Raw genomic sequence first — 71,303 nt, 5'->3', positions numbered from 1 at the left:
TTATTTATATCCCATGTCCTTAATCCCATCAAATGTTGACTTATTTCTAGAATAAGTGAGATTTTATTAAGGATGGGGGCTTCCCTGATAGCTCAGCTAGTGAAGAAACTGCCTGCAACACAGGAGACAGAGGCTCAGTCCCGGGATCAGGAAGATCCCCTGGAGGAGGGCATGGCAACCCGCTCCAGTGTTCTTGCCTGGAGAATCCAAGGGACAGAGGAGCCTGGCGGGCTACAGTCCATGGGGTCGCGAGTCGGACACAAGTGAGCGACTGAGCACAAGCTATAATCAATTCTGAACAGCTCTTGAAAAGGTAGTTTACTGTCTCTCTATCTTAACAGATGCTTGACGCCCAGTGTGTGTTTACAATCAGAGCATCTCTCAGACGAGCCCGTTTCAGGTGCTTAGTAGCCACATGGGACTGCTGCTGCTGCTAAGTTGCTTCAGTCGTGTCTGACTCTGTGTGACCCCATAGACGGCAGCCCACCAGGCTCCGCTGACCCTGGGATTCTCCAGGCAAGAACACTGGAGTGGGTTGCCATTCCTTCTCCAATGCATGAAAGTGAAAAGTGAAAGTGAAGTCGCTCAGTCGTGCCCGACTCTTAGCGAGTCTACCAGGCTCCTCCATCTGTGGATTTTCCAGGCAAGAGTACTGGAGTGGGGTGCCATTGCCTTCTCTGATATGGGACTGGAGCTACCTTAATAGACAGCAAAATCAAGACCGTTTCACCAGTTCAGTGAGAAGTCTAATGATGAACTGTGTCCTTCAGGTAACCAGCATCTCATAAATCAGGACTAGGACCACCATTACCTAGTACTAGGGACGGCACACAGTAGGTTCTCTGTGTTTAAATATGTGGGGGCAGATTCCAAGGATGAATAATCAGTCAACACATTAAATCATTATCATGCATATTTTCTGCAGACAGGGACCACAGTTGAACACTTTGAGAGGTAGTGGCTGACTTGCCTGCCTTCTCTTCTCAAACCCATGTACCTGAACTGTGAATAAGCCCACTGGCCACAGTGCATCAACTCCCTGCAGAAGGAGCCCAATGGGGATGATTGATTGTACCCCTTCTGCTCTCTGGGCTCTCAGAAGGATGAACTCAGGGCTATTTCCCAGCTGAGGGACCTGATACCCAAGATCCAACTATCAGCTGATGATTGCCGTGATCAATTTAAAGTATTCTAAGGCTGTTGTTCAGCCACTAAGTCAAGTTCGACTCTGACCCCATGGACTGCAGCAGTCTAATGTTACCTCTCTGTTTTTCCTCATCAGTGGTATTTCTTAGTCTCTGTCTGAGTCCAGAAATCTTCTTTCCAGCAGTCATGGCCCAGAACACGGGGACAGGCTGGATGTCCAGTAAGAGGCTCAAGGAGGGGGCTCCATGGGTGACTTAGAACCAATGACAAGGTCCTTGCAGAGTCATGTGGATGTGAGGGAGACCTGAGGATTCTGAGCAGGGAAACTCTGGCTTCAAAGGGGGCGTTTTCCAGATTAAACAGACCTGAGGCCATAAATAGAAAGGGCTATGGAACTTCAACTCAGGAGAAAGCCCAGCCTCCAGATCCCATGCTGATGATCAGTGAGAAAACAGTTTGGAAGAGTGAGGCCATGAAGGAAAATGCCCACCGGGAGACAGTGAAGGGAGCCCGCGTGCTCTGTGAGTGTCCCTCCCCCGGCTATGACTGTCACTGTGAACTTGGGCTCTCCCACAGGGAACACAGAAAACGCTCCTGCCCTCTGCTCAGCTGCTCGCGTGGACCTTCTCAGTAATTGCCAGGAGTTGTCCCTAGTCCCCAGGCGTGGGTGAGGGTGACGCGCCCTGGGGGTAAATCTGGCCCTCACTGGAGACGCCCCAGACTCTCCATGCAGACAGTGTCACCTCTGCTCCAGATGACATGATAATGGCTCCTCTGTGGGGAGAGCGGGCCCAGGGGCCCTGTCCCTATAACTGGGGCCCATCCCGACTGCCACTCCCCTGCACAGAGTGTGGCGCCGAGTGCAGGCAGGTGAGTGCTACCCTGTGTTCAGTCTTGGCAGGAAATGGGAGAACAGGCTCTCCAGAATGAGGAGCTCAGAGCTGGCAGGTGGAAGGGGGGGAATGTGCTGGGGTGTGTGTCTGAGTGGGACCAGAGCCGTGAGTTCACTGTACATCTCCCTCTGAGATTACTTGCACATTAGCATCTGACTTACTAGGAAGCCCATCAAAGTCAGTCTTGAATTTCTGGGACAGTGTTTGATCTCCAGCATTTCTTCCTAATTTAGAACTCCCCTCTCCTGCTCTCGGTGCCCAGCTGTTCCCGCACATGTCTGCTTTATCCACTAGAGCCCTCAGCGCAGTGATCGTCGCTGATTTTCGATCCTGGTCTGACCATTCCAACTTTCCTGCCATGTCTGTATCTGATGCTCACTCTGTCTCTTCAAACTGTTTGGGTTTGGGGGGTCTTCTGTTTTTGACTTTCAATGCACCTAAGAGTTTTCTCTTGTTATCTGGACGCATTGTAGTGGGTAAAAAGAGTGCCTGTTAATAAACCTTTGGTGATGTGGTGGTGAGCTGTGGGGATGACCTCAGAGAGATGGCAGTGAGGGGTTCTGAAAAGCGATCTTCGTTCCCTGCCCAGGAATTGAACCTGGGGCACCTGAATGAAACCAGACGTCCTACCTGCCAGAACACCAGGAGCCTGGGGCTAGAAGCAAAGTGACCTTAGTTCTTTCCCCCATTAGAAAGCAAGAATGTCTCAAGAAGGCAAAAACTGTTTAAAAAAAAAAAACAGGTATAAAGTTCATCATTAGAGACACAGCAAAGCATGTGGCGAGCACACAGGGAAGAATTTGTTTAAGACAGAAGTGGGGCAGAGATACACCCAGAGAGAGAAAGCGTGTGGGTGTCCTGAGTGAGGAGCACAGGAAGAGGTGACGGAAGCCCCTCATTTAGGACCATCCTTCCAGGTCTTTGTTTGAGCTTTAGCTTTAGTCCATCAGTCATGTCCAACTCTTTGTGACCCCATGCACTGCAGCCCGCCAGGCTCCTCGGTCCATGCAATTCTCCAGGCAAGGATACAATGGAGTGGTTGCCATTTCCTTCTCCAAGGGATCTTCCCAACCCAGGGATCAAACCCAGGTCTCCTGCATTGCAGGCAGACCCTTTACCATCTGAGCCACCAGGAAGCCTGTGTATAAGTATTACCACCATCTATTTCCAAAACTTCATCATCCCAGCAGACACTGGCTACTCATTAAACAACAACCCCTCTTCCCCTCAGTCAGTGGTAACCTCTGTTCTGCTTTCTGGTTCAATGAATTTGCCTACTCCAGGTAACTTTTATAAGTGGAATCATATACTATTTTCCACCTGTGCCTGACTTGCTTCGTTAAGCATGTTTTCAAGGTCCATTTGTGTTGTAGCATATATCAAGTATGCTACACATTTCCTTTTCACAGCTGAATACTATTCCTGTGCAATATAGGATGGCATTTTGCCTATCCACTCATCTACTGATGGGCCTGGGGCTGTTTCCCCTTACTTGTTACTGTGAACGATGCTGCTGTGAATGGTGGTGTGCACAGACGCCATCTGTTTTCAGAAAGACAGTTTCACTGTGAACACAGCTATGCTCACCTGTTAACATACTGGCCATAGCTGCCTTCCCAGCTGCGTAAACACGTGGAGCTGCAGTTGCATCTGGACCTACAAAACCTAAAATACCACTGTCTATCCCTTTACAGAAAAAGTCTGCTGATCTTTGGTCTATACGATGGGATTTCACTCAGAGAAAATGGGATTAAGCTATAGTGGACCTTTTCTCTTTGAAACAAGGAATGTTTTCTGAGATTACCAAATGATGGTATTTACTAGCAAAAAGGACGCTTGTCAGTGGGTCTTTAAAAACTCCACAGAAACAAACAAACCCAACTTCTGTTGGTCTAAATCTAAATAATTGCTGTGGTTACTGTACGATTTCATAGTATATACTTAAAATATTGTCCTTGTTTACCTTTGGCCAATTACCTTGTCTCTTTCTTGACGCCTGACTGATCCCTGAACCCTCCCCGACATGCATGGGCAATGTTCTGCTAAAACGGATCCCACCGCAGAGGCCTGTGGGTGCATGTCCACCGTCCTCCCTTTTCGGCCCCTGGGAAGCCTTCCTGCTCTTGTACGGACAGGGAAGTCTTCTTGGCCTTAGGCCTGGGCACAGTTTCTCTTTTACCCCAGCAGAACTCAGCTTCTGCCACTAGCTTTGTCCTTGGAGTGTGTGTGTGAGAATAAATCTTCCGTTTTACTCCACTCGACGAACACCAGCTGTCCAGCCTGGGGGCCCCTCTATCTCCTTCCTCGGGGAGAGGGGAGGTTCCACCTGTAGGAGGTGCCTGTGAGCCTGTGCCTCTGGTGTGAACTCCTGCTTCTCCACGTTTTTCTGCCTCTTGGACAGGACAGCACAGCTAGAGTGGGTGGGAGCTGGGGATTTCCCTTCTCAGCTGAGTCCGGCTCTGTGTGACTCCAGCTGGTTGGGCTCTAGTTAACTACCTTCCCAGGAAAGCAGATTTAGGTAAGAAGAACCCAGGGCTCTGGAGTATTTGAAAATGTTTGCTTTCTTCTCCTGGTAACGGAGGCAGAAGGGGATGGATTTCTCTCTGATATCAGCTGAGGCAAATATCACCAGACTCACAGGACTGTGGGATGAGTGGTCCTCCTGGAGATTCTAACTGTCAGACTCCTACACACGGAGGCCCCACCGATCCATCATTATGACGCAGGATTTCCTACCCAGGGCTTCTTCCCGAGGGCTTTCTGCTCAGGAATCTCTGCTCCAGCATGTCTTGATTCCTTCTCTTCCCCCGTGGAGGCAATGATTGCCCTGTCTCTCACCTCGCTTACTGATCTAAGAATTTTCCGTCTATTCGGTGTTTTCCCTGTTTTCAGGACAGAGAGGTGACTCCCAAGCTCCTCACATGAGGAGCTAGAAAGTGCAGGTCCACAACTGATTTTTTAAGTTATACTGTGTGTGGTAATTCTGATGAAATGTGAGTGTCCAGTGTGAATAACTGACTCTTCTGCAACTGTGTTTAAATTACTTGTGCGGTCTTAAAGCTCGCCGGCATTGTGCACTTTCCGTTTCTTTCTTAATACACGCTTACAAATACGCAGGAATGTCTCTAAGGGGTTAGTGTATCTGCTAGTCCGTCTCCTGTCGCATTGTCCTACACTTAGGACAGATTTTGTAACATCTGTTATGCATCACACCATGTTACTGAACAAGTGATGTGGTTCTTAACTTCAAGGACCTTACCTGCTGGTGGAGAATAAGGAAATGCCAAATCAATAGGATTAAATATAATCAGAGTGAAAAGTGTAACCGGTATCATGCATGTGTGCTCCAGGTTGAGCCCCTCCTGTGGAGCATGACCGTGTCTCCCTTCTCAGAAGAGGAGAAAGGAATTCTTTCCCAGTGTTGGTTCTGTGAGACGCCTCCTGATGTCGACACCAGCTCAGCCGCCTTTCCGCTCCTGGCCACTCTGACGTCCTCTCCATGTCTGTTCACAAAGATGCCCTGAGAGACGCAGGGGAGGCGGCTGTGAAAACCATCTTTCTGTTCCAGGTGGTGGTTGGCGCTCTGGGCAATGCCATCCTTTTCTCCCGCAGCATCTCTCCAGTCTTGCTGGGCCATAAGCAGAGACCCACACAGATGGTTCTGCCACATTTGGCCCTGGCCAACCTCCTGGCTCTCCTCTCTCCTGGCATTCCCCACATAATGGCAGCTTTCGTGTCAAGGAAGCCCCTGTCCAGCCTCGGGTGTAAGTTTGTGTATTACATACAGAGGATGGCTCTCAGCACCGCCCTGTGCTCCACCTGCGTCCTGAGCACCTATCAGGCCTTCACGCTCACCCCCAGGAGGGCGGAGTGGGAGATGCTCAGAGGAAGGGCCCCCAAGGTCACTGGCCCTTCCTGCTGCACCTGCTGGATGCTCAGTCTCTTAATGTACATCCCTGTTCCTCTGAAAATCACTGGTCCTCAGGACACACACAACTATACTGATTCCCAAGGCAATTGGTTCTGCTCAATCTCAGACATTGTCACAAGTGTTGGCTACTTGTGGTTCATCTCTGATGCTGTGTTTCTTACCCTCATGGTCTGGTCCAGTGGCTCCATGGTGCTTTTCCTGCACAGACACCGCCAGAGGGTGCAGTATATCCACACCCCCACTGGGCACCACAGAAGCCCCCCGGAGACCAGAGCCACGCACACCATCCTGATGCTGGTGGTCACCTTCATCATTGTTTACATACTGAATTCCACTTTTTCTTTTTATCTGAATGTTCTTGTAGAGTTTCGTCTGTGGTTGATGCAGACTTCTGATGCCTTGGCCTCATGTTTTCCCACTGTTTCCCCCTTTCTGCTGCTCCTGAGGGATCCTAAAACTCCTAGGATCTGCTCTGGAGTCAATAGAATTGATGCTTAATGTGATAAATATCTAGTAGATGCCTTCAATAATAACTAATTCTCTTCTTTAAGTATTGAGTGGCTATTTTTATTAAAGTATAATAAGTGTGACATTATATCACTTCAGGACTTACAACATTATGATTGAATATTTGCACACGTTACAGGTGATGAGCTCAATAAGTCTAGTTAACATCTACCCACCTCCACACTGTACTGTACTGACGGAGCTTTTTTCTCGTGGTGAAACTTTGAAGATCGATTCTCTTACCACTTTTCTTCATGTGACACAGTATGCTTAACTACTGAACCGTGCTGTACATTATAAGTCCGTGACTCGCTTACTTTATAACTAAAAGTTGGTACCATTGAAGTCAGCGCTGTGCTATGCTTAGCCGCTCAGTCATGTCCAACTCTGCGACCTCATGGGCTGCAGCTCGTCAGGCTCCTCTGTCCATGGGGATTCTTTAAGCAAGAATACTGGAGTGGGTTTCCATTTCCTCCTCCAGCGATGGAATATTACATAGCCTCAAAAAAGAATGAAATAGTGCCGTTTGCAGCATGATGGATAGACCTCCAGAGCACCATGCTAATTGAGACACTCTGCGCAGAGAAAGAAAAGTGCTGTGTGCCAGCTTCTGTGCGTGGAATCTGAAGAAGCTGAACTCAGGAACAGAGAGTGAGGTGGTGGTTTCCAGGGGCCGGGAGGTCAGGGGGATGCGGAGATGCTGGTCCAAGGGCACTGAGTTCCAGTTAGAGAATGAGTAAGTTCTGAGGATCTGATTCGCCGCCTGGGGCCGGCCCCCAGCAGTGCTGCACTATACCCTCGCCATCTACTAGAAAGTCAGTGAGAGGGTACATCTTCCATGCTGTCACCACCGGCTGCGAGAAAAGTTAATTCTCTAGGCGACGGAGGTGTCAACCTCCCCGTGGTAATAATTTCACAGTATATTCCTGTATCAGAGTACCATGCTATACACCTCACACTCACATACTTTCCATGTCAGTTTTCATCCACTGCTTGTCCTGTGTCCTCTGGGGTGGATTACCGCAGCCCACACTGAGCCTCCTGGGGGCCTAGCCAGCACCCAACAAGCCTCTGTAGGACTGGGTTGAATTAAGCAAGATGGCAGTGGGTTTCGTCCCCAAGTCACGTAGCAGAGTCGCCACTTCTCTAACTCGATTTACACAAACGTTATGATGGTCGACAACTTGTTACTGGGCTTCCCTGGTGGCTCAGTGGTAAAGAACCTGCCTGCCAATGCAGGAGACACAGGTTCAATCCCTGGGCCGGGAAGATCCCCTGGAGGAGGAAACGGCAACCCACTCCAGTGTTCCTGCCTGGGAAATCCCACGGACAGAGGAGCTTGAGGGGCTACAGTCCATGTGGTCACAAAAGAGTCAAATGCAACTGACCAACTGAACAACAGAAACGTGAGTTAGTCATGATTCCTCCAGTAAAAACCGAACCCTAGGGCTTCTCCTACGCTTCCCCTCTTCTGTGCTAATAAATATCCCACCAACAGTGGGAAACCCGGGCCCTATCCACCTCAGTCTATGTATCCTCTGCTCAAAGGTGGCTTAGACGCTTATTAACCCAGTGCCTAACCACCCTGCCGATCTTTTGTCTATATTGTTGGATTAGCCGAAAAGGTCATTCGTGTTTTTCCATACATCTTCCGGGAAAAGCCAAATGGACTTTTAACCAACCCAAGACATAATTGAAGAGAAAAAAATGAATACTTCCATGTAAGGAGAACAGCTACTGTGAACAGGAAGATTTTGTTCCAGTTATAGCCATTCGTTCTGTATATAAAAAGTTTCCCCTACTCAGGATCCAAGTAAGTTTCCCCAAGAAAATTCTGGTTTGGGGAAGAAGTGGAATCACAGAAGTAAAGTGAGCGAGCTATTTGCCCCTTTGCAGTAAATGTGAAGAAGATGCCTGCAGTGTGGGCTCTGGGGTCCTTGACCTGAAAAGTCAGGACCCAACTCCCAAGGACAGGACCTTGGGAGTTGACAGTTCGTCATCCTAAATGGTGCCTTGAGAAGACTCTGAATTAGCCCTAAAAGAAGAATGAAGATGTGAACACAGTCCCAGTAGGAAGCAAAAGACAGCAAAAAAGAGCAACTTCTCGGTGGAAAGCCTGTCAGAAGCCCACGGGGATGTGTGGTTGGCCCAGGGCCGGGGCGCTTTGGACCATCACGTGGGGTGGGTGTTGGCCCAGGGCCGGGGTGTTTCGGACCATCACGTGGGGTGGATGTGGGGCAGTAGGAGCACTGTATACAAGGAGGCGCTTGAGGCAAATCTCCTTAAATATATGTTTATTTTTTTAATTATGAAAGTATGGTGACACATTTACAGGAGACCTGGAAAATACAGAACAAGGTTACATATAGTCCCACTGTATATTACAATTATTTTTAAGTGGATAAATTAAGATTCTTTTATTTGGACTTTCAATATCAAAAATTAATAGAATGAATATACAAAGAAGTAGAAAGATAGAGTAGATCCAAAGAGCACCGTGAACCAATTCAACATAATTAAGATTTACATAATTTTCACACAGCAACAGGGTACAAATTCGATTCAAGTTTCCATAGACTGTAAACTAGGAGACACTAGAATATATCCTGGCACATAAAAGAAGGTGCCACAATTTCATGGTCTAAAGGTACTGACATCATACAGAGTCTGTTCTCTTACCACTTGGAATTATGTTAGAAATCAATGTCAAAAGATACTTGGAAACAACCCGCATATTTGCTGGGGGAAATTGAGGGCAGGAGGAGAAGGGGGTGACAGAGGATGAGGTGGTTGAATGGCATCAGTGACTCAGCGGGCATGGGTTTGAGCAAATTCCAGGAGATGGTGAAGGACAGGGATGCCTGCTGTGCTGCAGTCCTGGGGTCACAGAGAGTCAGAGACGCCTGAGTGACGGACGACAGCACCCGTTTTCAAGGGCAGTGTGACACTCACCCAGAGAGATCTTCAGCTTGGCCATCAAAAGCCCCGTGAGGCGGATTTTTATGAAGCCTCAGCGAGTAGATGTTTTAGAGTCACGGGCTGTGCGGTCTCTGCCACACCTATTAAGGCCACCTTTGCAGGTAGACGCTGCCCACAGACAATGTGAAAACAGGCGTAACTGCGTCCCTACGAAGCGCTCGAGTAACTGTCCCCATAAAAGGCATCGTCCTCCCGTGGAGGCCTGGGGGCATTAGGGATCCCCAGCATTTTGAGGTGGGAAAGAGGGCTTCAAAATGGGCTACTTTCCAGATTAGAAAAAGAGCTCCGGCCGTACAGAGCAGGAACCATGGGGCGTGAAGTCACTGGAGCCAGACTCCTGACCGGGATGGAGCTCAGAGCTGTGACGAGATGACGCCGCCCCAGGAGCACGCCCAGGAGAAAGCACAGGAAGGAAGTGACTGGTGCACCTTCGCTTTGTCCCTTTAATGCCCGAGTATGCTTCCTCAGCGTGATTTCCCACAGAGGACACAGAAGTGTTTTCACCTGTGGTCTGGCTGTTGCGTTAGGATCTTTAATTGCTTAATCACCTAAGAGGGGGATGAGCAGCACTGGGGATAAAACCGGCTCCTCACGGGACACGCGCCACGCTCTCCGTGCAGACAGCGGGGCCGACAAAGCCGCTGCGGGGGTGGTGGCGTCTGTGGGGACAGCGGGTCTGGGGGCCCTGCCCCTGTAACTGTAGACTCACCAGCCCCTGGCCCACCCTGGCCGACAGGTCCCTGCCCAGAGCTCTGGAGCCAGGTCCCGGCAGGTGTGCGCTGCCTCGTGTTCAGTCTCAGGGCGGGAAACAGACAGGACAGAGGAAGTCTCGGGGAGAGGACCGTGGAGCTGTGTCTGGGCACCGACCTTGGGCAGGACACGTGCTGAGCCTGCCTCACCCTGCGTGTCCACACCGGGGCTCCGGCTGGACGAGGGGGCGGCTTAGGGAGCAGAGAGGGGGTTTTAAAGCTCAACATTCAGAAAACTAAGATCATGGCATCCGGTCCCATCACTTAGTGGCAAATAGATGGAGAAACAGTGGAAACAGTGGCAGACTATATTTTTTTGAGGGCCAAAATCACTTCTGATGGTGACTGGAGCCTGAAATTAAAAAATGTTTACGCCTTGGAAGGAAAGTTATGACCAATCTAGACAGCATATAAAAAGCAGAGACATTACTTTGCCAACAAAGGTCTGTCTAGTCAAGGCTATGGTTTTTCCAGTGGTCATGTATGGATTTGAGAGTTGGACTATAAAGAAAACTCAGCACCAAATAGTTGATGCTTTTGAACTGTGGTGCTGGAGAAGACTCTTAAGAGTCCCTTGGACTGCAAGGAGATCCAACCAGTCGACCCTAAAGGAAATCAGCCCTGAATGTTCATTGAAAGGACTGATGTTGAAACTCCAGTACTTTGGCCACCTAATATGAAGAGCTCACTCATTTGAAAAGACCCTGATGCTGGGAAGGACTTGGGGACAGGAGGAGAAGGGGACGACAGAGGATAAGATGGTTGGATGGCATCACCGACTTGATGGACATGAGTTTGAGTAAGTTTCGAGAGCTGGTGATGGACAGGGAGGCCTGGTGTGCTGCAGTCCACGGGGTCGCAGAGTCGAACACGACTGAGCGACTGACCTGAACTGAACAGCATAGAGTTTTCAGTTGCTGTTGCCAAAAGTGACCACAAGGCAGTAACATGTCTTCTTGCTCCGTTGGTTTTTGGAATTTTTTTTAATTTGGTAATTTTTCAGTTTTCTATAGAAGTGGAGTTTATTTCTGATGTTGTGTTTATTTTAGGTGAACAAGAGCTTGACTGAATTATACATAGATGTTTATCTATTCTTCAGGGATTTTTTTGTATACCTTATCACGGTGTGTTCAATCGACTTCCTGTGCGATTCAGTAGGTCTTTTAAAATTGTCTCTGATATCAAGTAGTGTGTATATGTTAATTGTAACCTCTAACTGTATGTCTCCCCCATAACTTAAAAAAAAAATCATACGCTGGTTTTCTAAGTCTGAAATTCAGTTACTCTTTAGAATTTAGTTTGTTTCTGTGAATTTATAGATTCCACCTGTAAGTGATATCTTTAACCATTTTCTTTCTCTCTCTGACTCCACTTAGTATGATCATCTTTTGGTCCAGCCATGCTGCTGCCAATGGTATTTTTTTTAACCTTTTTTTTGATGGCCAAATATGTTCCAGTGTATAGATGAACCAGTTAGTGTTCATTTTTGTGATAGAAAATATCAATGGACATTTCGTTGAAGCCATGTGTTGGCTATTGTGAACAGTGCCGCCCTAAAAATAGGGGTGCGCGTGTGTCAAATTAGGATATTTTTCAGTTCTAGGCCAAGAAGTGAGATGGCCGGAAAGTGCGGCTTCTCTGTATTTAATGTTTTAAGGAACCTACAGATATTTTCCACGGTGGCTGACCCACCCGCTTCCCTCCCCGCCCACAGTGTAGGAGGATTCCCTGTTCCCCGCGGCCTTGGCAGCGGTTCATCTTTGAAGATCTTTTGGAGGATGGCCATTCTGAGTGGTGCAAGGTGACACCTCCATGTAGTTTTGACTTGCAGTGCAGTTCCTTAACAATTAGGAAGGGCTTCCCAGGTGGTGCAGTGGCAAAGAAAATCCGTCTGATAATGCAGGAGTTGGAAAAGACCCGGGTTTGATCCCTGGGTTGGGACGATCACTTGAAGGAGGAAATCGCAGCCCACTCTAGTATTCTTGCCTGGAACATCGCATGAACAGAGGAGCCTGGCGGGCTACCGTCCACGGGGTCACAAAGACTGGGACACAAATGAGCCACTGTGAACGCGCACACCGCAATTAGTGACGCGGAGTATCTTTCCTCGGACTTTGTTTCCTACCTTGTGAGTACAATTTACGTCTTCAAATAGACTTCTTGAACATTGGCCCTGCGTTGAATTCTCTTCCGGTGATTTACCCCAGGGTAGAGGGCATTTTGTTGAGGGCTAGTGTTTTTTTTCCCTTACGTCCCTGAAGACTTCAGTTCAGTCACTAAGTCATATCCGACTCTGCGACCTCATGGACTGCAGCACGCCAGGCCTCTCTGTTCATTATCAACGCCCGGAGCCTGCTCAAACTCGTGTCCATCGACTCTGTGATGCCAGCCAACCATTGTGAATATTAAATACCCATCAGCACAGGTTTTTCTGTTGTTACCAAAAGTGGCCACAAGGTGGCAGCATTTCTTCATGCTCCACTTTTTTTTTTTTTTTGGTTATTTAGTTTTTATTATCTAAGGGGAGTAGATTTAGACTTCCCTGTGCTATTCAGTAGGTCCTTTTGGATTTTCTACCAGATAACAGTGTGTATATGTTAATCCTAACCTCTTAATGTCTCCCTTCCCCTCCTTTTTTTTTTTTTTTAATAATCAGAAGTTGCTTTTCTAAGTCTGTGAGTCTGTTTCTGTTTACAAATTAGTTCATTTGTATGAGTTTATAGCTTCTGCCTGTACGTGATGAAATCCTCTTTCCCTGGCTTCAATCAGTATGTAAATCTCTTGGCCCACTGACGCTGACAATGGCATGTTTCGGCTGTTTTTGATGGCTGAGTGTACTCCAGTGTCTCGATGGACCAGTGACTTCATTTCTCTGTTGATGAACATTTTGGTTGATGCTGTCTTGGACGTTGTCAGTAGCACTGCCCTGAAAAGAGGGGGTGGACCTGTGATTTGAAATCATGATTTTCTCTGGATCTCAGGCAAGGAGTGGGCTTGCCGGATCACGTGGGGACTCGACAAGTGCCGTTTTAAGGGCTCTCCACGCTGTTGTCCTTCTCTGCACCCACCCATTTACATCCCCGCCCCAGCAGCACTGAATCTTTGCAGATCTTCGGCGTGATGGCCGTTTTCAGTGGGATGAGCTGATACCGCGGTCCAGTTCTGAACTGCGTTTTCCTGTAATAGTGATGCTGAGCCAGTCTTCACGGGCTTTATGTCTATCCGGAGGCCTTCTTGGGAGAAGTTTCCATGCAGGTCTTTGGCCCCCTTGCCTATTCGGTTGTTTGCTCTCTTTAAATTGAGCTGAAAGAGCAGTTTGCATATTTTGGAGATGGCTTCCTTGTGGACACCCGTATTTGCAAACACTCTCTCCCCTGTGCCGGTTGCTTTCTTTTTCTTGTGCATACGTGTTGCGGAGGGCTTAGGGACCAGTCGGGTGTGAAGAAAGAGACAAGGTAATTGGCAAAGGCAAACAGCCGGCAGGACGGTCCCGCCTGAGGGATTTCCACCTTCTCCTGTGCTCCTCATTCAGGACGCTCACAGCCTTTCTCCCTGGGCGTATCTCTGCCCCGCTTCTGTCTTAAACAAACTCTCCTCTGCGTGCTTGCCCACGTGCTATGCCGTGTCTCCAAAAGTGAACTCCGTACCTGTTTTAACAGGTTTCTGTTTCTTTGAAACACTCGTCGTTTCAGCGGGGTCACTTGGCTTCTCGCCCCTGCTGGTCCGGCGGCGAGGACTCCTGGTTCTCATCCGGCTCTGCAGGTCCAGTGCCTGACAGGGAACCACGACTGTCTTCAGGACCGCTCACTGCTCTCTCTCTCCAAGATCACGGTCATCGTTTTCGTCACCGAGGCTGGAAAAGGTAATTTTGATCATATTTTATGGCAGAATAATCCTGCCTTTCGTGCCTGTACCCCGTCTTTATGCATCGTCTCTCCTTCACACGCAGGTTGCAGCCCTGACTTGTCTAAACTTCCCGGTGCAGTGATCCACGGCGTGCAGTTATCGCCTAACGTCAGCTTTCCTAGACCTCTGCACAGGCGTGGAGCAGATGAAGTCATAATACTTCCTATGTCTGTGTTTTTTAAAATGTGTTTATATTTTGCTTCTGCTTGGCAATATTGTACCAGTTTCTGAATTACCTACAGTCCACACTTGATTTATATTCAGCAGAGCAGAGTTCCTATTACGAGGTCTTACTGAGGACGCGAGCGAGGCCTAGTGAAGACCAGATTCATGCCTTATGAGGACGAGAGTCACAGCTTAGAGAAAGAACATTCAGGCCGCACGCGGACGAGTCAGTCCTCGGTGTGGACCACAGTGAGACTGCAGTGTGCGCGGAGTTGGAACTCACGTGTGCGCTGGAGTCAGGCTTCAGTGTGCGGAGTCGGGTTTAATATGGACCAGAGTCGGGCCTGAGGCAGGGCCACCGTCAGGCCTCAGTGTGGCCCAGAGCCAGGGTTAGTGTGCAGAGCCAGGCCTCAGCGTGGCCCAGAGCCAGGCGTTAATGTGCAGAGTCAGGCCTCAGCGTGGCCCAGAGCCAGGCCTAAGTGTGACCAGAGTCAGGCCTGAGGCAGGACCACTGTCAGGCCTCAGCGTGGCCCAGAGCCAGGGTTAGTGTGCAGAGTCAGGCCTCAGCGTGGCCCAGAGCCAGGCCTAAGTGTGACCGGAGTCGGGCCTGAGTGTGACCGGAGTCGGGCCTGAGCGTGACCGGAGTCGGGCGTGAGTGTGACCCGGAGTCGGGCGTGAGTGCGGACCCGGAGTCGGGCCTGAGTGTGATCAGAGTCAGGCGTGAGTGTGGACCGGAGTTGGGCCTGAGTGTGGACCGGAGTCGGGCCTGAGTGTGGACCGGAGTCGGGCCTGAGTGTGACCGGAGTCGGGTCTGAGTGTGACTGGAGTCGGGCCTGAGTGTGGACCAGAGTCAGGAGTTGGGCGTGAGTGTGACCGGATTCGGGCCTGAGTGTGGACCGGAGTCGGGCCTGAGTGTGACCGGAGTCGGGCCTGAGTATGGACCAGAGTCGGGCCTGATTGTGCCCCAGAGTCGGGCCTGAGTGTGACAGGAGTCAGGCCTGAGTGTGCCCCGGAGTCGGGCCTGAGTGTGACCGGAGTCGGCCCTGAGTGTGACTGGAGTTGGGCCTAAGTCAGGACCAAACTCTGGGTCTGATCCCCCCACAGAGCCCCCTGGGGCGTGTCCACACTCATTATGGGGTGGGGTCCCCTCCATTTTCAGCCTCCAAGGAGCCTTCCTGCCCTTGTACAGGGGAGTCATTTTTGACCTTAGTCACTGGCGCCTTATCTCTTGACTCCAGCAGGGCTCAGCTGCTACCGTTAGCTTTGTCCTTGAGTGTCTGGGGGACAACAAAGCTTCAGCTTCACTCCACTTGACAAACAGCAGCTTCCAGCCCAGAGTCCCCTCCGTCTCCTTCATCAAATCCCTCTGAGAGACAACCCCAAACGCCTTCCCTGGGAGGCTGAGGGCAAAGGTCAGTCTCCTGTAGCTTCTTCAGGCTGGCGTGGGGCTGTAGACGCCACCCAGCTGGGGCCAGGAGCTCTCACCCTGTCTCATTCAGGGGCCCCAGGGTGATTTCTGTTGTTATTCCCGAAGGATCTCTTCTGAGGACTGCCTGGAATCTCCGCATCACGGGCATCTTGATGTGAAACTGTAGTAATCTGAAAGAGACAAATTTCACAAGTAGGTTTGAAAAGGCAGGGGCCAAAGACCAGTAGAAGAATTACTGTGACCAGGGGCCCAAGCAGGAGTGAGAACCAGGGTACGGTTTTTAGCAAGCCTGATCCTGGTCCGGTAGAGTCAGAGCTGGTGCTACCCTGTCCAAAGGAGTGGGAACTTTTGCCTCGGTCTCACATATTTCCGGTGCCGTTTTTATTAGCTCAGAATGACTGAGGAAGGTGTGTCAGGCCACTCAACTTCAGAAGTAGCTGGAAATGTGACAATCTGAACATTAGTATACAAAATGGATCTCATTTATTTCCAGAAGAATAAGATTGAATTCCAGTCTACACTTGGTACTTTAAGGAGACTTGCAGGCGTATAGCCAGTTATCTAGTTTAATCTAAGTCGGTTTTAACCTTTGATGTATTATTAACACATAGACCAAAGCATCTTTCCAACCTTCCTTTTCTGCAAACTTTCTAGATCTGTATTAATTTGTTCTGTTTTCCCCCCACTTATAAATAACCAACTGTAGAACAGATTATCATTACTTTTTACAACAAAAACACCTCCAGTCTATTATATCTCCTTTCGCTGACAACATGTATCTTTACTTGCTTTATGCACCGGAATCTTTTCCTTGTCACTTTAGTAGCTTTGATTCCATATTATAAACTTTAATGTTAAAAAACCTTAACACCTAATTAAAACCAAGAAGAAAGCAATCGTGAACTGTGTCAGATTGTCATTCTCTGATTAGCAAACTCAGGAACAAATTTTAGAACCTCTAAAAACATGTATTTTTCTAAAGTACAATTTTTTTTTTCTCAATGTAATACAAGGCTTGTGTCTAGTGAGCCCAAACATCTTCAGGTTTTTTTCTTTGTATTTAGAATTGTTTGATTTGTAAGTGCTTACTTTTCTTTAAGCCAGTTAAATGGAGCTCATTTACAAATTCACCTCAACGATGTTATCCAAAGACAAAGACCCACACGGAGGCACACACAGATCCAGGCAGACAGAGATCCCATGTCGTTTTTAGTCAGTTGCATCGGACTCTCTGCGGCCCCAGGGACCGTAGCCCGCCAGGCCCCTCTGTCCACGGGATTCTCTAGGCAAGAATACTGGAGTGGGTTGCCATTTCCTTCTCCAAGGGATCTCACCGTTTTCCACTAAAGATTTATTATAAAATGTCTCTTTGCCCCTTTTCTTTTTCTTGGCTTGAATTTCTACTAAATTACCCGAGTTGAAGTCTCAGGTAAAGTGGGCTGTGTATCTCCCAGTCAAGATAAGCACTAACTTCAGGCTTTTTTCCTGGCATATTTTTACTTTCTCAGGGTCAGAATTCTGGAAAAAAAAAAAAAAAGATTTCAACAAGCCAGCTTTTGCTAACTGCACACGAAAAAGGAACTGGTTTTGCGATTTCAAAAAAGATTCATTTAACCCATTTTCTCTGGAGTCTAAAGGCTATCACGGCCATCCAGCGGCAAAAAGCGTCACCTCTCCTGGCTGTGGTCACGGCTTCGCAGCTGACATACAGCCCAGACGGCGCTCAGATTGGCCCCAACCGGAGGGGCAGACCGCTGACAAGGCGCTGTCCCGGCAGGGACTGCCTCTGGGAGCCGGGCTCTCAGTCTGATCAGGACGGGCCACGCAGGCAGAGGGGACGCTCGGTTCTTTTCCCACTTTCTTCCCACCCTGCCCCCCACCCCAAGAGGAGTCAGGAGTCAGAAGGGGGTTCTTCAGAAAGTTAAGAGGGTTTTCTGATCACAGGAGCCACAGACCAGGAATATGATCAAAGTGGAATAAAGTCCTGAACATATTGGAACCTCAGCCCATTTTCCTGTGTCAATAAAGAAGCCCAGTTTTAGGCATTTTTTCCCCCCAATCCAATAAAGGCCAGACACTGTCGCAGTAAAAGGAAAAAAAAAAGTTTCCACTTCTTAAGGACACACTCCAGAGGTGTCTCTTTTGGCTCAGAAAGGGATCCCCCCATGTTGAGTGACCTCAGCCGAGGACAGAGCGTGCTCCTAGAAATGTCCCTCAGAGCCCTGGACACATTCAGGAGGCGCCCGGAGGGAATCTGTAGGGCCCCCTGAACTCTGATTTCATGCTTGCCGGGGCTTTGCATGTCCTTTCCTCCCCCACCGACTTCTTCCCCCCCCCCCCCACCAACTTCTAACCGGAGGCCTCTGGTCATGCTTGGCACCCCCCGCAAGGCGCCTTCTTTCCAACCCCGGCGAGGACACGCGGGCCAATACAGAGCGGTCGGCAGGTGTAAGCTTCCCAGACAGCAGATAACGCCTGGGACACAGACCGTTCAGAAGGGGCCGTCACAGTTTAAGGGCCGCGGTGGCCTGGCGTGGGGGAAACTCCTGGAGGAGCTGGAGCGGGCTGCGGTGGAACATGCCAGGGGGTCAGGACCCCAGGGCTGCACCTGAGCTGCTGACAATGCGCTTGCCGCAGAGAGGCTGCAGTTAGCCCTCCCTCGGAGCTGTAGAAGATCAGGTAGAGAAGGAACCTTTTCTGCCAGTGATGTGGGAAAGGAAATCCCGGACTCGTGGTAGAGAGAGTGAACGTCAGGAGCCTGCAGCCAGCGGTCTGGGGGAGACCTGCAGGGGAGACTCCGGACCAAGGGATCTCGGAGGGAGAGCAGTGAGCCGTCCTGAAGACACATCTTAGCGCCCTGCCCATGGACTGAGCCTGGGCAGCCTGGATACCAGGAGTCCCGCAGTCAGACCACCAGGGGCCAGAGGCTAGAAGCAAAGTGGCCCTGGCTCTTGCTCACGTTTGGAAGCAAGAATGTTTCAAGTATGCAAAAGCCGTAAAAAACAAAACAACAGGTGCATGTATTATTAGAGACAAACACCAGTGAGGAAGGGTGCAGGCATCCCCTGAAGCGGGAGGGGCACAGTGGGAGGTGATGTGAGTCCCTCACGGCGGCCTGTCCTGGGTCTCTACGCCCGGCACCATCTGTCTCTCTCTCCACATCTGACCAGTCCAGGACTTGCCCCCCGCAACATGCATGCGAAACATTTTGCTAAGATGGATCCCCCCGCAGAGGCCTCTGGGGGCAACTCCACACTTATTATGGGGTGCGCCCCCCCCCCCAGGAGGCCTTCCTGCTCTCAGGAGCGGGCACCGTATCTCTTTACTCCAGCTGAGCTCAGCTTCTGCCACTAGCTTTGTCCTTGGAGTGTGTGGGTGAGAACAAAGCTTCAATTTTACTCCACTTGACAAACACCAGCTTCCAGCCTGGGGCCCCCTCTATCTCCTACCCAAAGTAAGTCAGAGCGAGGAAGACAAATATATTAAGATATCACTAACAGGTGGAATCTACGAATTCATGCAAATGAACTAACTTGCAAGCAGAAACAGACTCACAGACATAGAAAACCAACTTATTATGTTTAAAAAAGGGGGGAAAGATGCATTAAAAAGTTGGGATTTACACATACACACTACCATATATCAAATAGGTACTTAAAAAGGACCTACTGGACAGCACAGGAAGTCGACTGAACACCTGTGATAATCTACATGGGGAAAATCCCCCCACACAGAATAGACATATGTCTATGTATAACTGAATCAAGCTCCTGTACACCAAGACCAAACACGACATGGGAAATCAGGTCTCAGTTCAGTTCAGTCGCTCAGTCATGTCCGACTCTTTGCGAATCGCAAAGAATCGCATGAATTCTTGCGAATCGCAAAGAATTGCAAGAACCCCATGAATCGCAGCACGCTAGGCCTCCCTGTCCGTCACCAACTCCCAGAGTTCACTCAGACTCACGTCCATCGGGTCCGTGATGCCATCCAGCCATCTCATCCTCTGTTGTCCCCTTCTCCTCCTGCCCCCAATCCCTCCCAGCATCAGTCTTTTCCAATGAGTCAACTCTTCGCATGAGGTGGCCAAAGTACTGGAGTTTCAGCTTTAGCATCGTTCCTTCCAAAGAAATACCAGGGCTGATCTTCAGAACAGAAAATAAAAATTAGATTACCAAAAAAAAAAAAAGAGTGGAGCATGAATAAATACTGCCACCTTGTGGTCACTTTTGGTAACAACAACTGAAAAGCCTGTGCGGATGGGCACCTTTCATCAGGCCTGCAGGGACCTGAGGGAAAAACACCCGGTTCTCAACAAATGTCCTCGGGCAGGTCCTGGAAGAAGAATTCAAAACAGGGCAGACGGTCAAGAAGCCCACCCGGAGAGGTAAGTTTTACTCGCGCTCTTTAAAAATAACCACATGAAAAGATTTTATATCTCTCAATCTTACAGAAATGCAAATAAAAAATACGAGGTATCACCTCACTCTGATCAGATTGGCCTTTGACAAAAAGTCTACGAACAATAAACACTGGAGAGGGTGTGAAGAAAAATAAACCCTCCTACACTGATGCCGGCAAGGTAAATTGTTAGCCAGGAAAGAGGACAGGGAGGAGGTTCCTGAAAAGAGAATGAAATTATTTCAGTCCCCAACTCCATGCAGAAAAATATACTCCAGAACAATCAAAGATCTAAATGGAGGACAGATGCTGTAAACCTCCTGAGAAAAATACAGGCAGAACACGCTTTGATGTAAATCACAGCCAGATCGTCTTGGAGTCACTCTTAGAAAGATAAAAAACTAAATTAAACAAATGGGACCTCATTAACCTTAAAAGCATTTGAGCAGCAGGGTTAACCACAAACGAAAGAAAAACAACCCTCAGAATGCGGGAAAGAAAAAAGTGTTTTCAAATGGAGATACAAGGAATTCACCTCCAAAACAGGCAAACAGGGCTCATGCAGCTCAATATAAAAAAATCAAACAACCTAATAGAAAAATGGGCCAAAGATCTAAGTGGACATTTGTCCAGAGAAGGCATCCAGGTGGCTATAAAGCACCTGAAAAGATGTTCAGCGTCCCTAATCACTAGAGAAATACAAATCAGAGGTTCAGTGAGGTATCACTTCAGGCAGGTCAGCATGGCCATCTCAAAAATTTGACAATAAATGCAGGAGGGGTGTGGGGAGAAAGGAACCCTCCTAGCCTGGGTGGGAATGTAAATCAGTGCATCCACGGCTTTCAGACAGTCAACATTCAACAAAGTACCACATGACCCAGCCATCCCACGTCTGGGCGTGGATCCTGAGAAAACCAAATTTTCAAAAGACGCTGCACACCAACAATCATGGCAGTACTGGGTAAATCAGCAAGATACCAAAGCAACCTCATTGTAGAAGGACAGGTGAATGATTAAAGAAGCCGGGGTTCAGATGCACAACGCGGTACTATCCAGACACGAAAGGATGAAAGAAAGCCATTTCCAGTCACAGGGAAGAGCCAGAGACGATCACACCAGTGAAGTGAGTGGAGCGCCACGTGTATCACCTGTTATCACTTCTGGGTGGAATCCAGACATGCATATGTCGGGACAGCTTCATAGACTCGGTAAAGACAGTCACGGTTACCAGAAAACGAACCGTGGGGTGCAAGGAGAAATTAGCAGGTTGAGAATAACACATACACACTACTATTTATAAATGAGTCCACAAGGACCCACTGGGAGCACGAGGGAGCCTAGCCAACAATCTGTAATAAACTCTCTGGGAAAGAAACCAAAAAGAACACACACACACACATATATATCTACATATAAATGAACTAAGTTGCTGTACACATTTACGCGAGAGTTGGACTGTGAAGAAAGCTGAGCGCTGAAGAATTGATGCTTTTGAACTGTGGTGCTGGAGAAGACTCTTGAGAGTCCCTTGGACTGCAAGGAGATCCAACCAGTCCATCCTAAAGGAGATCAGTCCTGGGTGTTCATTGGAAGGACTGATGCTGAAGCTGAAACTCCAGTACTTTGGCCACCTCATGCGAAGAGTTGACTCATTGGAAAAGACTCTGATGCTGGGAGGGACTGGGGGCAGGAGGAGAAGGGGATGACAGAGGATGAGATGGCTAGATGGCATCACCAACTCGATGCACATGAGTTTGAGTGAAATCCGGGAGTTGGTGATGGACAGGGAGGCCTGGCGTGCTATGATTCATGGGGTCGCAAAGAGTCAGACACGACTGAGCGACTGAACTGAACTGAACTGAACACATTTTTGAAAAAAAACCCACAATGCAAGTCACCTGTACACGCAATTCAAAATAAACTATCAAAAAAAGGTGAAGGCAAAGAGCCGCTGACCCTGTGCCCCTCGGGCCTGGGGGACCTGGGCTGGCGTCACGGCCCTGGGGCCTGAGCAGGCTTGGGTCCCCCGGCGGGACTGTCCTGGGGCTGAGGGCGCTGAAGCACCCCCGGACCTGGCCTTCCTGTTCCCGGCTGCCTGAGCCCACCGTCTCCAGACCCAGGGGTCTCTCCTGCAGCAGAGCCAACCCTAGCGCCCCCAAAGGACTGTGGGGTCTCGGCTGGAGGCGCTTCACAAAGTCCCCCGGGCTCCGTGTGTCCTGGGGGTGGGTGCCCACCTCCAGCCTCCTTCCTCTCCACCTGAGGAGGACAGCTCCCTCTGCAGAGCGGTGTGCCAATCGCTGGGCTTGGCCAGGGGGATAAAGGCTAAGGGGGAAGAAGGAGACTCAAGCCCTGGGTGTATCCACCTAATACGACCCAGAACAGGACGCGCCCTGAGGCTCTGGTTGCCCAGGTAACCGGAGTTTGGAGGGGAGAAATGCTGCCGCCCTGTGGCCATTCTCCGTAACAACCCCTTGAAAACCGGTGCTGACCGGCCCAATATTCACCAGGACCGCGGGGCTGGAAAGGACAGCTGCCCTCAAGAAATGCCCCGGGGTAAATCGCCGGAAAAGAATTCACATCAGGGCTGACTTCCACGAAGCCAACTTCAAGAGGTTAATTGGACTCACACGGTAGGAGGTAAAAAGCCCGTGGAAAGATACTGAACGTCAGTAATTATTAAAGAAATGAAAATTAAAACTAGGTTGAGGTATCATCTTACACGGCTCAGAACGGCCATCCTCAAGAGATTTTCAAAGATTAAATGCTCCCGAGGGCGAGGGGAACAGGGAACCCTCCTACAACGTGGGTGAGGTTGTAAATGGGTGGCTGTAGCCAGGAAGGAAAATATTTGGAGGCTCCTTAAAACACAAATTGAGGGCTTCCCTGGTGGTGCAGCGGTTAAAGTATCTGCCTGCAATGTGGGAGACCTGGGTTCGATCCCTGGGTCAGGAAGATCCCCTGGAGAAGAAAATGGCAACCCACTCCAGTATTCTTGCCTGGAGAATCCCATGGATGGAGGAGCTTGGTGGGCTACAGTCCACCGGTAGCAAAGAGTCAGTACAAGACTGAGCGACTTCACTTTCACTGTCTTTCATTTAAAACACAAAATAGAGAGTTACCACTTTTCGGGCAACCCCACTCCTTGCTTTTATCTGGGAAAAGTCCTAATTCAAAAGAGCACGTGCACCCCTATTTTCAGGGCAGCACTCTTCACAACAGCCAGGACAGCATTAACCAAAATATCTATGGATAAATGACTAACTGACTCATTTGTACACTGGAATACACTCACAAATAAAAAAAAAAGAGAGAGAGAGAGAGAAGGAAAACTACCATGGGCAGCAGCGTGGATGGACCGAGAGATTATCGTACTAAGTGAGGTGCGAGACAAATATCTTAAAATATCACTAAAAAGTGGAAGCCAGAAATGCATGCAAATGAAATAACTTGCAAATAAAACAGACTCGGTTAAAAAAAAAAAAAACAACTCATGATTATTTCTTAAAATGTTGTAGGGAGCGATACACTAAGAGGTTAGGATTAAAATGTATGAATTGCTACATATCAAATAGATAATCTGAAAGGACCGACTGAGCACAGGGACGTCTGCTGAACACACTGTGATAACCTGTATGGGAAAAGACTCCAGAGAAAATAGATGCATGTCTGTGTATAACTGAATCAAGTTCCTGTTCACCTAAAACAAGCCCAACTTCAGAAATCAAATCTACTTCAACAGAAAATATAAATTAAGTTACAAGGGGGGGGAAAAAAAAAAACCTGGAGCACGAGGAAATGCTGCCGCCTTGTGGCCGCGTGTGGTACAACAACGGAAAAACCTGTCCTGCTGCTGCTGCTAAGTCACTTCAGTCCTGTCCAACTCCGCGCGACTCCCATAGATGGCAGCCCACCAGGCGCCCCCGTCCCTGGGATTCTCCAGGCAAGAACCCTGGAATGGATTGCCATTTCCTTCTCCAGTGCATGAAAGTGAAAAGTGAAAGTGAAGTCGCTCAGTTGTGTCCGACTCTTAGCGACCCCATTGCAGCCCACCAGGCCCTCCGTCCATGGGGTCTTCCAGGCAAGAGGACTGGAGTGGGGTGCCATTGCCTTCTCCACACCTGTCCTGACGGGCACTTCATATTCACCAGGTCTGTGAGGACATCAGGAGGAAACAGCTGTCCTCCGCAGACGTCCTGGGTCGGTCTGGAGGAAATCCAAAGCAGGGCAGGCCGCCAAGAGGCCACTCTAGAGGGGTCAGTTTTACAGTTTTTTTTTTTTTTTTTAATCATATGGAAACCTTTGAACATGGAGTAATTTTAAAGAAATGTGAATCAAAACTACAGCTAGGGATGAGCTCACACTGGTCAGAGTGACTTTTGTCAAAAACTCTACAAACAGTAAATGGTGACGTTTTGGAGAAAAAGCAATTCTCCTACTCTAATACTCGCGAGGGAAACTGTTAACAGCCAGAACAGGGGACAGCCTGGAGGTTCCTTAAGCAAGTGAAAAGTGAGCCTAATTATGTTCCTCCCTAACCCCATACAGAAAAAACACTCCAAGCTGATTAAAGAGCTAAATGGAGCGATGGATACTCTAAACTTGAGGAACATATGGGCAGAATAGGTTTTGAAATAAACCACAACAAGTTCTTGGTTTCACTCAGAATAATAAAAAATAAAACACAACTCCACAAAAGTAACCTCATTAACCTCAAAAGCTTTTGCACGGCAAGGGAAACTCTAAACAAAAGAAAAAGACAACCCTCAAAATGGGGAAAAATGGTTACAATCCAATTTAAAAACAATTTATTCATCTCCAAAACACTCAAACAGTTGATTCAGCTCGATATCAAAAACAATCAACTCAAGAGAAAAACAGGCCAAAGATCTAAATAGACCTTCATCTTAAGAAGGCGTCCAGATGGCCAGGAAGCACATGAAAAGATGCTCAGCATCAGTTAGAGAAATGCCAATCAAAGCTGCAACCAGGCATCAACTCACACTGCTCAGAACAGCCATCCTCCAGAAGATCTACGAAGACGCAACGCTGCCGAGGCCGAGGGGAGCAGGGACTCCTCCCACTCTGGTTCAGTTTGGTTCAGTTCAGTCGCTCAGTCGTGTCCAACTCTTTGCGACCCCATGAATCGCAGCACGCCAGGCTTCCCTGTCCATCACCAACTCCCGGAGTTTACCCAAACTCATGTCCATCAAGTCGGTGATGCCATCCGACCATCTCATCCTCTGCCGTTCCCTTCTCCTCCTGCCCTCAGTCTTTCCCAGCATCAGGGTCTTTTCAAATGAGTCATCTCTTCACATGAGGTGGCTAAAGTATTGGAGCTTCAGCTTTAGCATCATTCCTGCCAAAGAAATCCCAGGGCTGATCTCCTTCAGAATGGACTGGTTGGATCTCCTTGCAGTCCAAGGGACTCTCAAGAGTCTTCTCCAACACCACACTTCAAAAGCATCAATTCTTGGGCACTCAGCCTTCTTCACAGTCCAACTCTCACATCCATACATGACCACAGGAAAAACCATAGCCTTGACTAGACACACCTTAGTTGGCAAATAATGTCTCTGCTTTTGAATATGCTATCTAGGTTGGTCATAACTTTTCTTCCAAGGAGTAAGCAAGCGTCGTTTAATTTCATGGCTGCAATCACCATCTGCAGTGATTCTGGAGCCAAAAAAAAAAAAAGTCTGACACTGTTTCCACTCTTTCCCCATCTATTTCCCATGAAGTGATGGGACCGGATGCCATGAGCTTCATTTTCTGAATGTTGAGCTTTAAGCCAACTTTTTCACTCTCCTCTTTCACTTTCATCAAGAGGCTTTTTAGTTCCTCTTCACTTTCTGCCATAAGGGTGGTGTCATCTGCCTATCTGAGGTTATTGATATTTCTCCCGGCAATCTTGATTCCAGCTTGTGTTTCTTCCAGTCCAGCGTTTCTCATGATGTACTCTGCATATGAGTTAAACAAGCAGGGTGACAATATACAGCCTTGACGTCCTCCTTTTCCTATTTGGAACCAGTCTGTTGTTCCATGTCCTGTTCTAACTGTTGCTTCCCGACCTGCATACAGATTTCTCAAGAGGCAGGTTAGGTGGTCTGGTATTCCCATCTCTTTCAGAATTTTCCACAGTTTATTGTGATCCACACAGTCAAAGGCTTTGGCATAGTCAATAAAGCAGAAATAGATGTTTTTCTGGAACACTCTTGCTTTTTCCATGATCCAGCAGAGGTTGACAGTTTGATCTCTGGTTCCTCTGCTTTTTCTAAAACCAGCTTGAATGTCAGGGAGTTCATGGTTCACCTATTGCTGAAGCCTGGCTTGGAGAATTTTGAGCATTACTTTACTAGCATGAGTGCAATTGTGCGGTAGTTTGAGCATTCTTTGGCATTGCCTTTCTTTGGGATTGGAGTGAAAACTGACCTTTTCCAGTCCTGTGGCCACTGCTGACTTTTCCAAATTTGCTGGCATATTGAGTGCAGCACTTTCACAGCATCATCTTTCAGGATTTGAAATAGCTCAACTGGAATTCCATCACCTCCACAAGCTTTGTTCGTAGTGATGCTTTCTAAGGCCCACTTGACTTCACATTCCAAGATGTCTGGTTCTAGATTAGTGATCACATCATCATGACTATCTGGGTCGTGAAGATCTTTTTTGTACAGTTCTTCTGTGTATTCTTGACACCTCTTCTTAATATCTTCTGCTTCTGTTAGGTCCATACCATTTCTGTCCTTTATTGAGCCCATCATTGCATGAAATGCTCCCTTGGTATCTCTAATTTTCTTGAAAAGATCTCTAGTCCTTCCCAATCTGTTGTTTTCCTCTATTTCTTTGCATTGATCACTGAAGAAGGCTTTCTTATCTCTTCTTGCTATTCTTTGGAACTCTGCATTTAGATGCCTATATCTTTCATTTCCTCCTCTGCTTTTCGCCTCTCTTCTCTTCACAGCTATTTGTAAGGCCTCCCCAGACAGCCATTTTGCTTTTTTGCATTTTTTTTCCCATGGGGATGGTCTTGACAAAACGTGGTCCACTGGAGAAGGGAATGGCAAACCACTTCAGTATTCTTGCCTTGAGAACCCCATGAACAGTATGAAAAGGCAAAATGATAGGATACTGAAAGAGGGACTCCCAGGTCAGTAGGTGCCCAATATGCTACTGGAGATCAGTGGAGAAATAACTCCAGAAAGAATGAAGGGATGGAGCCAAAGCAAAAACAATACCCAGCTGTGGATGTGACTGGTGATAGAAGCAAGATCCGATGCTGTAAAGAGCAATATTGCATAGGAACCTGGAATGTCAGGTCCATGAATCAAGGCAAATTGGAAGTGGTCAAACAAGAGATGGCAAGGGTGAATGTCGACGTTCTAGGAATCAGCAAACTAAAATGGACTGGAATGGGTGAATTTAACTCAGATGACCATTATATCTACTATTGCGGGCAGGAATCCCTCAGAAGAAATGGAGTAGCCATCATGGTCAACAAAAGAGTCCAAAATGCAGTACTTGGATGCAATCTCAAAAACAACAGAATGATCTCTGTTCGTCTCCAGGGCAAACCATTCAATATCACAGTTATCCAAGTCTATGCCCCAACCAGTAATGCTGAAGAAGCTGAAGTTGAACGGTTCTATGAAGACCTACAAGACCTTTTAGAACTAACACCCAAAACAGATGTCCTTTTCATTATAGGGTATTGGAATGCAAAAGTAGGAAGTCAAGAAACACCTGGAGTAACAGGCAAATTTGGCCTCGGAATATGGAATGAAGCAGGGCAAAGGCTAATAGAGTTTTGCCAAGAAAATGCACTGGTCATAGCAAACACCCTCTTCCAACAACACAAGAGAAGACTCTACACATGGACATCACCAGATGGTCAACACCGAAATCAGATTGATTATATTCTTTGCAGCCAAAGATGGAGAAGCTCTATACAGTCAACAACAACAAGACCAGGAGCTGACTGTGGCTCAGATCATGAACTCCTTATTCCCAAATTCAGACTTAAATTGAAGAAAGTAGGTAAAATCGCTAGACCATTCAGGTATGACCTAAATCAGATCCCTTATGATTATACAGTGGAAGTGAGAAATAGATGTAAGGGCCTAGATCTGATAGATAGAGTGCCTGATGAACTATGGAATGAAGTTCGTGACATTGTGCAGGAGACAGAGATCCATACCATCCCCATGGAACAGAAAATCAACTCTACTCCCACAGAAAAGAAAAATTAAATTAGCCAAAACAAAGCAATCAGAACAGTGGCGCATGAAGAAATGCTGCCGCCTTGTGGCCGCTTTTGGTAACAACAACAGAAAAACCCATGCGGACCGGCACTTGATTTTCACCAGGCCCGAGGGGCTGTAAGGAAAACAAACCAGTCCTCAACAAATGTCTCTGGTAGGTTCGGGAAAAAGAATTCGAAACAGGGCAGACGATGAAGAAGCCAATCTTGAGAGTTCAGTTTTACTCGCACTGTGTGTAAAAACATCACATGAAAAGCTTGTGATGTGAACATTTCATCACCATGAAATGTTATAGAAATGCAAACCAAAGCTACAGCGAGGTGAATCAGTTCACACCAGTCAGAATGGCCTTTGTCAAAAAGTCTACAAACAATAAAGGCTGGAGAGGGTGTGGAGAAATGCGACCCTCCTGCACTGATGCTGGGAATGTAAGCTGTGAACAGCCACGATGGAGGCCGGGATGGAGGTTCCTTAAACAGTGAAAAGTGAAAGAATTTACATCTCTCCCTAACCGCTTACAGAGGAAACTCCAAATCGATTAAAGAGTCAAATAGAGGCACGATGCCTCTAAACCACTTGAAAATATACGCAGAACAAGCTTTGACACAAATCACAGCAAGTTCTTTTGGGATCTATGCTCAGAATAATTCAAAACAAAAGAAAACGGAAAACAGAAGCACCTCATTTACCTGAAAAGCTTTTGCACAGAAAGGGCAACCGGAAAGGAAAGAAAAAGACAACCCTCAGAATGGGAAAATGTTTGCAACCGAAGTTAAAGAGAGGAATTCATCTCCAAACATGCAAACTGCTCACGCAGCTCAAGATCAGAAAAACAGTCAACCCGGTAGAAAAACGGGCCAAGATCTAAATGGACACTTGTCCAAGGAAGGCATCCAGATGACCGAAACGCACAGGAAAAGATGCTGAGCGTCGCTACTAGAGAAATGCTGATCAAATCCACAACGAGGCATCGCTGCACACCGGTCAGAGTGGCCTGTGTCAGAAGTCTACAAACAGTAAATCCTGGGGAGGGCGTGGGGAGGCGGGACCCCTCCTACCCTGATGCTGGCAATGTCAGTTTAACAGCCAGGTGGAGGTTCCTTAAACAACTGCAAAGGGAATGAAATTACGTCTCTCCGAAACCGCTGACAGAAAGAGAAAACGCCAGATCAATTAAAGAGCTAAATGGAAGGACAATTACTCTAAACTTCTTGAGGAAAATATACGCAGAACACGATTTGATAAAAATTGCAGCAAGGTCATTTTAGATCAGTTCTTACAATCACAAAAAATGAAATAAAACTCAACAAAAGGGACCTCATTAACCTCAAAAGGTTTTCAACAGCACAGAAAACCCTAAAGGAAAGAAAAAGACAAACTTCAAAATGAGAAAAAAAAAGGTTTAGCAACCGAATTTTAAAACAAGGAATTCCTCTCCAAAACATGCAAACAGCTTATGCTACTCAATATGGAAAAAAAAACAATCAACCCAATGGAAAATCAGGCCAAAGATCTAAATGGATATTTGTCCAAAGAGGGCGTGCAGATGGCCGTGAAGCACATGAAAAGATGCTCAGCCATCACTGTTAGAGAAACGCCACTCAAAGCTAGAGCGAGGTGTCAGCTCAGACCTCAGAGAATGACCATCCTCCATAAAAGTAAATCCTGCTGAGGGTGAGGGGAACAGGGAGACCGCCGACACTGTGGGCGGAGAGGGAAATGGGTGGGTGCAGCCACGAAGGCAAACGGTATAGACAGTCCTTAAATCACTAAATATAGATTTTCCACCTGCACCGGCAAGCCCAGGACCCCTTGCCTGAGATCCAGAGAAAATCGTAATTTAAAATACTTGCTCTCCTATTTTCAGGGCAGCGCTACTGACAACATTCAAGACAGAGTCTCAGCTAAAATATCCATCAGCAGAGAAATGAAAAACTGCCTTGGAAGCAGCGTGCATGGACGGAGAGAGTCATCATATGCAGTGAAGTCACGCAGAGAGGGAAGGAGAAATACCGTATCACTTCCAGGTGAAATATATAAGCTCATAAAATTGAAGCAATTTACAAACAGAAATAAACTCACAGTTAGAAAACCAACTTATGATTACTGAAAAAAGAAAACGAGGGGAAAGAAAACATTAAGAGGTTCAGTTCAGTCGCTCAGTCGTGTTCGACTCTTTGTGACCCCATGAATCGCAGCACGCCAGGCCTCCCTGTCCATCACCAACTCCCGGAGTTCACTCAAACTCATGTACATCGAGTCAGTGATGCCATCCAGCCATCTCATCCTCTGTCGTCCCCTTCTCCTCCTGCCCCCAATCCCTCCCAGCATCAGAGTCTTTTCCAATCAGTCAACTCTTCACATGAGGTGGCCAGAGTACTGGAGTTTCAACTTTAGCATCATTCCTTCCAAAGAACACCCAGGGCTGATCTGCTTTAGAATGGACTTGTTGGATCTCCTCGCAGTCCAAGGGACTCTCAAGAGTCTTCTCCAACACCACAGTTCAAAAGCATCAATTCTTCGGTGCTCAGCCTTCTTCACAGTTTGATTCTCACATCCATACGTGACCACAGGAAAAACCATAGCCTTAACTAGATGGACCTTAGTCAGCAAAGTAATGTCTCTGCTTTTGAATATGCTATCGAGGCTGGTCAGAACTTTCCTTCCAAGGCGTGTCTTTTAATTTCATGGCTGCAGTCACCATCTGCAGTGATTTTGGAGCCCCCAAAAATAAAGTCTGACACTGTTTCCACTCTTTCCCCATCTATTTGCCATGAAGTTATGGGACCAGATGCCATGATCTTCGTTTTCTGAATGTTGAGCTTTAAGCCAACTTTTTCACTCTCCTCTTTCACGTTCATCAAGAGGCTTTTCAGCGCCTCTTCACTTTCTGCCATAAGGGTGGTGTCATCTGCATATCTGAGGTTGTTGATATTTCTCCCGGCAATCTTGATTCCAGCTTGTGCTTCTTCCAGCCCAGCGTTTCTCATGATGTACTCTGCATATGAGTTAAACAAGCAGGGTGACAATATACAGCCTTGACGTACTCCTTTTCCTATTTGGAACCAGTGTGTTGTTCCATGTCCAGTTCCAACTGTTGCTTCCTGACCTGCATACAGGTGTCTTAAGGGGCAGGTCAGGTGGTCTGGTATTCCAATCTTTTTCAGAATTTTCCACAGTTTATTGTGAGCCACACAGTCAAAGGCTTTGGCATAGTCAGTAAAGCAGAAATAGATGTTTTTCTGGAACTCTCTTGCTTTTTCCATGATCCAGCGGATGTTGGCCATTTGATCTCTGGTTCCTCTGCCTTTTCTAAAACCAGCTTGAACATCTGGAAGTTCCTGGTTCACGTATTGCTGAAGCCTGGCTTGGAGAATTTTGAGCATTACTTTACTAGCATATGAGATGAGTGCAATTGTGCGGTAGTTTGAACATTCTTTGGCATTGCCTTTCTTTGGGATTGAAATGAAAACTGACCTTTTCCAGTCCTGTGTCCACTGCTGAGTTTTCCAAATTTGCTGGCATATTGAGTGCAGCACTTTCACAGCATCATCTTTCAGGATTTGAAATAGCCCCACTGGAATTCCATCACCTCCACCAGCTTTGTTTGTAGTGATGCTTTCTAAGGCCCTCTTGACTTCACATTCCAGGATGTCTGGCTCTAGGTGAGTGATCACACCATCGTGATTATCTGGTTAAGAGGTTAGGATGAACATATACAGGATACTTATTATCAGGTAATCCAAAAGGACCTACTGAACAGCATAGGGAAGTCTCCTGAACACACTGACAGAACCTATGCGGGAAAGTTCCTGAGAAAGAATAGATATGTCCATGTGTAACTGAGTCAAATTCCTGTAAACCTAAAACGCAGAACAGACGTCAACACTACTTCAAAGGAAAATAAAAACTAACATACCAAAAAAAAAACCCAACCCTGGCGCATGAAGAAATGCCGCCACCTTGTGGTCGCCTTTGGTAACTACAACTGAATACGGTTTTCCAGGCAGGAGGATTTAAGGGAAAAACACGGGTCCTACACAAACATCCTGGGGTAGGCCCTGGAAAAAGATTAAGAACAGGGCAGACAGTCAAGAGGTCACTCTGGAGAGGTCAGTTCTACTCAGAGTGCTTTTAGAAAAAAATAAGGGAAAAGTTTCAACCTCCTGAATTCTTAAGAGAAATGCAAATCAAAATAACAATGAGGTAAGTTAAAAAGTCTACAAACAGTAAATCCTGGAGAGGCTGTGGAGAAAAGGGAGCCCTCCTACACTGATGCTGGGGATGTACGTTGTTAACAGCCACGAGGGAGGCCGGGGTGGAGGTTCCTTACACAAGTGAAAAGTGAATGAAATTACATCTCTCCCTAACCGCTTACAGAACCTCCAAATCAATTAAAGAGCTAAATGGAGGGACGATTCCTCTAAACCTCTTGAGGAAAATATACACAGAACAAGCTTTGACATACATCACAAGGGCTTTTTGGAGCAACTCTGACAATAACGGAAAATAAAACAAAGTCAACAAAAGCGACCTCATTAATCTCAAAAGCTTTTCAACAGCACAGAAAACCTTAAAGGAAAGAAAAAGACAAACCTCAAAATCGGGTGGGGGGGAAAGAAAGGTTTGCGGTGAATTTAAAAAGAAGGAATTCCTCACGAAAGCATGCAAATTGCTCGTGCAGCTCAATATCAAAAAACAAACAACCAGACAGAAAAATGGGCCAAAAGGTCTAAACACACACTGCTTCAAAGAGAGCAGACAGAAAACCATGGAGCACTGTAAAAGATGCCCAGCATCACTAACTATTAGAGAAATGCAAATCAACACCAAACAAGGAACCAGCTCCCACTGGCCAGAATGGCCATCCTCCAAAAGATCCTCGAAGATGAAATGCTGCCAAGGGCAAGGGGAACAGGGACACCTCCTGCTCTGTGGGAGGGAAACGGGTGGGTGCAGTCACAAAGGAACACGGAATGCAGGTTCCTTAAAACACTAACATAGAGAAACCACACAATCCAGCAAGCCCACTCCTTGCCTTACATCTGGAGAAAATCATCATTTAAAATGCCACATGCACCTCTTTTTCTCAGGGTAGCACTGTTGACAGTGTCCAAGGCAGAGCACCCACCAAAATGTCCATCAACAGAGAAATGAGTCACTGGTCCATTTAGTCACTGGAATACACCCAGGCTCAAAAAGAAGGAAAAACGCCATTATCAGGAGCATGGATCAGGAGATTTATCCCACTGAGTAAAGTCTGATCAGAGGGAAAGAGAAATACTACATCACTCACTGCCAACTGCCAAGTCGCTTCAGTCGTGTCCGACTCTGTGCGACCCCATAGACAGCAGCCCACCAGGCTCCCCGATCCCTGGGATTCTCCAGGCAAGAACACTGGAGTGGGTTGCCATCACTCACAGGTGGGACCTATTATTTCATACAAAGAAACTGATAAAGAGAAACAGACCCAGTCTTAGAAAGCCAACTTATGATTATGAAAATAAAAGGTAGGGGAAGGGAGACATTAAGAGTTTGAGATTAACACATACGCACTATTTATTATCAGATAGATAATCCAAAAGGCCCTACTGAATACCACCGGGAAGTCTACTGAACACACCAAAATAACCTAAACGGGAAAAGACCTTGAAAAAGAATAGACATACATCTATGAGTAACTGAATCAAGTTTCTATGAAACGAACACAAGGACGGAAATCAACTCTACTCCAATAGAAAATAAAAATTAGATTTGTCAAAAAAAACAAAAAACAAAAAACCTCGCCCAGTGGTGCATGAAGAAATCCTGCCACCTGGTGGCCATGTTTGGTAACTACAATAGAAAAACCTGTGCTGATGGACACTTAACGCTTTCCTTCCTGGTGGCTCAGAGGTTAAAACTCTTATCAGTCTCTGCCCTGTTTCATTCCGCATTCCAAGGCCAAATTTGTCAGTTACCCCAGGTGTTTCTTGACTTCCTACTTTTGCAACCTAGCCCCTATAATGAAAAGGACATCTTTTTGGGGTGTTAGTTCTAAAAGGTCTTGTAGTCTTCATAGAACCGTTCAGCTTCTTCAGCGTTACTGGTTGGGGTATAGGCTCGGATAACTGTGATATTGAATGGTTTGCCTTGGAGACGAACAGAGATCATCCTGTCGTTTTTGAGATTGCATCCAAGTACTGCATTTCGGACTCTTTTGTTGACCATGACAGCTACTCCATTTCTTCTGAGGGATTCTGCCCGCAGCAGTAGATATAATGGTCATCTGAGTTAAATTCACCATTCCAGTCCATTTTAGTTAGCTGATTCCTAGAATGTGGACGTTCACTCTTGCCATCTCCTGTTTGACTACTTCCAATTTGCCTTGATTCATGGACCTGACATTCCAGGTTCCTATGCAATATTGCTCTTTACAGCATCAGACCTTGCTTCTATCACCAGTCACATCCACAGCTGGGTATTGGTTTTGCTTTGGCTCCATCCCTTCCTTCTTTCTGGAGTTATTTCTCCACTGATCTCCAGTAGCATATTGGGCACCTACTGACCTGGGGAGTTCCTCTTTCAGTAGCCTATCATTTTCCCTTTTCATACTGTTCATGGGGTTCTCAAGGCAAGAATACTGAAGTGGTTTGCCATTCCCTTCTCCAGTGGACCACATTCTGTCTGACCTGTCCACCATGACCCATCTGTCTTGGGTTGCCCCGCGGGCATGGCTTGGTTTCATTGAGTTAGACAAGGCTGTGGTCCATGTGATTAGATTGACTAGTTTTCTGTGAGTATGGTTTGTGTGTCTGCCCTCTGATGCCTCTCGCAACACCTACCATCGTACTTGGGTTTCTCTTACCATGGGGTATCTCTTCACGGCTGCTCCAGCAAAGCGCAGCTGCTGCTCCTTACCTTGGACGAGGGGTATCTCCTCACGGCGGCCCCTCCTGACCTTGAATGTGGAGTAGCTCCTCTCAGCCCTCCTGTGCCCGTGCAGCCAATGCTCCTTGGATGTGGGGTTGCTCCTCTCGGCTGCCACCCCTGATCTTGGGCAAGGGGTAGCTCCTCTCGGCCATGCTTCTGCGTGGTCCATCACAGCCAGAGCAAACACCCTCTTCCAACAACATAAGAGAAGACTCTACACATGGACATCACCAGATGGTCAACACTGAAATCAGACTGATTATATTCTTTGTAGCCAAAGATGGACAAGCTCTATACAGTCAGCAAAAACAAGACCAGGAGCTGACTGTGGCTCAGATCATGAACTCCTTATTGCCAAATTCAGACTCAAATTGAAGAAAGTAGGGGAAACCACTAGACCATTCAGGTATGATCTAAATCAAATCCCTTAGGATTATACAGTGGAAGTGAGAAATAGATTAAAGGGCCTAGATCTGATACATAGAGTGCCTGATGAACTATGGACGAAGGTTTATGACATTGTACAGGAGACAGGGATCAAGACCATCCCCATGGAAAAGAAATGCAAAAAAGCAAAATGGCTGTCTGGGGAGGCCTTACAAATAGCTGTGAAAAGAAGAGAAGTGAAAAGCAAAGGAGAAAGGAAAGATATAAGCATCTGAACGCAGAGTTCCAAAGAATAGCAAGAAGAGATAAGAAAGCCTTCTTCAGCGATCAATGCAAAGAAATAGAGGAAAACAACAGAATGGGAAAGACTCAAGATCTCTTCAAGAAAATTAGAGATTCCAAGGGAACATTTCGTGCAAAGATGGACTCGATAAAGGACAGAAATGGTATGGCCCTAACAGAAGCAGATGATATTAAGAAGAGGTGGCAAGAATACACAGAAGAACTGTACAAAAAAAGATCTTTATGACCTGGATAATCACAATGGTGTGATCACTCACCTAGAGCCAGACATCCTGGAATGTGAAGTCAAGAGGGCCTTAGAAAGCATCACTATGAACAAAGCTTGTGGAGGTGATGGAATTCCAGTGGGGCTATTTCAAATCCTGAAAGATGATGCTGTGAAAGTGCTGCACTCAATATGCCAGCAAATTTGGAAAACTCAGCAGTGGACACAGGACTGGAAAAGGTCAGTTTTCATTTCAATCCCAAAGAAAGGCAATGCCAAAGAATGCTCAAACTACCACACAATTGCACTCATCTCACATGCTAGTAAAGTAATGCTCAAAATTCTCCAAGCCAGGCTTCAGCAATACGTGAACCGTGAACTTCCAGATGTTCAAGCTGGTTTTAGAAAAGGCAGAGGAACCAGAGATCAAATGGCCAACATCCGCTGGATCATGGAAAAAGCAAGAGAGTTCCAGAAAAACATCTATTTCTGCTTTACTGACTATGCCAAAGCCTTTGACTGTGTGGATCACAATAAACTGTGGAAAATTCTGAAAGAGATGGGAATACCAGACCACCTGACCTGCCTCTTAAGACACCTGTATGCAGGTCAGGAAGCAACAGTTGGAACTGGACATGGAACAACACACTGGTTCCAAATAGGAAAAGGAGTACGTCAAGGCTGTATATTGTCACCCTGCTTGTTTAACTCATATGCAGAGTACATCGTGAGAAACACTAGGCTGGAATAAACACAAGCTGGAATCAAGATTGCCGGGAGAAATATCAACAACCTCAGATATGCAGATGACACCACCCTTATGGCAGAAAGTGAAGAGGCGCTGAAAAGCCTCTTGATGAAAGTGAAAGAGGAGAGTGAAAAAGTTGGCTTAAAGCTCAACATTCAGAAAACGAAGATCATGGCATTTGGTCCCATCACTTCTTGGCAAATAGATGGGGAAAGAGTGGAAACAGTGTCAGACTTTATTTTTGGGGGGCTCCAAAATCACTGCATATGGTGACTGCAGCCATGAAATTAAAAGCCGCTTACTCCTTGGAAGAAAACTTATGACCAATCTAGATAGCATATTCAAAAGCAGAGACATTACTTTGCCGACCAAGGTCTGTCTAGTCAAGGCTATGGTTTTTCCTGTGGTCATGTATGGATGTGAGAGTTGGACTGTGAAGAAGGCTGAGCACCGAAGAATTGATGCTTTTGAACTGTGGTGTTGGAGAAGACTCTTGAGAGTCCCTTGGACTGCAAGGAGATCCAACAAGTCCATTCTGTAGGAAATCAACCCTGGGATTTCTTTGGAGGGAATGATGCTAAAGCTGAAACTCCAGTACTTTGGCCACCTCATGCGAAGAATTGACTCACTGGAAAAGACCCTGATGCTGGGAGGGATTGGGGGCAGGAGGAGAAGGGGACGACTGAGGATGAGATGGCTGGATGGCATCACTGACTCAATGGACGTGAGTTTGGGTGAACTCTGGGAGATGGTGATGGACAAGGAGGTCTGGCGTGCTGTGATTCATGGGGTCACAAAGAGTTGGACACGACTGAGTGACTGAACTGAACTGTGGAACGTAAAAATTAAATCTCAGTGTTCGAAGACGGTATGATAATGTATACACTAATAAAGCAACCAAAAATAAAAAATAAATCATGTTGGGGAAACAACTTATAATTGTGGGGAAATATTCGTGAGCATGAAACACTTTAAATTGTACAGGTCAGTGACCAAATAAGATAGCAGTTTTATATATATATATAAATATGGGCTTCCCAGGTGGCTCAGTGGTAAAGAACCTGCCTGTAGTGCAGGAGACGCCAGAGATATGTGTTTGATCCCTGAGTCGGGAAGATCCCCGGGAGGAGGGCACGGCAACCCCCTCCAGTATTCCTGCCTGGGGAATCCCATGGACAGAGGAGCCAGGCGGGCTACAGCCCGTGGGGTCACAAAGAGTTGGACATGAGTATAACAGATAAGCAATAGGATACACTGTAGAGCATAGGGGATATAGCCATTATCTTGTCATTACATTTTTTAAAGATTTATTTGTTCGTTTTTGGCTGTGCTGGGTCTCCGTTGCTGCCTGGGGTTTCTCTAGCTGCAGAGAGCTGGGGCTCCTCGCTAGTGATGGTGGGCGGGCTTCTCTCACTGTGGGCCTCAGGCTCCAGGGTGCACAGGCTTCAGTAGTCGTGGTCCATGGGCTCAGTAGCCGTGGTACACAGGCATGTGGCGTCTTCCCAGACCAGGGACTGAACCCACGTCCTTGCATTGGCAAGTGGATTCTCTACCACTGAGCCACCAAGGAAGCCCTATCTTGTAGAAACTTTAAGAAAATCTATTTATTTAGACTGCTGTGTCTTTATTGCAGTATGCGGGCATCTCTAATTGTGGCACACGGATTCTCCAGTTGAGGCCAGCAGGCTTGGTTGCCCCATGTGGGATCTTAATTCCCTTACCAGGGATGGGACCTATGTACCCTGCATTGGAAGGCAGATTCTTTACCCCTGGAAGCCCCAGTAGTAAGTTTTAATAGAGTATAGGAAAGGAAAGTCGCTCAGTTGTGTCCGACTCTTTGCGACCCCATGAACTGTAGCCTACCAGGCTTCTCAGTCCATGGGATTTTCCAGGCAAGAGTACTGGAGAGGGTTGCCATTGCCTTCTCTACCGAATCACTATGTGGGACTCCTGAAACTAATATAAGGCATTTATACTTCAATTTAAAAATTAAAGCTATTTAAAAGACAAGTTTTTTTTTTTTTAAGCTCTTTAGTTTGTTGGGGTAGAGCCGATTAGCAATGTTGTGATAGTTTCAGGTGAACAGTGAAGGGACTCAGCTGTACATACACAGGTATCGATTCTCTCCCGAGTTCCCATATAACACTGAGCAGAGCTCGCTGCGCTCTACAGTAGGACCTCATTGGTTATCCATTTAAAATACAGCAGTGTGTATGTGCTCATCCCAAATTCCCTAACTATCCCTTCCCCTCATCCTCTCCCCAGCCCCCCACCACTGTAAGTTCATTCTCTAAGCCTGTGAATCTCTTTCTGTTTTGTAAATTCATTTGTATCATTTCTTTTTAGAGTCCACTTGGAAAGGATCTCACAGGGTGTTCTTCCTTCTCTGAAAAGACAAACTATTTTAAAGGAAAACGTCTTGGGCCGGACTTCAGACAGGATAGGAGGGATCTCAGGGTGGGCGGAGCCAGACACACTAGATTTACGAGGAGGATGCTGTCGTTGGTGGCTTCTGGCTTCCTGAGTCAGCTGTGAGAAGGAAACTGTACACCAGATGGTGGAGGAGCAGAGGGTCAGGGCAAAACCTCTGGCCACACATCCCTGGGACCGAGAGGGCGAGGGGGGGCTGTGATTGTCCAGTCCCAAGTCTTCCTTTGAACTGCAGAACTGAAGGCGGGATCTTGGTCTGGACAGAAGGGACACCATGATCACGGAATTCCTGTCCCTGCTTTGCCTCGGTGAGTCTCCGGGGCTGGGACAGATGGGTTTGAGGGTGAGAATATTCACCGGGTAGTGGAGGTTACCTTGGGGAACATGGCAAGTACAGAAATGATGGTTTCTGTTTACTGGGTACAAGCGACCTGTCAGAGTTCTGCGGGCTGTGGTATCTGCACACCCTGGTTTCGGCGCCTGCACATAAGGGATGAGGAAGCAGAGACATGTGGTAACAGCCTCAGCGTACTTGGCTCAGTAATGCACAGCTCAAGTGGGACCTCCATGTCTGTATCATCTACATACCACCATCTTGCCTTGAATGTCCCATTGGCGCATGGGAGGCAGGGTCTACAGGGTGTGAAAGTCTGTGAGTTTGGTTATGAACAAGGGGTACAGAAAAGACATGTTATTACTGAGTCCAAGCTTATACTTCTCAGTGCATGATGGGCCAGTAACTTGAAAGAGGAGTTGCTGGAGAAAAAAATAGCACCAGCGGACCAAGAAGACGGTGGACTAATGTCCCAAACAACCATCTTGCCGAGGGTCTGGATGCTCCTTACATAAAACAAAGAGGGGGAAGTGAGAAGGTGAAATAAAAAAGGCAACAAATCGTTGCAAATATTTCATCCTTCTGGCCAGAATCCAGAAGGGATGTGCTAATTTCTCCTTTCCTGCAGCCATTCGCAGGTGGGCCTGGTCAGGATATTTCCCGTGAGCTTAAGCAAAGGTATTCTAGCTCAAGACTCAGGCATGAGAAGCAGGGTTCATGGGGAAGAGCCAGTATGGATGCTTTAAGTGTGCAGGCAACATCCCTTTAGTGCTTAACTTGTAGCAAAAACAACAGAATACAAAGGTTAAAGGAAAGGAAACAGATCCGATATGGAGTCAGATTTGTTTTTCCCTATGACACTAAGGTGGGGCTTCGCTGGTGCCTCAGATGGTAAAGAACCCACCTGCAATGCAGGAGACTTGGATTTGATCCCTGGGTTCGGGAGATACCCTGGAGAAGAGAATGGCCACCCCTTCTAGTATTCTTGCCTGGAGAATCCCATGGACAGAGGAGCCTGGTGGGCTACAGTCCATGGGGTCACAAAGAGTCAGGCATGACTGAGCAAATTATACTTCACTTCATGATACAAAGGCAGGGAGCAGTGGATAAGAACATTTCCTAACCACCCGTATCCTGAGCTTGATTTTAAGCTGATGTTCAACTTGAACATAAGGTGATCAAGCAGACCTCAGCTTGTAGGAAGGAAGCCCTAGACTATAATCTTGGCCTGGTCTCTCCAGACTTTGGAAAGGCAGCCCCACCCGACTGAGTCCCTAGTTCCTCCTTTGTGAGTGGAGCCAGATTCAGGAGGGGAGCAGCGTGGAGGACCTCAGGGCTTGCCATCTGCCACCCTCCCACCCCCGGGTTCCTTCCTCCTTCTTCTGGGCTGAGCCCTTCCCTTTGAGGTCACTCTCATCCCACACACACACACACACACACACACACACACGCACACGCACACACACACACACGAGCGTGAGAGGCGGCTGCCGGTCACCATACCCCAAACCTCCAGTTGCAGGACAGAATAAATGGGGGAGTCAAGAGACGGACCTCGTCCTCTCTACACTTATTTCCTTGGGCTGCCGAAACAGTTCAGTTCAGTTCAGTCGCTCAGCCGTGTCCGACTCTTTGCGACCCCATGAATCGCAGCATGCCAGGCCTCCCTGTCCAACACCAACTCCCGGAGTTCACTCAAACTCATGTACATCGAGTCCGTGATGCCATCCAGCCATCTCATCCTCTGTCGTCCCCTTCTCCTCCTGCCCCCAATCCCTCCCAGCATCAGAGTCTTTTCCAATCAGTCAACTCTTCGCATGAGGTGCCCAAAGTACTGGAGCTTCAGCTTAGCATCATTCCTTCCAAAGAAATCCCAGGGTTGATCTCCTTCAGAATGGACTGGTTGGATCTTGCAGTCCAAGGGACTCTCAAGAGTCTTCTCCAACACCACAGTTCAAAAGCATCAATTCTTCGGTGCTCAGCTTTCTTCACAGTCCAACTCTCACATCCATACATGACCACTGGAAAAACCATAGCCTTGACTAGACAGATCTTTGTTGGCAAAGTAATGTCTCTGCTTTTGAATATGCTATCTAGGTTGGTCATAACTTTTCTTCCAAGGAGTAAGCGTCTTTTAATTTCATGGCTGCAGTCACCATCTGCAGTGACTTTGGAGCCCCCAAAAATAAAGTCTGACACTGCTTCCACTGTCTCCCCATCTATTTCCCATGAAGTGATGGGACAGACGACAGCAAATCAGGTGGCTTAAGACATCTATTCTCCACCATTCTGGAGGCCAGAGGTCCAAAATCAGGGTGTCGGCTGGGTTGATTCCTCCTCGGGGATCCGAGGGAGGGTCGGTTCCACACCTCCCTCCTCGACTCTGGCTGGGAGATGACTCGGAATCCTTAGCACCCCTCGGCTTATAGCTCCTCACATAGTCACATGGCCACCTTCCCTCTGCATGTTCTGTCTCCAGGTCACTTCCCAACCTCTTATTATTATTATTTTTTAATGATTAATAGATTCATTTAAACAACAGTATGTACAGTCATCATTGCCAGAATTAATATGAGATGTTAAATGTTCGATCCAACTTTCCTTCCTGGATCAGTTTTTCTTTCCTATCTCTGTCAGTTTTGAAAACATAAAACCAGAGGAGGAGGGGTCCAATCCCAAGCAGAGCTCCTGAGAGCAGGCTCTGGGCGTGGGCCTGAAGCTGGGATAGACATTTGCTGAACTTGCTCAGGTCCAATGAACCAAGGCAGGATCCTCAATAACCCCTTGGCAGCAAGGGTCGTTGCACTGAAGCTGGTACTCTCATTTAAACCGGGATCTTACGGCCAACAGGCTGGCTTGTGCCTTCTGGGTTTTGACAGATATATCCTATTCAGCTGGGTTGAGAGTAATAGGTAGGGTGGCCAGGCTCATGGCTTGTACTTGGGGAACAGCGTCTTGGCAACCCAGCGCACAACAGTGCCTGTCCTTCCAACTTCCTATGAGGACATCAGTCATATTGGGTTAGGGTTCCAGCCGACTCCAGTAGGACCTTGTGTAAACTGTCAGCTGAAAAAAAATTGCACGACATAAAAGCTGAGAGTTGTGTTTTATTCAATGCATACTCTTAGGACTTCCAGCCCCAGAGACAGCATCACAAGTAATTTTGAAAGAACTGCTTCAAGGAGGCGAGGGAGGAGCCAGGATGGATAGGAATTTTGCAACGAAGGACAGGTGGTCTGAACGTCGAAACACTACTACTAATCAAAGAAAACCAGATATCTCAGACTAAGGAATTTAGCGCTTTTCTGTGTATGGGAAGACACAAGAGCCTGGGCTGACTGAAATCACTCCTGGATGCGCGCCTCAGCTGTCCGGGGCCAGCATCCCGTGTTTCCCCATCCTGAGCTCCCTCGGGGCTCACCGTGGGCAGTGGCTGCAGGCTGCTGGCTGCTGGATGGCAGGCGTTCTCTGCTTCCTGCGTTGCCTCGGAGCCCACCAGCTCACTGTGTGCAATCACTGATGGTGGTGACACCATTTGTTTACTGACGTGGCAGGCAGTGTTTTACTTCTCAGACGTCAGCGAGGACTCTGCACCCAGTTCCGATGTGTGTGAATATGGAGAGGGTGGTTCTTCACATCACCAAGCCGCTGACTCAGCTGTTTGTCCTGCAATTCACGCCCATGGTGACATGAACTACCTGGAGATACTGTCAGACCCCACAGATTAAGGGCTCCATCCTAGAAGATGACCTCCCTCCCACTTCAGGGGCCAGTCGCGAGCCCTGGTGGTCACCTGTGTTTCTGTCCGACTGGCTACGGATGGAAGGTTCTAAGGAACCCCTCCTTGGGTCCATCAATTTGCTAGAACTCAAATCTGTGAGAACATGGAACTCAGAGAAACATTTTACTCACTAGAGTACTGATTTATTATAGAAGAATTTGGGCTTCCTGGGTAGCTCAGCAGGTAAAGAATCTGCCTCCAATGCAGGAGACCCCAGTTTGATTCCTGGGTCAGGAAGCGCCGGGGGTCCAGCCCCTGCAGGATCCAGAGAAACCCGAAGGAGAAACAGCGTCAGTGATTGATTTAGAGAGAGATAAGGAAAGAATGTTGAAGATAAGAAAATAGAGGAGAGAAAGAGGCTGATATTCCTTGGTTTACATAGAGAACCAATAAAACTTCGAGACAAGAAGTTTGCCCTGTTCACGGAGGCCACAGGTGCCCTCCCGGTCTCCCGAGGGAGTGAAGACTCAGAACGTCTTCCCGTTCAGGTCTTAGAAACCCGGGCAGATAAGTGAACGCAGGGAGCCCCTATGCTCCAAGCGATCAGCCTGAAAAAGAGGGAGGGAGGGAGAGAGAGAGAGAGAGAGAGAAAAAAAGATAGAAGAAAAAACACGGGGTGGCCAAGCTGCTTCGGTGAGCGAGGCCCAAAAGCTTTATTTTTCAAAAGGTACTTTTATACCTTGCCTTACACATAGAGGGAGTTTTGCCCTTATCGAAACCAGGATTTTTCTGCATACCTTTTCCACAAATGATGTTGTGTACAGTATCTTCTGGCCTTGGAGGCCTGTGAACATTTTATGACCCTCTTTTGATAAAGGCTGCTTAACCAGAAAACGTATTTTCCCTCAAAGTGTTTTTTCTTTATATTTCTAATCTATGTCAGCCTCAGAAAATGCCAAACAGAGTTACATTTTTCACAGAGCAAGGGTGCAGTGAGTTACAAGAAAGAACCAATTAGCTCAAAAGCCTGATGTGGTTAAATTCAAGGCTACACGTGTTTTTCTTGCATTCTCACTATGTTGACTAATGCAGTCCCAGGTGCACAGTGGATAAGAGATATGGGAACTTAGCAACAAGCATTGGCCTAATAATGAAATCCTACACCAGCACTAGCACTACTCTAATAACTTTTAACTCTTTCAAAGGCTCTATGTTTTAGGCTTTCCGTGCCTCTCACAGTTGGGAGGCTGTAAATAATCACATGTGTAGCTGCAAGAGTCTGGATAGACCTGCCGAGCAAGCCAGAATGCTAACAGAGGGGGTTTGATTTGAAATATTCCTCTCATGTCCAGGAGACTTATTAGCTATAGCCCTAAGTTGATTTTCTCCAGAGAAAGGTGGTCAGGGTTAGCCCCCTGTTGATGTCAGAGAAGTTGGTGAAAGTCATGAAATAGTAAAACAGACAGATTTTGGTTTGGGGGTAGATGCTCAAGAAAGCCTAGGGAGCCCGTTGAGTTCTGAAGCCTTGCTTGACAGTTCTCTTCTACATGACCTTGTCATGGGTGGGATCTCCTGTGGTGGCTCCCGGCAAGGAAGTTCCCCTGGAGAAGGGTTAGGCTACTCACTCCAGTGTTCTTGGGCTTCCCTGGTGGCTCAGATGGTAAAGAATCCACCTGCAATGTGGGAGACCTGGGTTTGATCCCTGGGTTGGGAAGATGCCCCGGAGGGGCATGGCAACTCACTCCAGTATTCTTGCCTAGAGAATCTCAAGGACAGAGGAGCCTGGTGGGCTACAGTCCATGGGGTCACAAAGAGCTGGACACAAATGAATGACTAGGCACAGTACATAGAAGGATTTAAGTCAGGAACAGCCAAATGGAAGAGGTGCACAGAGCCAAGAATGAGGAAAAGGGCTTCTGAGCACATCACGCTCGAAAAGCCTCCACGTGTCCAACATGGAAGCTCTCTGAACCCATCCTTTTGAGTTTCTATGGAGGCTTCACTACATAGATGAAAAATGGGATATTTCCTGCCGTATCAGTAAACAACGGATGTTGCAGCCATCAGTGACTGAAGACACTTGAGGGTGAGCCCCGAGGGAACTCAGGAAGGAAAGAACACCTGCCACCCAGCAGCCATCAGACTGCAGCCACTCCCCACGGTGAGCCCCGAGGGAACTCAGGGATGAGAAAACAGGGATACGGGCTGCAGACAGCTGAGGTCCATATCAAAGGGACGACTGCTGTGAGTCCAGAGCTTGCATCTTCCCATACTGAGAAAAGCTCTAAATTCTTTAACTGGAGACATCTGATTTTCTTTTTTTAACAGTAACGTTTTGTTCTGACCTCCTGCCCTTTGTTGCAAAACTCATGTATATCCTTCCCACACCACAGCCCCTAGCAGTTCTCTCAAGGTTACTTGAGATGCTGCCTCCTGGGCTTGAAGTCCTAAGAATATCTGATGAACAAAACGTAACTCTCAACTTTTAGGTTGAGCATATTTCTTTAGTAGACATAGGCGTGATTGATTGAATCACTGGCAATTGGTAATCCCCAGCCCTTCTTCCCTTCCTGGAGGTCGGGGTTGGGGGTGGGATTGGGGATAGGGGGTGGGTAGGACTGACAGTTCCAACCCTTTAATCACTTGGTTGTTTCCCTGGCAACCGGCAACCATCCTTAGGTTACCTAGAGACTTTTCCAAAAGTTATTTTAACATAACAAAAGACACTTTTACCTCTCACAACACTCAGGGAATTTCAAGAGTTTGGGGAGCTCTGTACCTGGACAGGGACAAAGACCCAATGTCACAACAGCAAAATAATTTTTCCTCTTCTCTGGGGAACTATAGATTCTAGTGCCACTCTCCTCCTCCCTTTCTAGCTTGGAAGTTGAGCAGCTCTCCACGTGGTGTATTTCAAGTCCATTGTTGCTGTTTGAGCTCAGTCATGTCTGACTCTTTGCAACCCTGTGGACTGCAGCCTTCCAGGTTCCTCTGTCCGTGAGATTCTCCAGGCAAGGATACAAGAGCAGGTTGCTATTTCATTCTCCAGAGCCCATACTACATGTTAAACGGATGATGCCTGGCTGAGTCAGGCAGAGAGGGTGGCTGGATGGTGAATGTCAGTTTTCGTAAAGGGCCGGCTAGATGATATAAGTGGGTACGTGGCTGACATATGCGAAGAGTCCGTCAAATTCTCACTGATTGGCAGTTATTCACTGCAATTATTTCCAGATAAATATGCTTGCTTGTGTTGCCTACAGCTCCCTACCTCAGAATTCTAGTAAGACTTCAAGGCGCTATCCGTTTATCCTTTGCTTTTTCAAGCTACCCTACATGCCAGTGTGTCTCTTCTCCTTAGCGGCAGGTGTCTCCACTGCAGCCAGCTCTTTGCTATGTCAGCTGTGGTCCTTTATTAAGAAAGATAGGACTTTCTTGGTGGCCCAGTGGCTAAGCCTCCGTGGTCCCAGTCCAGGGGGCCTGGGTTTGATCCCTGGTCATGGAATTAGATCTCATATGCTGCAACTAAGACCTAGCACAGCCAAATAAACAAATACAAAACAAATAGATATTTTTTAAAAAAAAGAAAGATGAATTCTGAGGATCTAATGATCAGCATGGTGACGATAGTTAATAACATTGAAATCGGCTCAGAGAATGGATCTTAAACATTCTCCCCGCCCCCCGCGCACACACACAAGGTAACCATGTGAGCTGACTTATTTGTTAATTAGCTTCATGGTGGTGGTCATTGCACAATACATACGTGCATCCAGTCGTCACATGTACACATTAACACAATCTTATTTGTCAAAAACAGAGAACCCCTCCGTCAATTTTCACCTACTCCTCAGTAAGGTTTCATGATGAAAAGTGAATCTAAGGCAATCGTGAGCTTATTTAAAAACAAAGAAAGAAAGGAAGAATGGGAATCACCGCTGGAGCGGGAGACTGGCTGATAACGGAGCTGAGATGACTTTGGACTAAAAGCAGAGGAGAGAGGGACTAAAAAGAGGCCGCGAGACCTCGGAAGCCCCCTACCCCCTGACCACCCGGAAACCAGGTTCCTGCCTCTCAGTGCAGCCGTCGCCGCCAGAGCGAACGCGGGCTCCGCCCACCGCCAGGCTCCCACGTCCCTGCTGGCTAGTGAAGCTTGGGGGCTCGGGTTTTGCGCCCACCACTGAGCGGAAACAAGGGCCAGATCCCGAGTCAGTCTCATGTCCAGATGTGTACCTGCAATCTAGATACGTAACTGAATCACTCTTCTGTATGCTGAAAACTAACACACCAAATCAACCATGCTTCAATCAAAAAGAAAAAGACAAGCATACAGTTCATCTCTCATGAGTGTTTCTCTTGCAGGGCTTTGTCTGGGCAATGAAGACGAGGAAAATAACGGTGAGTCATCTCCCACCTAGACTCTGTTCCCGCACCCTGAGTTTCATGAACTTTTTCCCTTTCATCCTCTGAATTCTAGGAGGGTTTTGGTGGTCACCAAGATGAAGGGTCTAACTCCAAATTCTTTCCAGAGAAACTTCCCAAACCCCTTCTCCATGCCTTGCCCAGCTCAGAGGTTGCACATGGCAGCAATGTGACCCTCATGTGCCAGTGTGATGCCTGGAATGGGACATTCATGCTGGGGAAGTCACAGGGTACAATAAAGGGCGGAGCTCAGCAGGAAGGTGGCTGAATTCCTCCTCACTCACCTGGAGCCTGGGCTTCCCTGGTGGCTCAGATGGTAAAGAAGCCGCCTTCCAAGGCAGAAGATGCAGGTCCGGTACCTGGGTCAGGAAGAGCCCCTGGAGGAGGGCATGGCAACCCGCTCCAGTGTTCTTGCCTGGAGAACCCCATGGGCAGAGGAGCCTGGCGGGCTGCAGTCCATGGGGCCACAAGGAGTCAGACATGACTAAGCTGCTAACCTGCCTAAGGCGGCCACAGGCTCCTCGACAGGTGGTCTGGGCATATTTTCTCTCTGACCTTCACCTTGGACAATGCCCCTCTTTATTTCTCAAACAGGTTAGTCTTGTTTGGCAAACATAGCACAGAGCTCCCTCCAGCCATAAGATCCCTGGATGCAGTCAGAGAGCCAGCGCCTCTGTACAGGTGGCGTCACTGACCCCGGGCACCTCACTGTAAAATGGACCGAAGAAACCTGCTGCTGAGAAGCTGCCTTCCCCACCCCAGAGCATAACTGCAAATTGTGCTTTGCTATCCCCTGGAGGAGGAAGTGGCAGCCCACTCCAGTATTCTTGCCTGGGAAATCCCACAGACAGAGGAGCCTGGCAGGCTACAGTCCATGGGGTTGCAAAGAGCTTGACACGACTGAAGTGACTTCGCATGTCGTGACTGAACACCACCATCACCGATGGAGTACAGAAAGGGGTTTGCGTGCAGATTAACCGGTGGTCCTCTGTGGGAAGGAGGGGGCCCTGTGACAGGTGACTTCACTGGTGCTGAGCTAAAAATTCCCGACTGACTATTCAAGACATTTATGGGCATGGGGTTCAAAGCTTCAATTAGACTAGGTATTGAGCCCTAGCACAGTCTACACAAATGATTCCATGTTGAGCCTGTGATTTTTTTTTTAATAGTCAATCAATTGATTTTTGGCTGTGCTGGGTCTTTGCTGCTGCACACGGGCTTTCCTCAGTTGGGGTGAACGGGGGCTATCCTTGGCTGCAGTGTGCGGGCTTCTCATCGCGGGGGCCTCTCTTGTAGCAGAGTATGGGCTGAACATGCGAGAGCGTCAGTGGTTGCAGCTCATGGGCTCAGCAGTTGTGACTCTCGGGGTTAGCTGCTCCACAGCACGTGGAGTCTTCCTGGACCGGGGATTGAACCCGTGTCCCCTGCGTTGGCAGGCGGATTCTTACCCACAGCGCCATGAGGGAGGGCTGCCACTCCTTATGTTTGTACCAAAAACTAAAATTTGACACCCATTCGTGAGCAAAAGTGCCTTGTGGAACCTGTGGGATCCACCACCAGACACCAAAGGGCCAGGAGGAGCCTCACCCACCTGGGCGTTGGATAGCGGGCAGACAGGCCTCAGTAGCAGCCGTGGAACCGCAGGAGACTGTGACCTGATTCCAGCCCCTCTTGGCCGTCGTCTGGGAGAACGCGGACATGGTGGTATCTACAGACGGGAGAACGTTTGTGGACGTTTACAAACCAAAGCTGAATGAAGTATGGAGGAGCGGGAAACTGGAACAGACCAATAACAGATGAAGAGATTGAACCAGCGATCCAAACCTCCCGACAAGTAAAAGCCCGGGTCCGGTTGGCTTCACTGGTGAATTCCACCGAACATTTATGGCAGAAATAACACCAGTCTTTCCCAGCCTCGTCCTAAAAAGTGCAGAGGAAGGAACACTCCTGTGCTCATTTTACAAGGCCAGCATCCCCTTTATGTCAGAGCCAGATAAGGACACTGAAAGAAAACTATAGACCTATATCCCTGATGAATACCGATGTGAAAGTTCTCAACAAAACGTTGGCAAATCAATTTTAACACTGCATTAAAAGACTCACACACCATGATCAAGCGAGATGTCTCCTTTGTACCCAATGATGGTTCACTGTACAAGTCGATAAGTGTGATACACACATTAATAGGAGGAAAGATAAAAGTTATATGTCCATCTTATGTGTAAACAATTTTGATAAAATAGATCATTTCAATATAAAAACTCTCAATAAATTGGGTGTAGAAGGAACATACTTCAACACAATAAAGGCCAATATGACAAGCCCACAGATAAGGTCATACTTAATGGTGAAAAGTTGAAAGCTTTTCCTCTGATATCAGGAGTAAGACAAGGATGCCCACCTCTTCAATTCAACGTAATACTGGAAGTCCTCTTTGGAACAACTGGGCAAGACAGAAAAATACAATTAAAAAGGCATTCAAATTGAAAAGGAAGACGTAAAACTGCCTTCCTTTGTAGATATGATCTTATCTACAGAAAATTAGCAAAAATAAATACTTTAGCTACCTGATGCGAAGAGCCAATTCATTATAAAAGACCCTGATGCTGGGACGGATTGAAGGCAAAAAGAGAAGGGGATGACAGAGGATGAGCTGTTTAGATAGCATCACCGACTCAATGGACACGAATCTGACCAAACTGAGACAGGGGAGCCTGGCGTGTTGCAGTCCACGGGGTCACCAAGAGTCGGACACGACTTAGCAGCTGAACAACAGTATATCAAACGAAAAAGCTTCCGCACAGCAAAACAAGCCATCGTCAACATGAAACGGCAATCTACCAGATGGGAGACAGTACCTGTAAAACGTTGGTGCTCTTTCCTGGGATATGATTGGAAGGTGGGGAATTAGTAGTGTCATTCATAAATATTTTTGTTATTAAAATAATGCCAAGCTCCAGCAGTATTAAGAAGACTAACCTAGTGCTCTGGCCTGGGTTTGGGGACCCAGTGAGCACCTGGAGAACAGGAAAAAAATAAAATAAAACATTCTCCTCTCTGCTTCTCAAAGAGAGCACGAAGTCCGTAAATAGGATATGAGGGTTTATCTCCCCAAGGTTCTCATACAAACACTGTGATTCCTTTTCTCCTTTCCCGTTTTCTAGGGAACCAAAAGGAAAGCAAACCCACCCCTGAGAAGACAGGTAATATAATCAGAAGGGACTTCTTTCCCCCAATTATATCCACCTCTGAAAACACCGGTGAATAAAACAGCACAAGGTACATCATCTGCTGTTTTACATGATGAAAAGCTATGGTGGAGTTTCGGGAAGAACGGGGGTGAGTCGGTATGACTGGTTTGGGGAATGGGACCAGGACCTGCGGAGCCTATACTTTGGGACGATGTATGATCAAAGACTTGCTAAAACTTTCAAGTTCTCAAAGAACAGTGAATATTATTTTTTTTTTTCTGATACTGGTTTTCTGTGAAGAATTGACTAAGATTCTACCCTCAGAAATTCTCATAAAAACTAGGGCTTTCTGAAGGTTTAGACTGAAATGGGCTTACCCATCCGGGATTCATTTTTGCTGTATCAGGCAGCCTGGGGGATTTTAATCCTCTGACCTGGGCTTCCCAGGTGGCTCAGTGGTAAAGAACACACCTGCCAATATAGGAGACTCAGATTCAATCTCTGGGTCGGGAAGGTCCCCTGGAGGAGGAAATGGCAACCCACTCTGGTATTCTTTTCCTGGGAAATTCCATGGACAGAGAAGCCTAGTGGGCTACAGTCCTCGGGGTTGCAAAGAGTCAGACGCAACTTGGTGCCCAGTCGAGCACAAACACAGGATTCCCTGACCAGGGGCCGAACCCAGGCCTCTGGCAGTGGAAGCTGCAAGTCCTAACCACAGGACAAACAGGGAATTTACCTAGATGCTTAACCATTTTTTCTTTCAGCAACTCATAACCTTCCTGTAATCTGCTCCAAAGGATCAAAATTGTTCAAGGTCGTCATTAGAGTCTGTGCAAGTATAATAGAAATAATTTTTTAAAAGACATCCTTGGAAATTCTCTCGTGGCCCAGGGGTTGGGACCCCGCACTTCCATTGCAGGGGGCACTCGTTCCATCCCATGTGTGTGGCGTGGCCAAAAAAAAAAAAAAAAAGAGAGAGAGAGAGAGAGATTTCCTGCATCCTGTCCTTGAAAAATACGTATTTGTCTTCGAAACATTTTTATTCAGTATTAGCAGGCTGATGACTGCTACTCTGGCTCTGTGAACACAATGCGTGCCACGGCTTATTGGGGAGATCTGAAATCTGATAAGAGTCGGAGAAGTTGGAAGTGCCAGAAACGGGAGATGGAAAGTCGAAGCGTTCGTGTTTTTAGCTCTTCTGTCATTTCTTTTCTTTTTTAGTTGGTATATTATTCACATCCCATAAGACCACCCTTTTAAAGTATACAAGGCAGAGGCGTCTGGCACATTCACAGGGCTGCACCATCACCACTCTGCTGGTTCCCCAGATGAAGTTCCATTAAGCAGCCGGTCTTTGCTCCCTGCTCTCCCGACACGCCCTGCCAAACTGTTTGCTGACTCTATGGTTTCGCCTGTTGTGGATGTTTCATGTAAAACACAGCCCCACACTGAGGTCTGGAGACTGGCTTCTTTCACTTAGCACGGTGTCTTCCGGTTTCACCTATGTTGCAACACGTATCAGTACTTCCATTCTTGCCATGGCTGAATAACGTTCCATCATATGGACAGACCACATTTTGTTTATCCATTCATCAGCTGATGGACGTTTGGGTGGTTCGTACCTTTTGGCTATTGTGAGTAATGCTGCCGTGAATATAGGTGTACGTATATCTGAGCCTCTGCTTTCCGTCAGGTATTTGAAAGGAGAAAGTCTTAGTCACTCGGTCATGTTGACTCTTAGCGACCTTATGGACTGTAGCCCGCCGTGGGATTCTGTCCATGGGATTCCCCAGGCAAGAGTACTGGAGTGGGTTGTCATTTCCCACTCCAGGGGATCTTCCCGACCCAGGGGTTGACCCTGGGTCTCCCGCACTGCAGGCAGATTCTTCACCATCTGGGCCACCAGGGAAGCCCCTAGTCAGGTATCTACCACGCAGGAGTAAAACCGCTGGGACACAGGGCAAGTTTGTGTCTGACTTTTTGAGCAGCTGCCAAACTGTTTTCCAGTGTGACTGTACCCATTTCACCTGCCCGTCGGTAATTTATGTAGGCTCCAGTGTCTCCACATCCTTGCCAACCCTTGTTGTTTTCCTTTTATTTTACTGTAGCCAACATAGTGGGCGTGTATATCATTTCCTGTTTTTCGGCCACAGCAAGTGGCACTGTGACCTTAGCTCTCCAATCAGGAGAGCCCTGCATTGGGAGCCCTGAGTCTCAACCACTGGCCCACCTGAGAAGTCCCTGTATATTGTTTCTTAAAATGCACTCTCAGAGCTCACATTTACACCACCGCAATGCTAAACAGAGTAAGACGTCTTTAAGCACAGACATGCTATCTCTGGAGAAGGAAATGGCAACCTGCTCCAGTATTCCTGCCGGGGAAATCCTGTGGACAGAGGATCCTGGTGGGCTATAGTCCATGGGAGTTGCAAGAGTCAGACACAACTTAGCGGCTGAACAACAACAACAAGAGGCTGTCTGCAGCCTACATACACGCGCCTCCAGGCTACTAGAAAGGAACCCTCTACTCTAATCCTGGGCGGAGACTACGATGGAGTTCATGCCCTAACTTTGCCACAAGGCCAGGCTTCCTTTCCGGGACTTCATGCCCTGTGTCAAGCTGTATCCCACTGCTCAGTCAGATGCCTTAGATCAGTATCACAGACCTTCTGCAAGTTAATTTTGGCAATGTGTAAATAGTCGATGTGAAATTTGGCCAGGATATGTGGCCATCTCAGAGCAAACCCAGTTCAGCGGGCAGTGGGCAATCTCGCAATCATTTACTTCTCACTTCTAGCGAACTGCACCATGAGATAAACTGTAGGGTCATCAAGGGGAGGGTTGAGAGCATAAGGCAAGGCATGTTCCTTTGCTGCCATCCAGGAACGGGTGTTTCTGCCCCACTTTTCCAAGTCCATGGGGATGCGCGGCTCCCACAAATGTCAGCTGTTGGAAAAGGGGTGTCCCCGGGCCCCTTAGATTCCCAAGGCATTTTCTGGACAGTACCCCACCACCACCACCAACAAAGACACCAATGTGCTCACGTTGGGAAGGGGGAGAAACCATGATTGAGCACGCCTAAGAATGGCAAAGAATCTGTGGGACCGGGGGCGGAGGAGCGCTGACAGCATCTGTTACAGAGGGAGGTGGGTGGGGGCTGGGGTGCCGTGTGAGAGATTGATCCTGATCCCTGCAACCTCCTCAGCCGGCACCGTGAGTCAGAGTCTACACTGAGCGCTTCCGAGTCAGGGTTTTTCATCATCACTGCTCTCTTCAAGGGAGCGTTCCTCACCTCCCTTTCCCACACCTCTTCCCCTCCCCACCAGTTTCATGAAGCTGTCACTGACACATAAAGCGGTAAGATACTTAAAGTGTACAACAGGATGATTTGATACAGGATAGGGGCTTCCCTGGTAGCTCAGTGGTAAAGAATCCGCCTGCAGTGCAGGAGACCTGGGTTCGATCCCTGGGTTGGGAAGATCCCCTGGAGAAGGGAAAGGCTACCCACTCCAGTACTCTGGCCTGGAGAATTCCACAGATTGTATAGTCCATGGGGTCGCAAAGAGTCAGGCACAACTGAGCGACTTGCTCTGAAACTGAAACTTTCACCTCATGTCATATATTTGCTTTTTTTTTTTTTTTGTGGGAACGCTTAAGATCTACTCTCTTAGTAAATTTCATTATACACTACAGTGCCACCAACTATGGTTCACGCTGTCCGTTAGACCCTCAGACCTCAGCCATCTGAAACTTGTTTGTGCTCTTTAAGCAACTTCTCCCCATGTACCCCACCCCCAAGCCTCTAGCAACCACTGTTTTACTCTCTGTTTTTGTGAGTTTATTTTTGTTTTTTAAAGCATTTATTTATTTGGCTGCACCAGATCTTAGTTGCAGCTCGTGGGATCTGGTTCCCTGACTGGGGATTGAGCTCAGACCCCCGGCATCGGGAGTGCATGTGTATATATACGACCCCTGCTCGATCTGTTCATCTATCGATGGACACTGAGGTTGCTTCCTTACCTTGAGAAAATGATTCTTGGACTTTGATCCACCTGTTGCTGGACTTGTCTTCACTTCCACAGCATCACAGTTAGTCTGGGTAAATGTGTTTCTCACCAGATTATGACTTCCCTGGAAAAGGTTCAGAATGTCACTTCTCTTGATCCACACCTGGGGTCAGCACAGAGCTACCTGGACCTTGGGGCAGACTGGCCAGAAAGATTAGACATAGCAGCATCCAAAGCCCATCCTGGCCATGTGACTCTGGGGAGCTCAGTTTAATGCCAGGTACTTGGTTTACGTATGAATGAAATGGGGATGGCAAAGGTACCTTGTGTACTTATGTCAAGATGAGAAAGAACAGGGAATTCCCTGGTGGTCCAGCGTCAGGACCCCAGGCTTTCATGTTAAAGGCCTGAGTTCAGTCCCTGGTTGGGGAACCAAGCTCTTGCAAGCTTCATGGAAAAAAAAATTTTTTTAATACAAAAAAATGTTTTAATGAGAAAATACTTATGAGTGCTAATGGCTCCTAGTTAATAAGTATCATTCCTGGGGAGGAAACGTTTACTGGGTGTTTGCCATCTGCCAGGCACTGTGCTAGCCCTCTCTGTAGGCACTGACCCACTCCTTCTCTCGACCAACCAGTAAAGCAGCCACAGTTGCTATCCTTGCTTTGATCAGGAAAACAAAGCTCAGGGAGATGGCACAAGTTCCCTCAAGTGATTGGACAGCCCAGCTGGGGAGTGGCAGCTCCGAGTCCTGAAGCCAGGCTGTCTGGCTCCGGCTAACTCTTCTGTGAAGCTCTCAGTGGGTTCCTGGAGCCAGCCTGACTCCTGGCCCCATCCTTCTCCCTCCAGACACCAGGATCGTCTTCGGGGCCACCTTCAGCTGCCTCTCGCTCTTTCTCCTCTTCCTCGCCGTCTTCTTCATCTACAGGTGCACTCAGCAAGGTGAGTTCAGAGCACCACGGGTTTCACACTCTGAGGAAGGGGACTAAAGTGAAGGATTCTTTAGGGCGATACATTCCTCCTTGCTTTTTTTTTTTTTTTTAATAGATTCATCAGAGGAAGAATCCATCAAGAGGTAGATACACTTGCAGACCTCACGCCCTGCGATAACTCCCACTCCGCCGCACATCAGCGACTCTTAGGCCCCGCCCCGCCTCTGTCAGCCCTACCCCCTCCCCTAGACCTCCAGATCCCATACTCTAACACGTTTCTCTTTCGCAGAACCTGCCATTCCAAAGTGCACAAGCAGAGGGATGCAGGTAAGTGATCCGGGGTGAAACCATGAGGAACCTCGGGATGGAAAGACTGCAATCTGACTCGTGCCGTCTGAGAACTGAGTTTTGTCTCCTTGTACTCATATGCAGATGTACCCATGCTGGAAAGGATTTCTGAGTTGGTGAGTTCTCCCCTATGGAATCACCCAAGAGCTCACGTACCACCAGAGGCTGGTCTGTCTGCCTCTTGGCTTAGCTCAAACGCTGGTTATATTCATGCGGCCATTTGATATTGAGTTTAAAAACATCTGAGGAACCCATTAAAAGAGAGTAGATAGGAGGCTAACAGGGGCTGGGGGGGCGGGCAGGTAGGGGACCTGGGAAGATGACATTTAAGGGACAAACTGGCAACTTGTAGATGCATAAGTTCTGGGAATCTAATGCACAGCTTGGGGATTATAGTCAGCAATACTGTATCGTATACGTCAAAGATGGTAGGAGGTAGATCATAATTGTTCTCATCATGACAAAGAAATGATAATTACGTGACAGGATGGAGGTGTTACCAAGGGGTACACTACATCAGTGTATCACATCACCATGCTGCTGCTGCTGCTGAGTCACCTCAGTCGTGTCCGACTCCGTGCGACTCCACGGACGGCAGCCCACCAGGCTCCCCCGTCCCTGGGATCCTCCAGGCAAGAACACTGGAGTGGGTTGTCATTGCCTTTTCCACATGAACATGAGTACACCTTAAAGTTGCATAGGGTTATATATCAGTTACATCTCAAACAAACAAACAAAACAACAGGTGCTTTGAATTTCACAGTAGCTGGATTCCAGCTCCCAATGGCTACTATTTATTACCATGTGGTCTGAGACGAATCACAAAACCCCCATGAGAGGGGATACATGTATATGTACAACTGATTCTCTTCACTGTGTACCTGAAACACACACTGTAAGCCACCTATACTCCAACAGGAATTCAGCAAACAAGACACAAGCCCGCATAATTTGGACCTTTCCTTCCCTGGTGGCCCGGATGGTAAAGAATCTGCCTGCAATGCAGGAGACCCGGGTTCAGTCCCTGGGTCAGGAAAATGCCCTAGAAAAGGGAAAGGCAACCCACTCCTCTCCACAGACAGAGGAGCCTGGTGGGCTACAGCCCACGGGGTCACAGAGAGTCGGACATGACTGAGCGACTAACGCTTCTTCACTTCTTTCCTCCTATATCTAAGGGGGATCCAAATCCCCAGTTAAAAGGCTGTGAGAGTCTAATGATGTCATAAACGTAAAGGGTTTATTGGTGTTTCTGGCAAATTTTAAGTGTCAAATGGGTGGCGTGAAAGCATCATGTAATTAATTTTATTTAATTAATTATTAATCAATTTATACTCATTGATTTCCTCTGTTTAAAATACTGCCTGTTGGGTGCATACTCAGTCAGTCAGGCATGTCCAGCTCTTTGTGACCCCATGGACTGTAGCCCACCAGGTTCCTCTCTCCATGGGATTTTCCAGGCAAAGAATACTGGAGCGGGTTGTCATTTCCTCCTCCAGGGGATCTTCCAGACCCTGGGATCGAACTGGCATCTCCTGTGTCACCTGCATTAAAGGTGGATTTTTCACTGCTGAGCCACTGGGAAGCCCCTAAAATACTGCTTATTTGTGATTTAATATTAATGAGCATTATAACATCTAAGAGCAATAGCAAGTAAAACTCATACCTTTTCCCACAGGGCACAGAGGTTGACTGGCTCATTCTTGAAGCCAAACCAAGTTAAATAAGAGCATTAGCAGGGAATTCCTCGGTGGTCCAGTGGTTAATTAAGACTTGGTGCTTTCACTGTCGAGGGCCTAGGTTCAATACCTGGTAAGACAAGTAAGATTCTGCAAGCTACTGGCCAAAAAAGAAAGCATTAGTAAAAGATTTAAACATTGTTGCATTTAAAGCGATATTTAGGTACGTTGCATTCATTTAGATACATAGAAATATTAAGTTATGGAAAGGCATAGTTTATCACAAAATAAATGCCAGTGATTAAATCTGGGCTATTTTAAGTGTTGGCTTAATGACCTTGATTAGCACATTGTTGATAATTATAATATTATGATAATGTCAGGTTGTGATGGGATACCTCCATACAATAGAACATTATTCAGCAGTAAAAGAAAGAAGTTACAGATATAGGTGAGAAGTGACTGCACCTCAAAAACAGGTGAAAAAAGTCAGATACAAAAAACTATATATAAAATTGTTCTATTTACATCAAATTTCCAGGAAAGGCAAATTAGTAGCTGGGGTGGGGGTGGAGGGCAGAGAGAGCAAGGGTTAACTGCAAACAAGCCCAGGGAACTTTTGGGGGGCGACGGATAGTCTCCCACTGTACAGTGGGGATGGTTGCATTGTTCTACAAATTCACTAAAAGTCATAGAACTGTACACTTATCCCAGGGGAATTTTATGGTATATACATTATATATCAGCAAAAATACTTTTTAAAATACAATACTATGTCATCAGTAGGTATGCATATAGGAGGGCAATTCTTATTCTGAAAACCATACGTTTGCAACTGATTTTTAATAAGCACAAGTTACCACTGATTGCTGGTATCCTGTTATGAGAGTCGAAAGCACAGCCATCCTAGAACGTGCTGTCCAACAGGGCTTCCTGCAATGAGGGCAACAGTCTATAGCTGCACTGTCCCAGACCTGTCACAGCCTCCGGCTGCATCTGAAATGCATCTGGTGAGACTGAGGACCTCGGTTTGAATTTAGTTGACATTTGTCTGAAGTCGAATGGCCACGTGTGGCTCGTGGCTACCCTACTGCACAGCTCAGCTCTACAAGCCTCTCTCTCTTCTCCCCAAAGCCTGAAGAGCCCGAGGGGGTGACCTACGCCCAGCTAAACACCACTGCACTGTCCAGGGCGGCTTCTGTCCCCGCCGAGGAGACCCCGAGTTCTTGTGACTACACGACGGTGAAAGTGTAGGGCTGAGAGAAGAGCTTTTCTCTGGGAAGAGAGTATGGATTAACATGGCCGGGATGGCCGGACTTGGGAAAATCCAGGTGACTCTGTGTCCTTGGCTCATTTACTCATAATAATAGAATTGCTTTTCTCTTCTTGCTTCCCCTCCTCTCAAAAATTACAGGGTGAGTTTTCACAAGACTTGGACTGCGCCTTTAGTATGAAAGTGTTAATCGCTCAGTCGTGTTGACTCTTTGTGACCCCATGGACTGTAGCCCTCCAGGATCCTCTGTCCATGGGATTTCCCAGGCAAGAATACTGGAGTAGGTTGCCATTTCCTTCCCCAAGGGAATCTTCCAGACCCAGGGGATTGATACTGGGTCTCCTGCATTGCAGGCGGATTCTTTACCCTCTGAGCCACCGGGGAGGGTTTGAATGAAATCATAGGCTAAGAATACGTACTGTATCTATAGGCTGGTGGGACTGGGAATATTCACTTAGGGAGTTAAGGACAACATCATGCAAATAGAAAATATTACTCAGAGAAGACTACGTGACCCCGCAGACACAGGGATTTCACAAAAGGAGCAGAAAAATTATAGGCCGTGAAGGGAGACACTCGTGAATTAACAAAAAGCGTCCCTAAGTAGCACACGCCTAGGAAAGCAGCTGAAAGCGTTTGGTTCCCGATTCTTTCAAGCCTCTAGTCTCAAGCCCAGTTTCCTCTCTGATGAGAATGAAAGCGTTTCCTTACTGCCATCATATTTCTGTTTTTATTCTTATTATTAAAATCAAAGGCTGCAATAAGGTTAGACTTACAGAATCCGTGTGGATTCTGTCGCTTGGCACCCATAACTTAGTTAACTCATGTGAACACAGCATTTTAAGGGTGTTTTTCTGAATGTGGACTTTTTTGTGTAGGTGGTAGTGGTACCGAATGACCGCTTCGGTATAAGCACGGGTATCTGAGCTTTGCTTCCAAATTTACGTCACTCAGTCAGGTTTGCAAGTCATTTTAAAATGTATGAATGGATGAAAGTATAAATACTTGGAATGTGTATATAAATATTCTTCACTCAGTAGCAGACACTGGGATACCTTTTTTCTTTTTTTTTGGACGTGCCTGTAGCTTGCAGGATCTTAGCCCCCCTACCAGGGATTGAACCCAGGCCCTCAGCAGGGAAAGCCTGGAGTCCTAACCACTGGACTGCCAGGGAATTCCCTAGATAACTTAAAAAAATTTTTTTTATTATGAAATATTTCTGTCATAAAGAAAAACATCCCAAAATATAAGTGGAAATAAGCACACTGACCTTATTTTCAAACCACGAACACTTTGCTGTGTTTTTATCCTACCCCTCCCAGTCTATTTCCCCCCCTCTTTTTCTGGGCAACATTACTCAGAGTAGTGTATATTATACTGATGGTTTTTTTCATACTTTTGCTCCTCAAGCATCTATCCAGTCAATATATTATATTTCATTGTTATTACATTCTACAAACATAGGGAATCATCATTACAATTCTGTCACCTTTTTTTATTGCCATCAACATTATGCTTTTGAAATTCATCCAGGTGATTTTTGAAGATTTCTTTCCTTGTTTGCTGCACAGAATTCAGTTGTTAACCATACCATGGAATATTACTCAGCCCCCCAAAAGAATGAAGCGGTGGTACATGCCATGACCTGAATGAAGCTTGGAAACATTATGCTAAGACCCAGAAAGCTGTGCACCATAGCATTTTATTTATATGAAACACCCAGAAAGGACAGATCCTGAGAAGGCGGATTAATGGCTGCCGATAACGGTTGCCATTAACTGGGGAGAAGGAGAAACGGGGAGTGACTAGAAACTGGTATGGGTATCTTCTTGGGTTGATGACAGTGTGGTGGAATTAGTCAGTGGTGATGGTTGCTCAGCCTTGTGAATAAAGACCGCTGAACTGCACACCCTAGAAGCATAGATTTTATGGTATGTGATTCCATGTCAATAAAAGAAAATGTGAAAAGCACTTGGTTGTGTGTACAAGCCATGGTTCTCTTTGTTCTTTCCTGGACTGCTAGATATTTGGGTTGTTTTCCTGCTTTGCTGTTGGCAAAATGCTGCAGTTAAACATCTTTGGAACCTGCCTTCTCGCTCACATGTGTGATCTCTCAAGATTTATATTTAGGAGTAAAATCTGTCTTCTGTGACATCCACAACTTTCATCCCACTGGAAAAGGCAAACTGATAACTAAGGTGGTTCCCCCATTTATTCTTCCACCAAGGATGTGTAAGCTTCCAATTCCTTGAGTCATTACCAATTCGCACACACACACACACACACACACACACATAACTTTGTAATTTTTGCTGATTAAAATATGTGAACTGGTAACCTATACCTTGGCCACCTGATGCAAAGAACTGACTCATTGGAAAAGATCCTGATGCTGGGAAAGATTGAGGGCAGGAGGAGAAGGGGACGACAACAGATGAGATGGCTGGATGGCATCGCTGCCTCAATGAACATGAGTTTGAGCAAGCTCTGGGAGACAGTGAAGGACAGGGAAGCCTGGCATGCTGCACTCCATGGGGTCACAGAGAGTCAGACACGACTGAGGAACGGAACAACAACACACCTATGTTAAGCTGCTTCTATTAAGATACCTCATTGTTGCTTTAATTTGCATTTTCCTGATCATGAATGAGGAATATTGACCATTTGGGGTTTCTCTGCTGTGAATTGATGATATCTAGCCATTATTCACTTTTCTATTGAACAGCTGGTATTAATATTTTCCTCACTGACTTAAAGGGCATAATTACACAGTTGGCACACCTGTCCTTGATAAGCTACACATTGCAAATACTCTCCTTTAAATCTGACTCATATTTTCATTCTTCTTTGTATTTTTTAATATTAGTTACTCTGAGTAATTCATCTTTTTATTTATATTTTGAGAGGCTTCTTTGCGTCTGGAAGCTTCATTCGAGAATATCCTCTCTTACGGTGGTGGTGGTGTAGTCACTAAGTTGTGTCCGACTCTCACGACTGCATAGACAGTAGCCCACCAGGCTCCTCTGTCTGTGGGATTTCCCAGGCAAGAATACTGGAGCGGGTTGCCATTTCCTTTTCCAATACTCTCTTACATGTTCTTCTAAATTTAAATGTTCAAAAGCTTGTTTCTCATGTTTAATCCATCTGAAATTAACTTTTGCCAAGGACTGGGGTAAAGGTCTAATTTTTCCGTCTGGATAATCAACTGTCCCAGTACATCTTGTTATTTTTCATTTATTTTAGATTTTTGGATGCACTGCATAGCACGTAGGATCTTAGCTCCCCCACCAGGAACCAAACGAGCTCAACCAGCAGTGAAAGTGCAGAGTCTTAACCCCTGGACCGCTAAGGAAACCCCCCAGGATCCTTCACTAAAAGGAGGGACGTGGCCCCCAGGAGCCCTTATTGAAAGGCTTGCTCCTTTTCGTTCCAGCTGTGCTTTCAATTTGATGAAATATGACCATTTCTGTTCCATCTGCACCACCTTCCATTGCCAGCATAGCTCAGATGCTTGGATGGAAATGACAAAATGGAAAACCTTTAAAATGGAAAGACTTTAAAACAATAAAGAGAGGAGGAAGGAAGGAGACAAGGAGGGCAGGAAGGAAAGAGGGAGGGAAGAAACTGAGTCACGTAACCAAACTAAGGGAAAGACAGCTAGAGATATCCTCAGACAACTAGATGCACATACCCAAACGCTATTTTTTCCCTTACGTCTCTCATCTATTCTATTTCTGTGTTATCATTATTATTCACACCAGCTGTCCCTATGCGTCTGGAATTGATAGTGACGAGTCTAGGCTCACAGCCTTGCAGACTTTCAGCCAAAGAGGTAAGGGCTGGCGGTGGGGGCGGGGAAAGGGCTCCTACTTACTGGATCAATTTAGAAAAAGATATTACTGGCTATCTTTGGAAGAGGCTAGAAACACAACTTTAAAAAATTTTAAATGCCAAAGAGAGAAAGCAAGCATTTCTCCTGCCTTTCATTTATAACCTGTACCTCAGGAAAACCAAACAGATGAAGAAGCCGAGATCCTGCTCATGCGGTCACTACAGCTAATACACAAAGGAGAAAACCCCCAAGCCTTATCTTTGGTTACTGCACGGCCAGGTATCAGGAATAATAACAGAGGACGCAGTTAGCATCTTTCTGTCCAGAAATGGTAGCTATGTGATAGGCAGAATATCCAGAGATGGAGCAGAAGGAATATCAGATGGTCAGAGTCAAAGGCATGTGTCTTTTTCAGATAACCACTGATGCCACCGGTGGCTCTGGTTTAAAGTTGCCACTGTTGGAGACGTAAGAAACATGGGTTCAATCCCCAGGGGGAAGATTCCCTGGAAGAGGGCACAGCAACCCACTCCAGTGTTCTTGCCTGGAGAATCCCAAGGACAGAGGAGCCTGGCGGGCTATGGTCTATAGGGTGAGAAAGAGATGGTCACGACTCAAGCAACTTAGGACTTCCCTGGCAGCTCAGACGGTAAAGCGTCTGCCTACAATGCAAGAGACCTGGGTTCCATCCCTGCGTTGGGAAGATTCCCTGGAGAAGGAAATGGCAACCCACTCCAGTACTTCTTGCCTTGAAAATGCCATGGACGGAGGAGCTTGGTGCAGGCTACTGTCCATGGGGTTGCAAAGAGTCGGGCACGACTGAGCGACTTCACTTTTTCTTTATTCACAGGCAACTTAGCAAGCACACACGCACCTATCTCTAATAATTAACTGAAATACAAATGGATTAGAAAGTACTGAACTGTAATCACCCCACAGTATTTTGATGTTATTGTTGTTTAGTGGTTAAGTCATGTCCGACTCTCTGTGACCCCATGGAGTGCAGCACGCCAGGCTTCCCTGTCCTTCACTGTCTCCCAGAGTTTGCTCAGACTCACATCCATGAGTCAGTGATGCCATCCGTCTATAGCATCCCCTGTTGTCCCCTTCTCCTTTTGCCCTCCATTTTCCCCAGCATCAGGGTCTTTTCCAACGAGTTGGTTCTTTGCATCAGGTGGACCACGTGTTAGAGCTTCAGCATCAGTCAAATTACAACATTTGATGTTATAATTGTCCCCGTATAAAAATAACAACCAGCGGGCATAACAATAAGGCGTGCCAAAGGGTTTCATTAAGAAAAATTCAAACACAGGGCTTTCATAAATTACAAATAGAAGACTTTTTCTGTATGGACTTGCCCTGTTCGCTATATCCAAACTGTGACTTTGCTTTTGAAAAGGAAATAAATAAAAAGCTTGTTGCCACATCGGTTTATGTTCTCTGTAAGACAGAAGGGAGAAACAGAAAAAATAGAGCTTTCCAAACACACTCTTCCATACAGACCTCTGCTGAGAGAGCCACACAGAGCCTCTACACATACACAGCCACACACCAGAGCACACTGTCACGGGCTGAATTTTGTCTACCCCCTGAACCCACATCTTTAAGTCCCAAAGCACCCGTAGCTCAGATGTGGCCTGACTTGCAGAGGGGTCCACTGCACATCAATAAGAGGATGAGGTCATCCTGGAGTAGGGTGAGCCTTCAACCTGTATGACCATGTCCTCGTCAAAGGGGAACCTGGGACACATACGCACCCCGGGAGAGACAGCCATGTGACGATGAAGGCAGAGGTCGCGGGGATGTGTCTAGGAGCCAAGAAACGCCAACGCTCCCCCCGGGACCCACCAGACGGCTAGAGAGAGGCGCGTAGAACACGAGGAACCAACCCTGCCCACATCTTGACTTCGGACTTCTGTCCTCAGAACTGTGAGAGAACAGACGTCTGTTGTTCCAGCCTCCCCACTCTGCGGCATTTTGCTAAAGCAGCCGGAATACAGGGAAGACAGATGAATACAGGGAAGCGGGGAGGCTGCGGAGGCTAGGGGATGCAGACGCTCCCAGCATATGCTCCACAGTCCCATCGGAGCCCGCCCACGAAGCACAGAGACCTATGATTAAGAACTTCCCCATCGGACTCCCTCGGTGGTCCAGGGGTTAAGAACCGACTTTGCAATGCAGGCGACGCCGGTTCGATCCCGGGTGTGGGAACTAAGATCCCGCATGCTAGCGAAGAAGCTAAGCCCTCGAGGTGCAACTCCTGAGCCCGCATGCCACAACTGGAGAGTTCGTGTGCCAGAGCAGAAGATCCTGCTTGACTCGGCGAGGATCCCACGGGCCACAGCTCAGACCCAACACAGCCAAACAGATAAATACACGTGCAGTTCAGTTCAGGCGCTCAGTCGTGTCCGACTCTTTGCGACTCCATGAACTGCCTCACGCCAGGGTTCCCTGTCCTTCATCAGCTCCTGCAACTTGCTCAAACTCATGTCCATCGAGTCGGTGATGCCATCCAACCATCTCATTCTCTGTCATCCCCTTCTCCTCCTGTCTTCAATCTTTCCCAGCATCAGCGTCTTTTCCAATGAGTCATCTCTTTGCATCAGGTGGCCAAAGTATTGGAGCTTCAGCTTCAGCATCAGTCCTTCCAGTGACTATTCTGGGTTGGTTTCCTTTAGGATTGACTAGTATATATATTTAAAAAAAAAAAAGCAGCATAAGAAGAACTTCACGATGGCCGGGACTTCGCTAGTGGTCCAGTGGCTAAGACTCCATGCTCCCAATGCAGGGGGTCAGGGTTTGACCTCTGGTCAGAGAACAAGGACCCAGGTTCGATCCCAGGGTCGGAAAGATCCCCTGGAGGAGGGCATGGCAACCCACTCCAGTATTCTTGCCTGGGAAATCCCATGGACAGAGGAGCCAGGTGAGCTACAGTCTATGGGGTCACAGAGAGTCGGACACGACTGAGCGACTTCACTTTCAGGGAACTAAATCCCACAGGCTGTAGCCAAGACCTGGTACAGCCAAATAAATAAATATTTAAAATTAAAATAAAAAAAGAACACAATTGGGACTGCAGAGTGTCAGGACCCAAGCGCCGGTCACCTTCTGAATGCGAGGTCCCCTTTGCCCTGAAAGCTGGCCCTGTGAGCATCTCAGCTTCAACCTCCATCGACGGTTCATCTGAAGAACTCACTCGGCTCCCCTCCCCACTGAGCCACCCAGCCTCTGGGTGCCCAGGTGCTGAAGTCACAGCAGGGACGATCGTGATGGAGGTGGGGAGCGCCTCCCTGTTGCTCTTGCCCCCAAAGCCATCCTCTCTGAAACCTGGGAGCTCTGGGGGACCATCTGTCTCAGCATGTGGAGGAAGCCCGTCTCTAACAAGAAACATGAAGATGACTCAGAGAACTTTGGAAAAAGGAGACGGAGCGACTGTGCCTTCAGTTGTGTATCTGGCTTCGGATGGCTTTCAGAACTCAACATTGCTTCCCTCCTTACTGCTTTCTTGTTCAACCATTCTGGGAGCCTTCTGAGCCAACACCGAAACCAAGAAAAACCCAAACAACCCAGAACAGTCCTTTGCATCTGAGCTAGTCTGAGAAGGGACTGTTGTTCTGATCAAAGAATCTTGACAAATATTATTAAAATCAGTGACCCTGGAGCAGGGGGTGGGAGGCAGGTTGCCGAGGGAGGGGATATATTCGTACTTGTGGCTGATTCACTTTGCTGGGCAGCAGAAACCAACACAACATTGTAAAGCAATTACCCTCCGATTAAAACAAGAAGAAATCAGTGACCGTAATAGACATCTTTTACGGACATCTGCTCTGGTATTCATCCTCCTTAAATTTCCGTGTGTGCTTAGTCATTCAGTCATGTCTGACTCTGCGACCCAGACTCTGGACTGTGGCCCACTAGTCTCCTTATTCACGGGATTCTCCAGGCCAGAATGCTGGAGTGGGTGACCGTTCCCTTCTCCAGGGCGTCTTCCCCACCCAGGGATCGAATCTGAGTCTCCTGAACTGCAGGCACTTTCTTTACCATCTGAGCCGCCAGTCTTTGATTTAAATGGAGTGATCCGTGACCTTTTATTTTCCGGGATCACAAATGCCGTAGCAAGTTTTGTTTTCTTAACTCGCGTCTTCCGTGTGGGACACGCTGGAGAAGAGGCCAAGATTCAGGGGGCACAGGTTCCATCTGTGGTCGGGGAGCTAAGATACCACGTGCCTTGGTGCCAAAAAACCCAAAACATAAAATAGAAGCCATATTGCAACAAATTCAATCAAGGTTTTAAAAATGGTCCACATAAAAAAATAAGCTACTGTACACAAAACTGATAAGCAATAAGGATTTCCTGTATAACCCAGGGAACCGTGAGGCTCTCCAGGTGGTGAGGGCAATAAAGAATCTGACTGTCAAGGCAAAAGAAGCAAGAGGGACGCGAGTTCGATCCATGGGTAGGGAAGATCCCCCGGAGGAGGGCATGGGAACCCACTCCAGTGTTCCTGCCTGGAGAAGCCTGGCAGGCTATAGTCCACAGGGTAGCAGAGTTGGGCAGGCCTGAAGCGACTTAGTGTGCACGCACAGAGAATTATACTCAATATTTTATAATAAACTGCAATGGAATATGGGCTTCCCTGGTAGCTCAGACGGTAAAGAAGCTGCCTGCAGTGCAGGACACTTTGGTTCAACCCCTGGGTTGCGAAGATCCCCTGAAGAAGGGAAAGGCAACCCATTCCAGTATTCTTGCCTGGAAAATCCCACGGACAGAGGAGCCTGGTGGGTTACAGTCCATGGGGTCGCAGAGTCGGACCTGGCTGAGCACACACACAGGGATGCGGGAACAATGAAATATAATCTGAAAAAAAAAAATAACCCAATCACTCTCCTGTATTCCTGAACCTGACACAATATTGTAAATCAACTACGCATGCGTGCTCAGTCACTTCAGTCGTGTCCGACTCTGCAAACCCATGGACGGTAGCCCTCCAGGCTCCTCCACGCATGGGATTCTCCAGGCAAGAATACTGGAGGGGGTTGCCGTGCCCTCCTCCAGATCTTCCTGAGTCAGAGATGGAACCCATGTCTCTTACGTCTCCTGAATTGGCAGGTGGGTTCTTTCCCACTAGGGGCCACCTGGGAAGCCCAAATTTACTTCAGTTAAAGAAATAAAAAATCTGGCACTCACCCTCTGCGATGGCCCACACTGTCTATAGAGCGTGCTTCTCTCTGTATCTGAAAAAAAATCCACTTCCTATCTATCAAAAATAAAAAAGTAAAAATCTGAGTCAGAATTTAAAAAAAAGTCTCCAGGGCTCTGTGACCTCATCATAGAGACAAAGAGTTGTAAATAGCAGGATTAGCCAACCCAGGTTTCCTGGAACAGGTTGCGGGGCAGGGGGTGGGTGGAGGAGTCGGGTGGGAATGAGACGTTTCCTAGGACATGAAAATTTCAGGGTTAAAACTGAGAAATTGCCGGGCAAATCGGAGTTGGTCACCCTGGTTGTAAGTATGCAAGGGACGGTTGCTCAGTTGTATCTGACTCTTTGTCACCCCATAGTCCATGGGATTCTCCAGGCCAGAAATCTAGTGTGGGAAGCTGTTCCCTTCTCCAGGGGATCTTCCCAACCCAGGGATCAAAGCCGGGTCCCCTGCCTTGCAGGAGGATTCTTTACCAACCAAGCTATCAGGGAACAGTTGTAAGTGCACGGCCTTGTAAAAATGTAGGTGTGACAATCACACTGACTCAGAGAACAGCTTTACCCCTCTTCCTCTTGCTCCCCTACAGCACCCACCTCCCGGGTCTAATTTTTTTTATCTGTGTCCTTGCTGCTGCTGCTGCTAAGTCACTTCAGTCGTGTCCAACTCTGTGCGACCCCATAGACGGCAGTCCACCAGGCTCCTCTGTCCCCGGGATTCTCCAGGCAAGAATGTGGAGTGGGTTGCCATTGAGAGACATCTAAAACAAATCTCATGACTTTTACAGTCATCTTAGATGATAAAGACTTTCAGTCCTTTTTTTTTTTTTTTTAACTCACATGCAAGGAAAATATTGGTGTCAGTTCAGTCACTTCAATGCATTTGGCAAGTTGCCTGCAGCTCCCGCGGGCCTGGTCAGCTTTTTCTTTACGTCCCTACCTGGAGCTTCTGCTCCTCTTCCTCCTCACTCTCTCTCGAGGCTGCAGTTTCCTCGTCTGATGTCTGTAGGTGCATCTCCTCCAGGGAGGAAACCCTCGGTCTTGGCGGGGGAGGTTGGGGGGGCGGCCGCCGTTGCGTTTCCAGCCTGTCTCTGCAGAGTTCACCTCTCACCTCCAGGTGGCGCTCCTGTGAAGGCTATAAGACCCCCAGTTTATATTCTCTCTCCTTCCCCTCGCCGCCTCTTCCCTTCCCTTCCCTCTCCTCCAGGCGGCTGTTCCCCCTGAACGCTTTCCAGGCCGTTAGCACACTCTGGAGCTCCTGAGATAGTTCAGACATGAGCGAGATCCCATTCTTCTCTGGGTGCTGAGCCTCTTCCAGTATTCAGTGCTCTGAATGATCCAGGTGAAGCTTTTCCCCGCTTGAAGCTTGAAATGAGTAACCATCAACCTCACCACACTCGTATGCTGAAGAGCGAATGGGACCCACAGCTCTGCCAAGAGCTCTTGTAAACGAACACGTGAAAACAAGACAAGGCAACTCTTCCAGGGACTTCCCTGGTGGTCCAGGGGTTGAGACTCTGGGCTCCCAACATGGCGAGTGTGGCTTCCGAGCCCAGTCAGGAACTGAGAGCCCGCATGCCCCTGGTGCATGGGTGCTGAGTCTCTTCGGTCAGAAAAAAAAAAGAAAAAAAAAGTCTCGTAATTTTACCACCAGGTGGACAAGGAACCAAGGGTGGGGAAATCGGCTTTCTAGCTTAAGTCATAAATGGATGGTCCTGCTTTGGATTCTGGTCTCACTGACACCTGTAGTCTTCGAGCAGAAACTGAGTTTATAATGATTCTGCTTGAATGTTCGGTTCTGCTGTTGTTGTTGTGTGCAAACACCTTGCAAATATTGCGCAAGGACCACGCACATAAGAATTCATGAACTGGGACTTCCCTTGTGGTCCAGTGGCTAAGACTCCTTCCTCTCAAGGAAAGGGGTGCAGGCTCGATCCCTGGTTGGGGAGCTAAGACCCCACATGCCTCACAGTCAAAAACCTGAAATGTAAACTGAAACAATGTGGTACCAACAACAAAAGAAACTTAATAAAAACTTCAAAAATGAAACAAAAGTTTCTTAAAAAAAAATGCATTCATGAATAAATGCACATGAAAATGTAAGGGAACTCCATCAAAACGTTAACAAAGGTGGGGAACTTGAGTAATTTCTTCTTTTAATTGCGTGGGTGTGCTGTTTCTTTTTAAAACTAATTAATTAATTAATTTTATTTCTGCCTGCACTGGCTTTTCCTTGCTGCTCATTGGGTTTTTCTAGTTGCGAGCGGGGGCTACCGGGGAAGTTCAAGGAGGGCTTTGAAGAAAATCTGTTTCGACTGAGAATTAAAGGCTGTGAACTGGGACTTCCCCGGTGGTCCAGGGGTTAAGAATCCGCCTGCTAATGTAGGGGATGTGGGTTTTGTTCCTGGTCTGGGAATTAAGATCTCATGTGCCATGGGGCAGCTAAACCTGCACACAGCAACTATTGAGCCTGCGCGCTCTGGAGCCTACACATCACAACGGAGACCCAACACAGCAAAAAAAAAAAAAAGCCCGTGATCTATCTAGCCATGAGAAATGTAAGTGGGATAACATCTCAGGCAGAAGATATAGTCAGTGCAAAGGCCCTGAGGCAGAGGCGAGCTTGTCACATTCCAGTCCTAAACTTCTAGTTCTTGGCACATTCTAGTCCTAAAATTCTAGTTCCTGGTACATTCTAGGTCCAGCCAATGTGGCTGGAGCAGAGAAGGCTGCTCAGAACCTAGCACAAGAGAAGAAGGGATATGTGTGTATGTGTGTGTGTGCTAAGTTGCCTCCAGTCACGTCCGACTCTTTGCAACCCTATGAACCATAGTCCACCAGGCTCTTCTGTCCGTGGGGTTCTCCAGACAAGAATACTGGAGTGGGTTGCCAATTTTTTCTCCAGGGGATCTTGACCCAGGGGTCAACCCTGCGTCTCTCTCATCCGCTGCACTGGTAGGAAGGCTCTTCACCACTAGTGCCACCCGAGAAGTCCACGTATATGTATGGCTGGGTCACTTTGCTGT

At 47.3% G+C, this 71,303-nt stretch overlaps 1 protein-coding gene, 1 long non-coding RNA gene and 1 pseudogene across 5 annotated transcripts in view; 2 read left to right on the top strand and 1 right to left on the bottom strand.

Moving 5' to 3' along the window:
• Positions 1-3, top strand: part of LOC138419495 (uncharacterized) — a 1,446-nt gene extending 1,443 nt beyond the window's left edge. The window contains exon 2 of the long non-coding RNA XR_011248988.1: positions 1-3. This exon is cut by the window's left edge and continues 438 nt beyond it. This is a non-coding gene — a long non-coding RNA (uncharacterized lncRNA).
• A 39,346-nt stretch (positions 4-39,349) lies between these two features.
• LOC138418282 (V-set and transmembrane domain-containing protein 1-like) lies at positions 39,350-61,218 on the top strand. 4 transcript variants are annotated; one of them, XM_069549444.1, is made up of 8 exons: positions 39,350-39,654; positions 47,761-47,796; positions 50,985-51,023; positions 55,868-55,960; positions 56,066-56,093; positions 56,240-56,277; positions 56,383-56,414; positions 59,109-61,218. In XM_069549444.1, exons 1-8 carry the CDS (start codon positions 39,621-39,623, stop codon positions 59,226-59,228), a joined length of 420 nt encoding a protein of 139 aa, XP_069405545.1. In that variant the 5' UTR covers positions 39,350-39,620; the 3' UTR covers positions 59,229-61,218. The 4 variants fall into 4 exon arrangements, with proteins under 4 accessions (XP_069405545.1, XP_069405548.1, XP_069405549.1 ...); XM_069549447.1 differs by lacking the exon at positions 50,985-51,023 and having other exon boundaries at positions 39,371-39,654; XM_069549446.1 differs by lacking the exon at positions 47,761-47,796 and having other exon boundaries at positions 39,386-39,654.
• On the bottom strand, positions 42,247-43,215 carry LOC138929746 (NADH dehydrogenase [ubiquinone] 1 beta subcomplex subunit 4 pseudogene; annotated as a pseudogene).
• Positions 61,219-71,303: the final 10,085 nt, after the last annotated feature.

The sequence above is a fragment of the Ovis canadensis genome, chromosome 14, assembly GCF_042477335.2.
Source record: "Ovis canadensis isolate MfBH-ARS-UI-01 breed Bighorn chromosome 14, ARS-UI_OviCan_v2, whole genome shotgun sequence".
NCBI lineage: Eukaryota > Metazoa > Chordata > Mammalia > Artiodactyla > Bovidae > Ovis > Ovis canadensis.
Note: the sequence above shows the minus strand (reverse complement) of the source record. Positions and strands in the feature narration are given on the sequence as shown.

Coding starts and splice junctions, on each gene's coding strand:
- LOC138418282 (XM_069549444.1), top strand. CDS start 39,621: ATGATCACGGAATTCCTGTCCCTGCTTTGCCTCG. Junction 51,024..55,867: donor ACCCACCCCTGAGAAGACAG/GTAATATAATCA, acceptor TTCTCCCTCCAG/ACACCAGGATCGTCTTCGGG. Junction 55,961..56,065: donor CTACAGGTGCACTCAGCAAG/GTGAGTTCAGAG, acceptor TTTTTTTAATAG/ATTCATCAGAGGAAGAATCC.